The sequence below is a fragment of the Chionomys nivalis genome, chromosome 1 (genome assembly GCF_950005125.1).
Source record: "Chionomys nivalis chromosome 1, mChiNiv1.1, whole genome shotgun sequence".
In the NCBI taxonomy this organism is placed as follows: domain Eukaryota; kingdom Metazoa; phylum Chordata; class Mammalia; order Rodentia; family Cricetidae; genus Chionomys; species Chionomys nivalis.
This window is the reverse complement of record NC_080086.1, coordinates 166,998,785-167,070,873: the sequence shown is the minus strand read 5'-3', so window position 1 is coordinate 167,070,873 and position 72,089 is coordinate 166,998,785.

Genomic DNA, 72,089 nt, shown 5'->3' with positions numbered 1-72,089 from the left:
ACTACTATGGGCAGAAGGGCAAGAAACATCCAGGTCCATCTCTGGTTATTGTGATAAAAGCAGGGAGTGTGTCTTCTATCCCATTCTTGGGCTGTAAAGCGCTTTAGTCTTCCCATAAGATTATTTCATTACCTGTAAGCTCACACCAGTGCATCAATAAAGCCTCCTTTCTGTTTCCTCAGAGTACAACCCCATTTCCTCCTTGCTGACCTCTGAGCACCTTGGCTTAGTTTGTGATCTCCTGAGGAAAAGAGATAGCATAGTGTCCCTTCTGTGGTGGAACTTTGACTCCCTCAGGTGTTCTGAAAGGGATGGGATGGCTGTATACAAATTTCCATGTGCAATTCTCTAAAGTAAGATGGTTTTGTTTGTATTGTCAACCAGAGAAACCTATATCTCAGCTGCTGGGCTCAGTGTGATGCGGAATTTCCATTGACAATTGCTAGATTTGACCTCTCAACATTTTTTTTTTCAGAGTAGAACAATAAGTTTATCTTAATTCAAAAATATTAGGTTTTATTCAAGGTTATGGCTCAGCTCTTGGTTTAATTCACTATTAGATGCCCATAAACTAAAGCCATTTTGTATGTAGTGATATTCATTAAAGAATGGATAATATGTTGAGAATTCTTTGTTTAGTCCAGTACCCCATTTTTAATTGGGTTATTTAGAATTTTAATATCTAATTTCTTGATTTCTTCATAAAATTTGGAGATCAGTCCTTTGTCTGATGTGGGGTTGGTGAAGATCTTTTCCCCATTAATAGTTTGGTTTTTTTTTGTTTTTTTTTTTTTTTTTTTTGTCTTATTGACTGTGTCCTTTGCTTTACAGAAGTTTCTCAGTTTTAGGAGGTCCCATTTATTTATTGTTGCTCTCAGTGTCTGTGCTACTGGTGTCATATTTAAGAAGTGATCTCCTGTGCCCATGTTTTGAAGGCTACTTTTCACTTTTTCTTCTATCAGGTTTAGTGTGGTTGGATTTATATTAAGGTCTTTAATCCACTTGGACTTGAGTTTTGTGCATGGAGATAGATATGGATCTATTTTCATTCTTCTACATGCTGACATCCAGCTATGCCAGCACCATTTGTTGAAGATACTTCCTTTTTTTCCAATGTATAATCCAAGCTTTTTTGGAAAAAAAATCAGGTGTTCATAGGTGTGTAGATTAATGTCCGGGTCTTTGATTCTATTCCATTGGTCAACTTCTCTGTTTTTATACCAGTACCAAACTATTTTCATTACTATAGTTTTGTAATAGAGCTTGATGTCAGGGATGGTGATGCTTCTGTAAGTTCCTTTATTCTACAAGATTGTTTTGGATATCTCAGGTTTATTGTTTTTCTATATGAAGTTGAGTATTGTTCTTTCAAAGTCTGTGAAGAATTGTGTTGGGATTTTGATGAAAATTGCATTGAATCTATAAATTGATTTTGGTAGTATTGTCATTTTTACTATGTTGATTTTCCCTATCTCAGAGCATGGGAGATCTTTCCATTTTCTGATATTTTCTTCAATTTCTTTCTTCAAAGACTTAAAGTTCTTGTCAAATAAGTCTTTCACTTCTTTGGTTAGTGTTACCTCCAAATATTTTATGTTAATTGAGGCTATTGTGAAAGGTGATGTTTCTCTGATTTCCCTCTCAGTTTCTTTATCATTTGTGTATAGGAGGGCTACTGAAATGACCAAAAGATAGTTAAGGAAATGTGCAACATCCTTAGCCATCTGGGAAATTCAAATCAAAACAACTTTGCGATACCATCTTACACCTGTCAGAATGGCTAAGAACAAAAACACCAATGATAGCTTATGCTGGAGAGGATGTGGAGTAAGGGGAACACTCTTCCATTGCTGGTGAGAATACAAGCTTGTATAATCACTTTTGAAATCAGTATGGAGGTTTCTTAAGTAATTAAGAATCAACCTACCTCAGGATCCAGCAATACCACTCTTGGGCATATAGACAAAAGATGCTCAATCATACTACAAAGGCATTTGTTCAACTATGTTCATAGCAGCATTATTTGCAATAGGCAGAACCTGGAAATAACCTAGATGCCCCTCAACCAAGGAATGTATAAAGAAAATGTGGCACATGTACACATTAGAGTACAACTCAGCAGTAAAAACCAATGACATCTTGAATTTTGCATGCTAATGGATAGAATTAAAAAACACTGTTCTGAGTGAGGTAACCCAGACCCCAAAAAAGATAAATATGGTATGTACTCACTCATAAGTGGATACTAGCTATAAACAAAGGACATTGTGCCTATAGTTCATAATCCTAAAGAAGCTAAGTAATAAGGTAAACCCAAAAGAAAAACATATATGGATCTACCTGGAAATTGGAAGCAGATAATATCACTTGGCAAAATTGGGAACATGAAAGTGGGGGAAGAAGGGAAGTCAGAGGGGGAGGACGCAGGAGAGGTGGAGAGTTGAGGAGAACTTCAGGGAATGAGATGGTTGAGATGGAGGAAGTACAGAGATGAGAGCATGAAGTGATGGAGGAGGGTCATATGTGTACTGGTTAATAAAGAAACTGCCTTGGCCCTTTTGATAGGACAGCAACTTAGATAGGCAGAGTAGACAAAACAGAATGCTGGGAGAAAGAAGCCGAGTCAGACAGTCACCATGATTCTCCCACCCAACATAGATGCAGGTTAAGATCTTCCCTGATAAGCCACCTCGTGGTGCTACACACATTATTAGAAATGGGTTAAAGCAAGATGTGAGAGTTAGCTAGAAAGTGGCTAGAGCTAAAGGGCCAAGCAGTGTCTAAAAGAATACAGTTTCTATGTAATTATTTCGGGGCATAAGCTAGCCAGGCGGCCGGAAGCTGGAGCGGCAGGGAAGCAGCCCGTCGCTCCTCACTACAAGGAAGGACATATCTTGAGTGAGGGAGCCATTGTGGGGTTAGCAGAAACCTGGCTCTGGGGAAGTTCCTAGGAATCTACAAGAATGACCCCAGCTGAGACTCTAAGCAATAGAGGATATGGGACCTGATCTTGACTTGCCCTGTAGTCAGGCTGATAAATATCTTAAATATCACCACAAAACCTTTATTCAGCAACTGATGGAAACTGAGGCAGAGAACCTGCAGTGCAGCACTGCGCTGAGTTCCTAAAGAACATTTGAAGAGGGGGGAGAGGTGAGAATATGAGCAAAAAGGTCAAAGAACATGATGGGGATTCCCACTGAAACAGTTTTCCAAAGCTAATGGGAGCTCACCAACTCCAGAAAGAGAGACGAGGAACCAGCAAAAGTCCTGTGGTTGACAGTTACATGGCTGGAACAGACTGAGCGGCCGCTGACAATAATACCAGGATTTGTCCCTACTGCATAGACTGGCTTTTTGGAAATTTATTCCCTTTGGAGAGATGCCTTTCTCAGCCTGGATATAGTAGGGAGTGCCTTGGACCTTCCTCAAAGCAGTGTGCCTTACCCTCTCTGAGGATTGGATGGGGGTGGGGTTAAAAGGGTAAGTGGAGGGAAAGGGAGGAGGGGAGGGAGGGAGAACTTGGTTTGGTATTTTTAAAAAATATAATAAAAAAGGTGTGTGTGTGGGAAGAATGGGTAATATGGCCATAGATGAAGAACAAAGGTAAATAAGAATGGAGCTTCAGTTTTGTTGTTCTTTTACTATTGTCTGTAGCTTAGAACTCTCTTAACCACTCACTCATGTGATGTTACAGTGTAGGACCTAGAAATAACTTCTTTTTGTTGTTGTTGGTTTTTTTTTTTTTGAGACAAACTTATTCTGTAGACCAGTCTGTTCTTGAACTCACAGAGATCCACCTGCCTCTGCCTCCTCAACACTGGGATTAAATGTGTAGGCCACCACCTCCTGGTTTATAAATAACGTCTTTCCAATTCTTTTCATTTGAAATTTGGGACTTGGCTCTTTTCTCTCCACCCTGATATGTTCAGGATCTGACAATACTTAGATTTTTCTGGTGTTGTCTTTTCTCTATTGAAACTGCCATGTCTCACAAATATCTTGTAGCTTCTTGATGGTGTCTTCAATAGAACAGTTTTTTTCATCCTCATGAAACCTGATACTCTGTATCCTATAACATGTTCCTTGAGAGTTACTTAAGAAGTTTCATTATTCAGTCTTTCTAAACACATTGCTGTATGTTTGACCAAAGTTGGGCACTCCCAGCACAACAGTCCTAGAAATATTTACTGGCAACTTCCCCTCAAAGTTTCATAGGGACATTTTGCTTTAAGTACCCACAAAAATCTAACATTTACCAAGGATGACAGTACAATTCTTGATATACATAACTGTTGACAACAGGTCTGTACACAGAGGTCCTTTGTCTCCCTCCTACTCATATCTGGTGAGCATCATTTTCTTGCTAATTAGAAAGATATTGCTTTCCTACAGAAGAACCCAGTATGCCATTATCTCTCATTCTAGCAAAAAGATGGAAAGCCACAGGGAATGAGATGTGATTGATAAATCAGTCAAGGAAATCAAATTATTCTTTGCCAGTGATTTGTTTAAACAGAGCTTTTTAAAATTTTGCTACTTGAATCCTCTTTCACCTGAGAAAGTTTTACATTTTTCCAGGGGTATTGGTATATAAAGTAATTGCTTAAATAAAGGATTTACTAATGATAAATCATAAATAATTTGTGTTAGTACAATTCTTTTATACATACATACATACATACATACATAGTTTTTATCATTTATTAAAGAAGGAAAGAAATAATGTACACACTAATAGTATATGTCTGATCACTTTTTTGCATAGGAATTATATATTTTCTGAATATTTTATATTTCAGGACATAGAACATCTTTATGATTTTTCATATTTGATATATATTTTGACTTTTAAATAGTCAATGCTTAGAATACTGTTTTGCAAAATCACACAGTAAAAAATGGTAGAGGTATAGTTAGGATCATTTCAGAAAATTTTGGAAATTCTGTTTTAATCTCAAGCCAAAATTCTTTAAATGTTAAATGATTATGTGTGTGTATGTGCATGTGTGTGTTTGTGTGAAACTCAAATTAGTAAGTCAAACATCAATGGTTCAATTTAAATGTTCTAGTAAAGTACAATCAAAAGGCATACATATTTAGATATTAAAGAATGACTGTAGCATCATTAAAATTTTCTACAAGAGCTTAAACCATCACATACACAGTTAGAACACTGCAATTTAAATCATGAAATAGTCTTCAATTTGAGCTTGAAGTGTTTCAAGTGAAGTCCATGGGCAAGGAGTATGGTGCTGACAATTGCAGTGTGAAGTGCACATGTGCATTAAGATGCAACATGGGTGACTGCAGCCAGAAACACCATAGATTCATTGTACATTTTATTTAAAATTGATTGGCAATAAATGCATATTCAGAAACATTTAACCAAGTCATTTTTTTGTAACTCCCACATTTAGTTTTTTGACTCCCTGTAAAGTCATGGCCTATATCTTAAGAATCTGTGGCCCACAGAGAAATGTGATTAACTTTCACTAATATCATAGGGAAAATTAAAGTTCCTGTGGGTTATTTTCCTTCTCTGGAAAGAGGCTGTACATGCATCTATTTTCCCTACTTCTCCCTTTCCTACTGAAGCTATAACTAGTGGAACCACTGTGGTCATCTGTGGCAATGAGAGGAAATAGGTAATTTCAGCATGATCCTCAATGTTTAAGATTGATTAGCAACCAAGTCATCAAAGTTACCCTTTTATTTGAGAAAATGTTATTCACTGAAATCCTTGTAAAGGTTTATTTATTTTAAATAGAATTAAATAAGTTAAATCTAACTGCCATTGGGAAAAAAAAACTGTATCAGTTCTTAATCAAAAAGCAAAAGACCCTTGTCTTTGCTTAACTTTCTGGGTTTGGTTTTGCAGGTAGCCTGTAGTCCACCCAGGGAATGAAATTTGGCCTTAGGTCTTGATGGGGAAGCAAAGAATAACTCTTGGCTGGAGCTTGCCAACAATGGTAAGAACAGATTGGCTTTCTTAAGCCCTAATTAGTCTCACCTGGTTCATAAGTATTGAGTAAAAAAGTCTAATTGATTTTTAATCACCCAGTGTTGTAGCAATTACCATAAAATTATGAGAGTGCTAATACAATGCAGCCTCACCAAAATGTAAAAGTGTACTCTCTGGTTGAGCTAGTTCTGAAATTTCTATAACATTTAACTGCACTGTGGGAAGAGGTCAATGTAGTTGAGCATTCTATTGTTTTTTTTCAAACTCATCAATCTGTTCCTCTAGTGTCAGGACACTGCCAGCCCTGGAGATAACCATTTTCCGATAATGTTCCCCACAAAGTCATTAATTTTCTTGCCCAACTTTACTGGATGAACAGTGAGTTCTTTCTAGCCCAGAACTATACCCTGGGTGAATGCTGGTTATTGAGATTCTTCAAGGCCCTTCTACTATAACACACACACATACATTTATATATATGGGAGAGTATATAATATAGAAATATATTATGAAATGTATATATGGTATATATGGAAAATGATTCTATCATCTATCTATCTAATCTATTTACTGTCTATCTATATTCTTAACTGTACTTGTCAATAGACTAAGGTTCTCATACTTATATAATCAATAGAGTAATTAACAAATCCTGCTAAACTACAGAGTCATTGGTTTTACCTTCACGCTGCTAAGTCACATTCATGACATTTTTGGTGATTAGCTTGATGAATTAGATTCAGATTTTAGCTTCTTTTTGTTCCCTGAAAATTCTAAAGTCTAGATGGCTCCTTGGGAATAACAGGTTTCATGTGACCTTGAAAACACATGTCAAAATAGGCCTTTGTGGGTTGATTTATCTCACACTTCCATGACGGGGAAGGAAGGCTGATAGATATAGTAATGCAGGGAGCCTGTGAACCAGACCAGTTTACCTTGCCAATCCCAATGGAGATGATGGAAGCTGTTGCAGCGTGGTTGTTGTTGAGATGATATACACTGTTATCTGCTGAAGACTCTTCAGAACTTTATCAGAACCAAATCTCCTATGCCACAGTCTCAGCCTCTCATTGAAAACTCTCCACAAGCAGTAGTCTCATGGTCTTCCCAACCTGTCATGACATGAATCTGCCTCCAGTTTAACTCAGCTTCCCTGGGTGTGCTATTCCCTTTCCACTTATAATCACTGTACATTTTCATCTTCAGCCTCCAAAAAGTCTTTTGAAAAAAAAAAAGCTAAGGAAGCATAGTCATGAGACCATATATAATGCCTTTTCCCATCAGCATCTTGATAATCATAAGAGAGGGTCATGTGACAACAGTCTCAGTTGCATATCTGTTGACCTATAAGTTTGTTATCTGGAGGCTGTGAGGTATGAGGTTAACCTACTTCATAATAAATTCCATGAAGGCAAATCTAGTAACTTTTCTTAATAACTTGGAGATAGCAATTTCCCATTGTTCAAAGATTTAGCTATAAGTCTAAGACAAAAACCAAAGGCCCTCAATGACCTAGAAGATTTATTTGACCAAAATCATTGGCTATGCTTGTCTACCAAGAGTCAGACTCTGCATAGTACTTAGGTTCACACAAGATCTTATGTTACTTAGACTTACACTTATGAAAGGGATATAGAAAGTGTCGACCGCCTTGGCGGGTCATTAGTCTAGGGATTGTAACCAGCCTGGCTGGTCAGTTATTCCAGGGTCCCGGAGAGGCGCTACCTGAAAAGACATGGCAGGAGACAGGAAGGAGGCCAAGCAGAGTTCTTGTCAAAGCTTCCATTTATTAGAGTCATGGTTGCAGCTTATATAGCCCCTGGATGAGGAGCTTGGGGGGCTGGGGCATGGGATCTTGCCACGTGGTCCATGTCGATTACGTAGGCCAAGAGGTTACTATCGGCCAGGTGACGATTCCTCTGCCAGAAGTTCACGAGTTGACACACCTAGTTCTCTAGATAGTTTGGAATGTGAGGCGGGTTCTGCTAACAGATAGCTCTCTATTAACAGATAATTTGGGTGTGGGATAGGCTTTGTCAATAAAACAATTCTCAATACAATTGGGAAGTGGAGCCCTCTGCAAACTCCTCAGGGTGATGATTCCTATAATAATTTTTTTTTGGGGGGGGATGGCTCCTGACAAGGAAGGAGACAAACAAGACTTATTTCATGTTAACAATGTAGTGGTAAAATGGGATACATTGGATGAATGGGTGTTCTATCTGGTGGGGGTGAGGCAAGCTATAAAGAAAAGTTGACATTCACTTGTCAAGCTTAGACATTTGAGGACCAGAGATAGGGTCTACTGTAGTGTGGGGTTCAGAACTCCAGGGAGCCAAGCTGAACCTGTCAGATCTATGCTGTGGGTAAAGAACACTCAGTTCTTAGCATGTTGTGTCATGGTTGCCTTTCATGTTCTAAATCAGGAGCTCAGTAGGTAAGAAAGAAATGAGGGTTTGCAAGCCCTTATGTTTTGATTTTTTTTTTTTGGTGTATACACAGCACCTGCTACAAGAGTGAAAAACACTGTGGAATGGGATGAGGATTTATTAAACATCAGATAACCTTCCAAGACAGAGCTATATTTATTTCTCCATCAATTAGAGGGTTGTTTGTATTCTTGCTGCCAATCAGGTCCCCCATTACCATTGTTCTACTTGTAAATAATTCATACTGATTAGAAGCACTTACATGTAGGTATGGATGGTACTGGTAGGATGGCTCAGCAGTTAACAACACCGAGTGCCTTTCAAAGGACCCAAGTTGAATTTCCAGCACCCATGTGCTGATTCAAAGTCATTTCCAACTCCAGTTATAGGGGATCTGACACTTGCTTTGGGCCTCTGCAGGCAGCAGACATACATGTGTGTACAGAAATAAATGTAGGGAAGACACGAATAGACCTAAAACAACAACAGCAAAATCCCTTGCTATTAAATAGTAACCATGGAAATAGTCTGCTAGTTATGGAGTGCTTATCATTATGGTATTTATAGATGTAGGTAATTATTATTCTATCGTAAACATGGATCATTACATAGCAAACTTTAGGTCCTCACTTATGGAGTACCACTGTTCTAAGGTCAAGAATTTGTGGCAAGCCGGGTTTCTTCCGAAACACCATTTCCTTGAACCTTTGCTTCCTGCTCTAAGTCTGCCCTTGTGAAACATTTTTAAAAGTTTTGCCTTTCTAATTGTTTCATTTTACACAATGTTTGTCAAATATTGATTCTCTTTCACAATGGGCCTTGCGAGCAGCTGACGGTTATTTTGTTTCCCGACTTTGATTCATGCAGCTCCTGCCACTGCCAAAACTCTCCTTTGTGTATAAATCCATCACTGACCTCAGCTCAGAGCTGGGATCAGGGTTTGTTTGTAGCTGCAGCTGGGGAACCACATATCTTTTTCCAGATATTCCAAATTGTGCCACTACAGAGCTATTCATCTGTGTTCTCAATGCCTTTTTCCAGTGTTCTAATCGAGGCAATACAACTGCCTACAGTAGACGATATAATTATGCTCATTCTTTTTTATACAGAAGCAAAGGAGGGGAAGGAATGTGTCCAGGCTCATGTAGTGATTCTCAGCTCTCCATCCTCAAGCCAAAGCATATGGTGCTTGTTTTTCTATCAAATATACAATTATGCTCTGCCCATTTTTTTTTTTTTGGATCACAGTTGCCTTTCTCTTATGATTTATAAAATCCAAGCTCTCCTCAATGACTTTCCTGTTTATCTGCACCGATCACCCCCTACTTTCCGACCCCAGCTTTGGATCTTTTCTTTTGACATAGCCCCCACAATATGTTGTTTATGCCTATTAACATACTTTTTGTGATGAGATCCTGTGTACATATTTCTAGACACATCTAAAGAGCCACAGGTGTCCACTTAGAAGCACCAGTCACGTCTGACCTTGGCACTCCATCACTGCTGACAGTCTCCAGCATCACCAGACTGGCTGGATGAAGCACTGTCCCTGCTCTGTCTCTCTGGCAGTCTTGATTTTTGACTCTTGGCCTTCATTTGTGTTCTGTGAGTTTCTTTCTCTATCCTTTCTTTTTCCTCTTAATTCCACAATGGTTAGAAGCAGGATTCCTTCAGTCTTGCAAATTCAATATTCCTCACACTTCTTTACATTGGATGCTCATCTAAATCACACATAGAAACATTTCTTGGACACCAGGTTCATCTTTATTACACTAGAAGGTTCAGTTCCCTGTAAGCTACAGTTACTATGACCAACCCCTATGTTTATTGTGGTAAAACACACACATAGTCTTCCACTTTAATCATTTAAAGCATGTAGTTCCATGATTTTAAACACATTTCCCATAATGCCAACCATCTCCTTGTTTTCCTTCATTTTGAAAAACAGAAGATCTTCACTCCCATAAATGACAAGTTCACATTCTCCTCCAAGTCCTAGACAGTCTCATTCTCTTTACTGTACCTATTGTTTCAGTTGTTCTGAGTATCAGATAGAGTAGAATTGTAGGAGGAGCCCGCTGGTTGGTTCCCAGCTGCTCAGCCCCAGAATAATCACACAGAAACCATATTATTTAAATCACTGCTTGGCCCATTAGCTCCAGCTTCTTATTGGCTAACTCTTACTTACATATTAAGTTAATCCACCTCCATTCATCTGTGCATCACCTCGAGGTCGTGGCCTACCAGCAAAATTTCAGCATGTCTGTCTCCAGCAGAGACTCCACAACTTCTCCTTCACTCTGCCCTTCTTTCTCCCAGGATTCAGCTTAGTTTTCCCCATCTAGTTCTGTTCCCCTATAGTTCTGTTATATGCCTAAAGCAGTTCCTTTATTAACCAATGATATTCACAGTGTACTGAGGGTAATTCTACATCACCTCCCCTTTTCTGTTGAAATAAAAGGAAGGTTGCAACTTTAACTTAGTAAAATTGCATAAGACAGCTATCAAGAATTAAAGTTACAATATTTATATCTATTTTATCTTTTACCATAACTAAGGAAAACTATATTATTACTATCTATTCTTCAACTCTAGCAGAGTCCAGAAGGATATAATATTACCTAGGAAATGAGGAAGTGCATTGTAAGCTACTTCCAGAACTCTAGAATTGACAGAGATATCTCACTGCCTGGACAATCATCCAAAGTTCTTCTGTACCATTGGTGCATCCAATCTTCAGCCCATAAGCCCATAATATCCATCATACTTTTCCACAATGCAAGTAATTTCAAAGACAGTTCCACCTATATTGGCAGCTTGTCAGTCACTTTCTTCTGTGTCCTTCAGAATGTCTTCAGACTCTTTTATGAAACAGGAACCCCAAAGGATTGTCTCATCTTTAGGCAAGTTGAAATTTTCTTGCCCAAATGGCTAACAAACTCCATGAGGAGCCTCTTCAGTGCCCATCTTCCTCTTGAAGTAGCTTGATGCTTCCAGGAGCAGATGTGTCTCACAGCTGGTCCATGTTGCCACAAAGCAAGCCTTAGCATGATGCTCACAAACCCCATTCAAATGTTCAGTCGCCTGAAAGAGCCAGAGGTTGCACTGGCAGCACAGCCCAGAAAGCTGGCATTTCAAAACTGCATGGCTTTTTTTTTTTTTCAGTAAAACTTCTCTTAAAGAAGCTGTAGTGTGTAGGGATATAGCCCCACCCATTGGGGGCGTGTTCGCCTTGGGCTAATGTTTACTGATAAATCTGCAGGGCGTGATCCCAGCAGCCCCTTTTTTGCTCTGCCTTTCCTGTTCTCCACGAGAACCTGTGGTCCTATAAGTCTATTTCCTTATTAAAGCTGTATATATTTTTATAATCTTTCTGCATTCATTTACGCCGCCACAGTAGTGTGCCATGAGCAAACTGCAAGAAGCTGTATTAAACTTTGTATTTTTGTGTCTAGAATTTATTTTCAAGCTCTCTCAGATTTTTAAGTGGATTTTAGTTGGCAACATGGGTGCCAATTTGTACTTCCTGTTTACTTAAGTAATATTATATCCTTCTGGAGTCTTTGATAAAGTTGAAGAATAAATATAGTTTTCCTTAGTCATGATTAAAGATAAAGAGGATATAGATATTGTAACTATAATTCTTGCTTGATACTTGCTTTGTTGTGTGTAATTTTACTATGTTAAAGTTAAACCCTTCCTTTTTCATTTAAACAGAAAAGGGGAGGTGATGTGGGATTCCCCTCTGTATGCTGTGAATACCTCTGGTTAATAAAGGAACTGCTTTGGGCCTATAGCAGAGTTATAGGGGAACAGAGCTAGGCAGGGAAAACTAAATTGAATGCTGGGAGGCAGAGTCAGGGAGAAGACATGTAGCCCCACCAGAGATGGATGCTGGAACTTTATCCAATAAGCCATAGCCTTGTGGTTATACACAGATTACTAGAAATGAGTTAAATTAATATGTAAGAGTTAGCCAACAAGAAGCTAGAGCTAATGGTCCAAGCAGTGATTTAAATAATATAGTTTCGGTGTGATTATTTCAGGGCTGAGCATCCAGGAACCAACAAGCAGCCTTCCTTCAATATGGAATCAGGCAATATTTGTCTTCTAGTGTGTGACCATTTCACTCATCACAATATCATCAAGTTTTTTTTTTCATGCTTTAGTGTGTGGCAAAATTTTCTTTACATGAGGTCTTAACATTCCATCATATGAACATGCCACTGTTTTAGTGTTCTATTTCTATGAAGATATACTATGGCCAAGGCAACTTTTAAAGGAAATTCATTAATTGGGTTCTTGCTTAAATTTCAGAGGGTTAGCCTATTATTACCATGGTGGGGAATGTGGTGGCATGCAAGAAGGCACGGTTCTGGAAACATGGCTGATGGCTTTATATCCTGATCTTCAGGTAGAGGGAGAAACATTGGGCCTGGCATGGGCTTCTGAAATCCCAAAGCCCACCCTCAGCCACATACTTCCTACAACAAAGCCACACCTCATGATCGTTTCTGTAAAGTTCCACTAACTTTCAATCAAGCATTCAAACATATAAGCCTATGGAGGCCATTCTCATTCAAACTGCCAAAGCCACCTTTACATATTAATTCATCCATGCAAGATACACATATTACTATCATATTTTAACTATCATGAAAATTTCTTCTATGAGTATGGGCATACAAATATATCTTTAAGAGTCTACTTTGGGGCTGGCAAAATGGCTCAGTGGATTATAGACCTGCTACCAAGTGTGACAATTCAAGTTCAGTCCTTGGGATCTACATGTTGGAAGAACAACTGTCCTTTGACCTCCACACACATATGTGGCACATGAGCAAACACACACACACACACTCACAGAGGCACACAGGAAATAAGTAAAATGTAATAAAAATTTAAAAGATAACACTTTCAATTATTTTATGCATTGATCCAGAAGAAATATTTCTGTATTAGATGCTAAGTATTATTTAATCATCCAAGGAGCACACATTCTGATTTCCATAGTGGTTGTGTCATTTGTTTTCCCATCAGTAGACCATAGTGCTTCCGATTTCCTCAAATCCTTAATTACATGTACTTTCTGCTCTTCATTTAGATCATCATCTTAAAGCATGAGGTGGCATCTTGTCATTTTTATTTACATTTATTTATCTGGTGAATGGTGACACTGGTTTTTACCTTTCTCTATTCTATTTACCTTTCCTGACTTTTTACTCCATGTCTGACTGGGTGGTTGGGTGGCTGACGTCTTTCCTTTTCCTTCTTCTCTTTTCTATTAATTTGCTTCCTGGCAGCCCTGCGTATTCTTCTCCTGCCTAGCTATAGGCTGTTTAGTTCTTTATTAGACTAATCAGGTGTTTTAGGTAGGCAAACTAACATAGTTTCACAGAGTTAAACAAATGCAACATAAAAGAATCTAATACATCTTTGTACAATTACACAAATATTCCATAACCTAAATGAATGTATCATATCTTAAAATAATATTCCGCAACAGTCCATCATTTGGTCATTATTGTTTTGCCTTTCTCTACAGTATTCTCTTTTCCTCTGCTTTGCCTCTCACCTAGGCTTTCTGATGTGTGAAGAAACACCCTATCATCTGCTAGGATCCAGTCTGTGTAAGATATTCTCTACAATATCCTTCATAGTGTGTGTCTTTGTCAAAAGAATTAATTGACTTCTATTTGTTTGCTTTTCCTTCTTGCTAAACAATGTAAAAATATGATTAAGACTAACATCTATAAGAAATCACACACTGTGTATTAGAGCAATGAGCCAAATCTAGGACTTAAACATGGAAAGTATTAAAACTCCTACCAAATACTTTAATTGTAAGGGACTATTTTCACCTAAGACCCCATGGTGAACTTCAGTATAGAATATAGATAGATATCTTATAAGTCAAAGCTATTGGTTTATTGTTTTTAATCTAGAAAGATGACTTTAACTGGAACTTACATGATAACAGTGCAGCATAAAATGTTGCAGCAAAGCCATGAGTCATCTTCATTCTAGTCCCTATTTTTTATCTTTTCCTCAAAACTAGGCCGACAACACTGCTGATATTGTCAGCAGCAATAATCCATGCAACACTCCCTTTGTGCTCAGTTTAGTTACCTTATCTTCAACAATGAATGCATACAAGGTGAATCTTATTTTTATTTTTTGATTTTATGTACATTTACTCAAATAGTTCCCTGAAATAAATGTATTTGTAAATGTTGAAAAGGTGGCAATTTTCCCCAGCTATATATCAAGGTCATAGTGATTTTGTACATTTCAGAGTACTTGAAAAAAAAGAGAGAAATAAGATAATCATGGATCAAAAAAATTATGAAAAAAATAATCATGGATCATTCCCTCTCCCTCTTTTCCCTAAATAGTGTATTGTCTTTCTCTTCCCATCTTCTCTCTATTGTCTTTCTATGGAATAATTTTTTTAAAAAAATATATAAAATATACTGTATTTTAGCTATTTCTCAAGTGAGTATCAGGCTATTGAAACTAAAAGGAGGGAGCAAGATGAATTCAATACAAATGAATTTTATTATATTTCACTATTGAGAAATAGACTTTACACATGTCACCTGGTCAATTAAGATTGGATCCAAAGCTAAGATTCTGATATAATTTCTCTTTTGTAAAACACAAGCATCTTTGTATTAGATATTTTGGATTACATTTAATGATGGCATGGCATGATTAAACAAAATGACTCTACACTGGTATACATAAGTCAGAGTCTAAATGTTTAGCCTTCAGAGTACAATGAGTTATATTAGACTTAGCCACTGTAATGAATTCTAAAAGTCCAGCAAAATATCTAGGGTAATATAAGTCAGAATTCATCTTGCTTGGGAGGGAAGTTCTTTATATTTGTAATTTCAACAAATTGTTTGGTTAGCCTGTTGAGGACAAAAGGGAAAAGGGATATTTAATGTTTGTGCTGTAGATTTCAAAGCAAAATTCAAAAGACTTATTAGGGTAAGAATTCAATTATCTCTGAATAACGTCTGTAAAATTAATTACATTTCTTTGTTTTCAAGCGCTGGCAGTAGACATACCTATGGGTCAGAGTGCTGCAAAGGAGTCACAGGCAGATCTACCCACTGACTCAAAGTTTCTGGTATTCTGTAACTTAGAATCTATGTCTTCGGAGCATTTCTATTTAACCACACTCTACTCAGAAAGTTTTAGCCTAATGGCTGCAATTTACTTGGCATGTTCTTTATCTCAATTCTCCCCTTCCCCATCATTTCTACCTAGGTGTGTATATATAGAAGTTTTCTGTCTTCTAGTCTCCCATCTGCCCTCTTGCTGAGCTCAAACTAGGTAACAACCGCCTATCTGTGATCAAATGCTATGCTTTAAGCCGTCTATCATGACAACAGTGAACACGTCAGGCAAGTGGGAGGAAAGGAGGCTAATTTTAAAGAATAGAAGCTGTGATTTAAGACACAAATAGGTTGGTAATAATCCCTCAAAGTTCCTGCCACTTAGAATAAAGGAAAGCAGACCCAAGTCAAGCAGAGTGGTTATGGTAGAGCAAGGCTGTGATTTCAGTCTCAGAGCTATAACGAAGCAAATAAGCAACCCATTCAGCATGCCAGTGTAGAGGCTGTCCTGTAGGGTGCTGACACCCCCAGAGAGGAACGACCTTTTTCTTTATAGGTAAATGTAGCTGATTTTTTTTTAAAGCTCTGCTGGATTGTTCACCCTATAATTCTTCCCTATTGAACTCAGTAGAGAGAAGTTGCTCATTTTATACAGCATTCCTCCATTCTTTGCATTGACTACCATATCGTCAAACCCTCCAATTCATTTTATACAACAGCCCTCCATTCATTTTATAGAAATCGATTAGATTCTCATGATTTCACTGCCTTTTGATAGCTCACAATAAGTGTTTTTCAGTGTAGTTGCAAATACCAGGACAAACATTCAGACTGTCTTTTCTGATGGGCAAAGAAGAGGCACTTCATGGCCAAATGAAGTCTCAATTTGATTTCTGAAAACCAAGAAGGTGAACTTGGTTTTAGGAGCAGAGAGATGAAACTTGAGATTTATATTGCAGAAATATGGATCAACAAGTAAATAAACAGTCATAAGGAATCATAGTCAAACAGTGCAACAATTTATAACTAAAATTTTTCCCTGTGGTCCCATACTGAAATTTTGTATTAGTGACAAAATAGTGCAATCATATCTATAACTACACATGAAAGCTATACTAAAATAAAATATTGATTTAACATTTTGAATTTTCCACAGTGCCTATTATACATTATCTTTACTTGTTTACAGTCTTTATGACATGTGTGAGGGGAAGCAGTAGCTCAATGATAGCTTAGTGATTATGCCAAAGGACTGTGGCTTTCTGGAGGTAAATATTGCATATAACTTCTCTGTGACCTTAAGATTAATGGGGGTATGGTGAGATGGCTTGATGGTTAAAGTGCTTGCTACATAAATATGAGGACTAGAGTTTAGATCCCCAAAACTCAGGTAATTGCTGGGTATCTGTGGTGGGCTGGATGTAATCCAGTCTTGAAAGGTGGAGAGAGGGTATCCCAAGAGTAAGTTGGTTATCCATATTGGGGAGTTCTGGGGTTGGATGAGCAACCCTGCCTCATTCAAGTAGGTGGAAAAGTGATGAAAGATGATTCTTGGCATTAACCTTGGACCTTCACCTGTACCTGTACCTGAACCTTTGTCCATATATATATTCACACACAGGTACCTACAGAATGCAGCATTCATACACGTGGGAAAAAATTAACTAATTATGAATGAGCTAGTAGCCAAACACCACCCAACACCATTCTGTTAGTCTCAGTGCTACAATTCTGAAAAATATTAAAGTTAATTATGACCATAAAATCAGAAGTCGTGCCAATTTTTCCTCTTTATAATCAAATATGTTGTTTTGATATTCCCATGCTTAAGATCACAGTGTGCTACACTATGAATTTTGTAACATTATGGATAGCAGAGGGTCAAATCAACACATTTAACCTTTTTTTTTTCACAAGGATGGAGATTCCTTTTCCTCTTAGAGCTCATTTAGTTTATTTCTTCACATTTACTTTCTCCCCAGTACAGTGGGAGGTTAGAATGCTAAATACTTTCAAGTGTTTTGGTGTATTGTCTGAAAAATAAAAGAATAGGTATCAGAAATCAGTTAATAGAGACCAGGATGTGGCTATCCTGGTCTGGGAAAAACTCTAAAGAACAATTTGGAGTTAGTCTCATTTTTATCAGAGCGCTAATCACCACCTCAATTTCCAATATAGCATTATAGGTCCTCATGTTAACAGCAGAATTATGATTGCAAGTCTTCATTCATCAGGGGGTCGTGAAATGGTGGTGCAGCCTATATGAGAAGTACCACAGGAGAGGATGGGTGTTGAGGATGAAGATGACACAAATCAATTCTTGATTACAGGGAAGTTCAAGGTGTTGACTGTAGATGAACTCTCTCACTGGGACCACCAGCTCAAAAATAATGTCATGGAGACTTATTATCAATTTTGAATGCTTGGCCTTAGTTTAGCCTTATTAGTAACTAATTCTTATAACTTAAATTAACCCATATTTTAAAAATTAAACCATTTTTTATTTTGCATACTAATCCAGTTCCGTCTCCCTCACCTCCTGCCACTCCTCCCACCTTCCCCCCAACGCCACTTGCCATCCACTCCTCAGAAAGGGCGAGGCTTCCCAAGGGTAGTCAACAAAGTCTAACATATCATTTTGAGGTAGGACCAAGGCCCTCCTCATTATATTTAGGCTGAACAAGATATCCCTCCAAAGAGAATGGACTTCAAAATACCAGTTCAACCCCTAGGGATAAGTCCTGGTCCCACTACCAATGGCCTCACAAACTACCCCAGCCGCACAATTGTCACCCACATTCAGAGGGCCTAGTTTGGTCCAATGCAGGCGCTCTTTCTGTCAGTCCAGAGTAGGTGAACTCCTAATAGCTCAGGTCAGGTATTTCTGTGAATATCCCCATCATAGTGTTAATCACTGTTCTTATATCATCACTCCTCCCTGTCTCGACTGAACTCTGGGAGCTCAGCCCAGTGCTTACTTGTGTATCTCCGCTTCTGTTACCATCAGTTACTGGATGAAGGTTCTATGACAATAATTAAGGTAGTCATTAACCTGATTACAGGGGAGGGTCAATTCAGGTACATTCTCCACTATTGCTTAGCACCTTAGCTGGGATCATCCTTGTGGGTTACTGGGGATTTCCCTAGGTTTCTTGCTAGCCCCATAATGGTTCTCTCAATCAAGATACTTCTTTCCTTGCTCTCCCTTTCTGTCCTTCCCCCTGAGAAGTCCAAATTGACAAGATATCCTGAGAAAATTGGGATCTTGGTGGGAGGGAGAAGGAAGAGTGGAAGGGGAGGGAGAGGAGAGAAGGAAAGTGGGGAGCAGGACATGAGAGAATGGGTTAATTCATGTTTTATAATCTGCATTCTGACGCATGGTTTGTTGCCTCATCTCTCCCTAATGCTCATGTTGCTTACTCCACATATGGCTGGTGATCCCACCCTTTTCTGTCCAGAAGTCTTGGCTATATTTCCTGCCTACCTATTGGCTGTTTAGCTTTTTATTAAACCAATTACAGTGACATATCTTTCAGCAGTGTACTCAAATATCTCACAACAGTTGACAATGGTAGAGTTGGATAATTCATACAGACACTCATATGAAAAGTAAGGTCTAGGAAAGACACTTCGTGGTGTACAGTGGAGTAGAGTGCAACAAAATGGCCAGTCAGGCAGGAGCTGCAACTTCCCAAGGTTGTTCTGCCCTAGTTCCTAGCACGGTGCATGTGGAAGAAAAGGCAGTCTGTAGTAAAGGGAGATTCAAGTTTGTCAAGATTCTGTGAGAGACATTACCTCACTAATCTTATCCCCCTCTTTTCCTCAATATTTTTTTTTATTTAATTATTAAAGATTTCTGCCTCCTCCCTGCCACTGCCTCCCATTTCCCTCCCCCTCCCTCAATCAAGTCCCCCTCCCTCATCAGCCCAAAGAGCAGTCAGGGTTCCCTGCCCTGTGGGAAGTCCAAGGACCACCCACCTCCATCCAGGTCTAGTAAGGTGAGCATCCAAACTGCCTAGGCTCCCACAAAGCCAGTATGTGCAGTAGGATCAAAAACCCATTGCCATTGTTCTTGAGTTCTCAGCAGCCCTCATTGTCGGCTATGTTCAGCGAGTCCGGTTTTATCCCATGCTTTTTCAGACCCAGTCCAGCTGGCCTTGGTGAGTTCCCGATAGATCATCCCCATTGTCTCAGTATGTGGGTGCACCCCTCGCGGTCCTGAGTTCCTTGCTTGTGCTCTGTCTCCTTCTGCTCCTGATTTGGACCTTGGGATTTCAGTCCGTCGGTCCAATGTGGGTCACTGTCTCTTTCTCCTTTCATCGCCTGATGAAGGTTAATATCCAGGAGGATGACTATATGTTTTTTTTTTTTTTGGGTTCACCTTCTTATTTAGCTTCTCTAGGATCATGAATTATAGGCCCAATGTCCTTTATTTATGGCTAGAAACCAATTATGAGTGAGTACATCCCATGTTCCTCTTTTTGGGTCTGGCTCACCTCATTCAGGATAGTGTTTTCTATTTCGGTCCATTTGCATGCAAAATTCAAGAAGTCATTGTTTTGTACTGCTGAGTAGTACTCTAATATGTATATACTCCATACTTTCTTCATCCATTCTTCCATTGAAGGGCATCTAGGTTGTTTCCAGGTTCTGGCTATTACAAACAATGCTGCTATGAACATAGTTGAGCATATACTTTTGTTGTATGATAGGGCATCTCTTTTGAATAGTACTTTTGGACAATATTCAGCAAAATTTTGTTTCAAGACAGGTTACAGAATAGTATAAAGGTTCTAAAACCACTATCCTTATACCCCTAGAAATTCTATTTTCAAATATAATTCTAGAGGCACCAGAATCCCAATGGTCTGTAAGTATGGCTACCATTTGGGCTAACAGCTGGAATGTGCTAATTAATTAAGTGAATAGGTCATCTGATGTTCTCATCATTTCCAACAGCTGGCAGCTTGAAATGATGAACCAATTCAAGTCTAGCGCACCCTTGAAGGATATTGAAGAGTAAACTTTCAATCCTTAGGAGGTTTTTAGGAACTCATCATGTCTCTGATTAACTCACTTTCCCCCTTTCAAGTTTCCCTATCTTTCAAGTTTTACTTTTAGGTTTTCCCCTGTTTCATAACATTGTTTATGCTGAATTGCAGAATTAGTCTCTCATACTGTACTTTGTGTGAATAAGAATTATGTATGTGAGATCTACCTAACCATATAGCTCAGTCCATCTGAGCTGTGGCTGTGTTAGAGTGGCAGATTTTGCTATATCCTCTTCTAACATTTTATTAAATCAATAACAATAAACAGAAGGTAAGAGTGTTCAAATAAATTTTAAACTATGAACAATAGACAATAATCTTACTGAATAAAAAAATATCTACTGGTGTTATATGGATAAAATGGCAAAACAAGCCATGATTAGTTGATCAGATTAAGTATCCGATTCAATCAACAAAATATTGAATAAAATGTGACTTAAAACCAAACTTCACTAACAAGTAGCTTGTTGGAAGAAATTTAAAAATTATCTTCTGTGTTCAAGGGGCAGCAGCTGTCCTGCTAAAGAAAAGTGTGTGCAATTTTATTAAAGTAGATGATACTACTTGCAATTTTCAAGACATATAACAGAAACATAAAATAGTTAAGGGTCAACAATATAAAAAAGTAACCAGTCAGTGTTGCTAGCTAGATAGCAACAGACAGGAAGTAAAAATGAAGATATATCATGGTACGCCAACAGACAAGTATAATAAAATGTTTAATTTTACCTTATTGTCTTTTAAAATACATGATGCAAAATCCATTGAATATGTTTGAAAATAGATACAGGGACTTGTTTGGGAAGGGTTTTCAATACACTCCTTGTCTACAAGGAGTATCAGCAAGACATAATACTGATTCAGATAACAGATCAAGTGAGAAAATAAAGGGATGTCTCTCATTGAGCTGCAGGTAGGTCTTTTATTTTTAAAAGATTATTTCTCAATTTATGTGTGTATATGCATGAGCCTACATGAGTTTAGGTGTGTGTGCCAGGTGTCTCGTATGTCTACCTGCAGATGTTTATGGATGTATGTGTCACATATGTGGTACATGTATGTGCCTGCATACACTTATGTTTTAGTATGCCACATTCATGTAAGTACCTTCAGATATCAGAGGGTGTTGGATTCCCTGGAATAGCAGGTACAGAAAATTGTAACCCAGTTGACATGGGTGCTGTGAACCCAACCTGGCTCTCCTGCAAGAGAGCGTAGTGCTTCTTAACCTAAGCACCAAGCTTTCTCTCCCAGCATGGCATGTAGTTTCAGTTAAATAACATCTTCAGCTTAGGACATTATTTGATTTTAATTTGAGTGATGATGAAAAAATAACATACTTATAGATAAAGTACAAATCATACCCTTAATTCCAACCTTGGGAGGCAGAGGAAAGGAATCTCTGTGGGTTTAATGTAGGCTTGCTCTACATAATAAATCCTAGTCAGGCCAGATCTACATAGTGAGATTTTCAAAAAACAAACAAATGAAACAAACAAACAAAAACCCCAAATGTAAACCTACTGTATATTTTGGAAGGGACATGCCTCTTGTAGGCTCTGGTGGGCACTTTTGTGGGTTATGAGATCTAGCTTTTTCAGATGGCACTACTGAATTGTTTTCTAGGATTGGGTGTGACTGATGGGAATACGGTCTCTGTTTTAGTATTGCTTCTTCAAAGGAGATAATCTCTGGAAGGCCAAACATCGAGGGTCATTGTCTAGTCTATGCCAGGCCTCCTTAGCCTTATTCCCCCCTAAAAGGTGAATGTGCTATCTGCCTGTTCTGCAGCCCCACAAAGCAGTACAATCAGATGCGATAGGGAGTCAAGTCAAAACAGGAACTCAGTTTATTACTGTGAGAGTCAGGTTGTATAGGTTAAGTGATGTGGGGGTACCTCCAGCCAATGAAAGACAGCCAAGCCCTCCCTCTGGCTGGAGGGGGTATATACCTAGATTTTGCTGTTTCATATTCTCAATGGGTAGCTTTGATTATCCTTCAAACTCGAGCCAGGTTTTTCTCTGCCTTACAGGTATTGAGATACAGACCCTGAAATAATTTTGTCTCAACAGTCTAGACTCCATCTGGAATGTCTATGTACCGGATCTACCTAGTTTTAGAAGATCCCACCATCACCTGTTGCCATTACTACCATGCTTTTCCTGTCAGGTGGACTGTGTCCTTGCAAACCACGAGCCCAAATGAATTCTTTCTTTCGTAAGTTGCTTATTTTAGGTACTCAGAGAAAAGAAAACTGATGCCCTCAGTCACATCCAGAAAGCACAGGCATGGTGTCAGGAGAGGCCTAATCCATGCATCTGTTGCTATTGCTTTCCCTCAAATATTGATGATTTTCACTAAAGACCTTTCATTCTATTTGTCTTGAGCTGCCTTTCCATATTGCAGTATGTACTCTGACTGTGTTTTGTTTGGGGAAAAAACTAAGAGAATGCTAAAGGTGACTGGGAAAGACTTTTAGTCAGTGGGAGGGGGTTAATAATGCCTATTTTTATCATCCCAGTTTGGTTCTTCTTTATTTACAATTTATTTTTATTTTGTGTGAATGAGCACCACTTTGTCTACATGTATGTCTGTATTATATATGCCTGGTGCCCATAAAGGTCAGGAGAGGCTATTGGATTCCCTGTAACTAGATGTACTGAGGTCTGTGAACTGCCATAAGTAAGGGAGCTTTTACTGTGTGATTTGATGATGAATTGATGCTAGTAGTTCTGGAAAATATATGGCTAATTCTAGAATTATCAAACATATACTGAAGAAGAATTACATTACGGTTTTTGAGAAATGCTTTTCACTGTATAGCTAATACTAGAGTAATATTTACTGTCCTCTGTAGTAGTGTAGGTTTTGAAAATTCCTCATCACATTTATTATTTGTAACATGTTTTGGGGTGATATTTTAACATATGTCTTCTATATGCTCCAATCAAATTCAAGCTTTCCTTAACCCCCTTACCCCATCCCTCTAGGAATTACTATTCTACATTCAATGTGGGGAGAGAGAGAGAGAGAGAGAGAGAGAGAGAGAGAGAGAGAGAGAGAGAGAGAGGGAGGGAGAGAGAACATGCACTTGTCTTTCTGTGACTGCCTTTTTATTGTTGTTTTTTAACCTAATACCCCCTCCCCCAACCATTTTGCTGCATAGGCCAGGGTTTCATTTGCCTTTTCTTTATGACTGAAAAAAAAAACCTTCCATTTTCTGTATTTATCATATTTTATTAATCCATTCATCCTCAGAGCACTCACTGATTTTGCTAAGCACTTTCTAGCCAGTTTCATATAAGAAAGACACAGGAGAGAAATCCTCTGTGTTTTTACGTATCTGGAGCTGTTTTTAGCTTACCATGGTATTTGGCTGCTGATTATGTAGAATATGGGATTCCTGCGAATTATTTACCAAGGAACTCTGACAGCACTGCTGTGTTGGTTCTGGGTTTTGGAGTGCTGCCTGATGAATATGTTATCTGTTTGCAGGGTGCAGTTTTCAAGGCTGTCTTTTATGACATCATAAGATATTTTTAGAGAAAGACTTTCTTTTGATTGTTTAAACCAGATTTTTTCAGCATGGGACACAGACAAAATATTTGTTATTATTTCTTATTTGATCAATTCCCTAATGTTTTTCTCTGATATTATAAGAAAGATATTCTGTCTGATTATCTATTTTTTGTTCCTTCTTTTATCTTCCTATGCCTTTATTTGTTATTATAGATTATTTCTTCAACATTGTCTCACAAAATTTTGAGTTTTTTTTATTGTTCTCTGATAGTTATTTATAGACTGTAGATTTGAGGATGAAATGATCTAACACATGATCAAAACACACAAAGTAAAGGTTTTGATGTTATGATTTCCCAATCCCCAGATTCTTAATTTTTTCATGGAACTTTTTATTGTTTAATTTTTGTTTTTTTGTTTTTCTGTTTTTTCTTTGTTTGTTTGTTTGTTTGTTTTTCAAGACAGGGTTTCTCTGCAGCTTTGGGTCCTGTCCTAGAAGCAGCTCTTACAGACCAGGCTGTCCTTGAACTCACAGAGATCCACCTGCCTCTGCCTCCTGAGTACTGGGATTAAAGGCCTAGCATGTTTATTAACATTTAGAGTTCTCTACTGTTCTCTGAAAATTTTTATAGACTGTTGATTTTTAGGATGAAATAAGCTAAAGGTCAAAAGAGACAAATTGAAGATTTTTAGAATCATGACATTCCACCTAGATTCATCATTTTTCCTTGGGACTTTTTTTTATTTGGGTCTCTTGGCTCTCAGGAATTCTTCAACATATTTATTCACATTTAAGTAAGGCAAAGTGCAAGGCTGTCCAAAACTATTTAAGTTTGCATTGTAATCAAGATGATGTTGTTATACACAGTAAGAATTGTGAGAACAAAGACTGACCCTAAAAACCATGCATTGATCCTCCCTTTCTACTTGATCTCTTTAGCCATGTAACCTGCCCTTCATATTCCAGGCTGACATCCACTTTGTCAGTTCTTGTATGTCTGTCGCTGTTCCACAGTCTGTTATTATTATCTCTCATTATTAAAAACTTCATTTTGTGATTGTTTTTTGTATGGTTATATTCTTTCCATTATGCAGATGAATAAGGATTCAACTTTATAAATTCAGCCTTGCTGAATCCAACTGTCTCTGCCCTTCCCTATAGCACTGTGGTTATAACCACACAGCACCACTTCTGGTTCTGATGTGGCTTGTGGGAATCTGAACTCACGCTTATGCAACAGGCTCCTTATTTACGGGCTATCTCCTTGGGCCACTTATAGAGTTTATATAAAAGTCAAAGAACATTAAGCAAAAAAAAAAAAAGAAGTAATTTAAGAAACAAACAGGTTAATAGATTTATTAAAAAAAGTGTTATAAGGGTCAAAGGAGATAAACCTAAAATAAATGTAAAAACATACAAATTAATAGAATTATTGGAAGGAAAATTAGAGACTTCAGGATAATGCATACATTATTGAGCATGGGAAGGAGGTAACTGGTAGAGGACACGTGGATGTCAAAGGGACAGGCATATCCTACTGATTGATCTGGAGGCTGGAGGCACATCTCAATCATACTGTTATTATTGTTTATGTATAATATATAGATAGTATTTATAATATGCTTTTCGTGTGTAGTTTTAAAATTTATGAAATGCTACATCTAAATTATGTTTCTTTTTATATATCAAATTACATTCTCTCTGAGCTGGATAATGAAAGATAAAGCATCTCAGGTAATTTCAATTACTTCCCTGCTCTTACTTTTCCTTCTTTTCTTCACTTCTTATTATTTTATTATATTACCTTTGCCTTGTCAAGGATTATAGTGGCGTTTTCTGTGTGATTCAATAAAGTTTACAGGCTTTTCTCTAAGGTGGATTCTGAATATTTACTTCAGCTAAAGCACTTATATTTGTATGATTAGAAGAATATTGTATGCAGCCCTATCAACATACTGTGGTTACAGAGTAAATCACTATGCACATTTCTCTCTCTGAAAATGTGCTTTGAAACGTTCTGACCCCTCAAATTAGCTTGAAATTTATTTTGAATTTATTGATATTTGCCAAGATAATTTTTCTTCAAGAACATTGAAAATATTGACAACTGAGTCTCATTCTTAGAATTCTTAGAAATTCTAATTATTTTTCATTTTAATCAAATTTAATCAGTTTGGGAACAAGGACTTAAAACATATGAACTGACTAAAATCTGGTCTTTTTCACAACTTTTGTGCTACTATTTCTTACATTCTATGTTGTCTCTTTCATAAATTTAAACTGAATTTTCTGGAAGTAAAATTTTATTTTCTTGTTTGTTAATTTCTAATGAGCTGTCTGTTTGTAAGAGTTATATTTAATTATTGTATTATTAGCAATATTACATTTGGTTGACAACTTGCCTACATACAGACTTCCTGAAATAAAAATACACTCATAGAACTCTTATTTCAGTATCCAGTAATGGTTATAAGTGATAAGTCTAATGTTGGTTTGATTTTACAAATAAATACATTTCTTCATGTTGGAGTTCCTAAATTTTAATAATATGAAATTACTCACTTTCATTAGTTTATCCTCTTTCAATATCAATGCAATTACAACCTTTATTAGCTCTGGGATATATTTTCTGAGTTTCTGACTAATCTCTTAGGTGATTAAATAAAAGTTTTATTAGCTACATAAAAAGTAAATGAAAACCAATGAAACAAATTTATATGAATAAATTCAAGAAGTAAAAATTATTCAAACTCTGTCTTATTCCATAAACATTAATTTTATCATGTAAAAATGAAATAATATTAAGATATTTGCATTTTACAATTTCTTAGTATTGACGATGTAAAACTTTAAGACAATCCTGAAGCCATTTTTGACAATTCTGAATCCTCTCAGCCCCCATGCCATAGTGCTTCCCCTCCTCCCCTGGGAACCAAGGACCTAACAGCTACACTCGCACGGGACTCAGTTCCTGAACAGTTACCCATATACGTATGTTTTGGTTCAGTCCCCCGGGAAACGGGGTCAAAATGACCTCTTACCTCACCTGATCTGGCAACAGCTCTCCAGTCAATTATTGGTAATAGCCCTTTCGAATAAGCCAATCAGTGTGGTGGTTTCTCAGGAATTTCGGGATCCACCTACCCCTGGACCCAGCAATACCACTCTTGGGAATATACCCAAGAAATGCCCTATCATACAACAAAAGTATATGCTCAACTATGTTCATAGCAGCATTGTTTGTAATAGCCAGAACCTGGAAACAACCTAGATGCCCTTCAATGGAAGAATGGATGAAGAAAGTATGGAATATATACATATTAGAGTACTACTCAGCAGTAAAAAACAATGACTTCCTGAATTTTGCAGGCAAATGGACAGAAATAGAAAACACTATCCTGAGTGAGGTGAGCCAGACCCAAAAAGAGGAACATGGGATGTACTCACTCATATTTGGTTTCTAGCCATGATTAGGGGACGTTGAGCCTATTATGCGTGATCCTAGAGAAGCTAATTAAGAAGGTGAACCCAAAGACAAACATTTAGGCGATGAAAGGAGACAGAGTCAAAGACCCACATTGGAGCACCGGACTGAAATCTCAAGGTCCAAATCAAGATCAGGAGACAGAGCACGAGCAAGGAACTCAGGACCGCAAGGGGTGCACCCACACACTGAGACAATGGGGATGTTCTATCAGGAACTCACCAAGGCCAGCTGGACTGGGTCTGAAAAAGCATGGGATAAAACCGGACTTGCTGAACATAATGGACAATGAGGACTACTGAGAACTCAAGAACAATGGCAATGGGTTTTTGATCCTACTGCACATACTGGCTTTGTGGGAGCCTAGGCAGTTTGGATGCTCACCTTACTAGACCTGGAGGGAGGTGGGTGGTCCTTGGACTTCCCACAGGGCAGGGAACCTGGATTACTCTTAGGGATGATGAGGGATGGGGACTTGATGGGGGAGGGGGAGGGAAATGGGAGGTGGTGGCAGGGAGAAGGCAGAAATCTTTAATAAATAAATAAATTAATTAAAAAAAAAGAATAGTCAAAGAACAACCCCTCTTGCTTCTGTGGCCCCTTTAAAAGTAGACTGTACCAGCTATTTGGGGTCTCTCGGCTTCCCGAATGCTGGGGGACCCTGTCATGACAGAATTAATAAAATCTTCATGCTTTTGCATTGGCTGTGGTGTATGAAGTGGTCTCTGGGGGCGACTCTTCCTCGGTGTTTGGACGCTAGAGTCCAACAACGATGTAGCTGTAAACATATGATGCATATTGATTCATAGTAGGATTTCAAGAATTTAAAGTAATAAAAAACTCATATTTTCATTATTTCTCAGTTTTTCTTTTTCTTTTTTTTTTTTTTTTTTTTTTTTTTTTTGGTTTTTCGAGACAGGGTTTCTCTGTAGCTTTGGTGCCTGTCCTGGAACTAGCTCTTGTAGACTAGGCTGGCCTCGAACTCCCAGAGATCCGCCTGCCTCTGCCTCCTAAGTGCTGGGATTAAAGGCGTGCGTCACCACCGCCCAGCTCAGTTTTTCTTTCTTAAACATGAGCTTTTATGCTGTGATTTGGACTCCATATAGTTTCTAACCACAATTACCTTATAATTTAAGCATATGATAGACTTAAAGTTCATATCAAACATAAATGTGCTTCTACATTTGTGTGTTCATTTATGCTGCATGTATATGAGATATATATGTACATAGGTACATAGTGTCAAAGGTAAAAAGAATTACGAAGATCCCCTTTATTTTTTCCAAATAATATTTTTCATTAATTAATTAATTATTATTCTCTCACATCTTACATCTCGACCATGCTTTCCCCTTCCTCTATTCTTCCCAATTCCTCCTCCACCACTTCCCCTCTCTTTCAGATCCACTCTGTTTCCTTTCAGAAAGAAAACCCATCCTCCCAGGGATAGTAACTGAACACTGCAGAACAAGTTACAAAAATGCTAGGCATATATTCTCATAATAGGGCTGGATGAGGCAATTCTGTAGGAGGAAAAGAGTTCCAAGAGCAGGCAAAAGAATCAGAGAAAACACAACTCCTATTATTAGAAATTTCACTGGAAGACCAAGCTACATAGCCATAACATACATGCAGAGGACCTACTTAAGATCCATACAGACTTCCTGATTGTCCCTTCAGTCTCTGTGAGCTCTTTGAGTCCAGGATAGTTGATTCTGCAGGTCATGTTTTTGTGGGGTCCTTGACCCCTCTGACCCCTACCATCCTACCTCCATCTCTTCTGTTGGATCTCCCAACCTTCACCTAATGTTTGGCTGTGGGACACCAATCTACAAGTATATACAAGAATATCATTAGGAATCCTTTGATTGACTTTCTTTTTTCTTTAGCCAGTTGTGTTTCATTCTGACCAGGGTCCCTAGGCAACCCTGCCTCCAATTCCTGGCCCTCGAGGCAGTGTCATCTGTGGGTTCCCTCTCATGGTGTTGACCACAGATTGGACCAGTCTTGGGTTGGCCATTCCCACAAGTTCTACTCCTCCTTTAATGCCAGCATACCTTGCAATCAGGACAAATTTTAGGTTGAAGATTTGTGTCTGAGTTGGTGTCCCATTCTCACCATTGGAAGCCTAGTCTGATTACAAAAGAAAGCTCATTTAGGTTCTGCATCCCCCAATACTAGGAGTCTTCAATAGGGTTAAGATCCCCTTTAAAATACCATGAAGCCAGTTCCTTTACCATACCTATATATCACTCATCCTCCTTCATGGGCATGCCATCCTGGTTCATGCTTAACAATTTGTTGTGATACAAATAGGTAGTTTCTTTTGTAATTTATAGGCTATCCAGATGTCCCGCAATGTATAATGCTTTTATTTGTCTCTTTATTTACATTTGGCACTTTCTGCCAGACCTTTCTATAATTTAAACATGCAGCCAATTAGAATTAACTTACTTTAATTTGACACTTTGTACAGTATTGTTTTGGCTATCCTGGGTTTTTGTTTTTCCATATCAAGCGATTACTGTTCTTTCAAGGTCTATGAAGGATTGTGCTGGGTTTTTGATAGGGATTGCATTGAATCTATAGACTGCTTTCGGTAGGATTGCCATTTTTATTATGTTGATCCTACCTATCCAAGAGCACAAGAGGTCTTTCCATTTTCTGGTATCTTCTTCAATTTCTTTCGTCAAAGACTTAAAGTTCTTGTTGAACAGGCCTTTCACTTCTTTGGTTAGTGTTAACCCAAGATAGTTTATGTTATTTGTGGCTATTGTGAGGAGTGATGTTTCTCTGATTTCTTTCTCAGATTCTTTATCATTTGTGTATAAGAGGATACTGATTTTTTTTTTTTTTTTTGGTTTTTCGAGACAGGGTTTCTCTGTGGCTTTGGAGCCTGTCCTGGAACTAGCTCTGTAGACCAGGCTGGCCTGGATACTGATTTTTTTAAGTTGATCTTGTATCCTGCAACATTATTAAATGTATTTATCAGCTTTATGAGTTCCCTAGTAGTGTTTTTTTGAGTCACTTATGTATACTATCATATCATATATGCACATAGCAAAAATTTGACTTCTTCCTTTCCAATTTGAATCCCCTTGATCTCCTTTTGTCATCTTATTGCTATAGCCAGAACTTCAAGAACTATGTTGACTAAATATGGAGAAAGTGGACAGCCTTGTCTTGTTCCTAATTTTAGTGAAATTGCTTTGAGTTTTTCTCCATTTAATTTGATGTTTGCTGTCAGCTTGTAGATTGTTTTTTGATGTTAAGATATGTTCTTTTTATTCCTGATCTTTCAAAGACCTTTACCATGAAGCAGATGATCATATGTTTTTTTCACTCAGTTTATTTATATGGTAGATTACATTGATAGATTTTTGTATGTTGAACCATCCCTGCATCTCTGGGATGAAGCCAACTTTATCATGGTGGATAATTTTTTTGATGTGTTCTTGGATTCAGTTTGCCAGTATTTTATTGAGTATTTTTGTATCTATGTTCATGAGTGAGGTTGGTCTGTAATTCTCTTTCTTGGTTGAGTCTTTGTGTGGTTTCAGTATCAAGGTAACTGTAGCCTAATAAAAAGAGTTTGGCAATGTACAATAAAGGAACTTTCAGAGGCATCACCATCCCTGACATCAAGTTTTATTATAGAGGTATAGTCATGAATACAGCTTGGTATTTGCACGAAAACAGAGAAGTTGACCAATGGAATCGAATCAAAGAGCTGGATATTAATCCACACACCTGTGAACACCTGAGTTTTGACAAAGAAGCTTAAATTATACAATGGAAAAAGAAACCATCTTCAACGAATTGTATTGGCATAACTAGATGTCAACATGTAGAAGAATTAAAATAGATTCATATCTTTCGCCAAGCACAAAACTCAAGTCCAAGTGGATTAAAGACCTCAATATAAGTTCAACCACACTGAATCTGATAGAAGAGAAAGTGGGAAGTAGTTCAATGCGTGGGCACAGGAGACCACTTCCTAAATATAACACCAGTAGCACAGACACTGAGAGTATCAATAAATAAATGGGACCTCCTAAAACTGAGATGCTTCTGTAAAGCAAAGGACACAGTCAATAAGATAAAAAGGCAGCCTATAGAATGGGAAAATATTTTCACTAACACCACATCAGACATAGGACTGATCTCCAAAATATCTAAAGAACTCAAGAAATTAGACATCAAAATTCCAAATAATCCAATTAAAAATGGGGTACAGATGGAAACAGAGAATTCTCAACAGAAGAATATCAAATGGACAAAAGACACTTTAAAAAATATTGAACATCCTTAGCTATCAGGGCAATACAAATCAAAATGACTCTGAGATACCATCTTACACCAGTCAGAATGGCTAATATCAAAAACATCAATGATAGTTTATGCTGGAGTGGATGCAGAGTAAGGGGAATACTCCTCCATTGCTGGTGGGAATGCAAACTTGTACAACCACTCTGGAAATCAGTATGACAGTTTCTCAGAAAATTGAGAATCAACCCAGGACCCAGAAATACCACTCTTGGGCATATAGCCAAAAGATGCTTACCTATACTACAAGGACATTCATTCAACAATGTTCATAGCAGCATTATTTGTAATAGCCAAAACCTGGAAACAACCTAGGTGCCCTTCAACCGAAGAATGGCTAAAGAAAATGTGGCACATTTACACATTAGAGTACAATTCAGTGGTAAAAACAGAGACATCTTGAAATTTGCATGCAAATGGATGGAACTAGAAAAAAACACCCAGAGTGAGGTAACCCAGACCCAGAAAGTTGAACATGGTATGTACTCAGTCATAAGTGGATACTAACTGTAGTTCATGATCTTAGAGGAGCTAAGTAACAAGGTGAACCCTTGGGAAAACATACGTAGATTCACCTGGAAAGGGAAAATAAACAAGATCGCCTGAGTTATTGGGAGCAGGGGGTTGAAGTAAAAGGGAGGCAAGAAGGGGAGTGGGACAGAGAACTTGAGGGAATGGGATACTTGAGATGGAGGAAGGACAGAGATGAGAGCAAGGAAAGAGTTATTTTCATTGAGGGAGTCATTATGGGGCTAGCAAGAAACCTGGCACTAGAGAAATCCCCAGGAATCCACAAGGATGACCCCAGATAAGACCCTAAGCAATAGAGGAGAAGGTACCTGAACTGGTCTTTCCCTGTAGTCAGATCGATGACTATCTTAAATGTCACCATAAACCTTCATCCAGCAACTGATGGAAACAGCGGCAGAGAACGGCAGTGGAGCACTGGGCTGAGCTCCCAAAGTCCAGTTAAAGAATGGGAGGAGTGAGAATGTGAGCAAAAAGGTCAAGATCATGATGGGGATTCCCACTGATTCAGTTTACCTGAGCTAATGGAAGCTCACCAACTCCAGCCAGACAGGTGAGGAACCGGCATAAGTTCAAACTTGTCCCTCGGAATGTGGGTGACAGACAGTTGCATGGCTGGGGCAGACTGAGGGTCACTGGCTGCGGCACCAGGATTTATCTCTACTGCTTGCACTGGCTTTTTGGGAACCTATTCACTTTGGATGGATACCTTGCTCAGCCTAGATATAGCAGGAAGTGCCTTGGTCCTTCCTGGAAGCAATATGCCTTATCCTCTCTGAGGAGTGGTTGGGAGTTGGGGGTGGTAGTGGAGGGGATGGGAAAAGGGAAGGGAGTGGGAACTGGGATTGGTATGTAAAATGAAAAAAGAATTGTTTTGTCTTTTAAAAAATAAAAGAAATTATAAAAATAATTCATTTTGTTTGTAGATTTTCTATCTCTAAGTGGGTGTAAATGCAGGGATTTTTACTTCTTTATTTCCTGTTTTTTTAAACTTGTTTGCTTAAGGATAATGTCTTCCAGTTTATGAAAATATTTTCTAAATGCAATAAAATTTGGGCTGTGTGGGTAGACTTTGAGTTGTGGAAATGTCCTGGGCTAATGGGTGCCAGACCTGCTTCATTTACTTCTTTTCTTTGCAAATGACCTGCAGATTTTGTCCAGATAACTAGGAAATACCTTAAAATTTTATATTTCTGTACATTCAGTGGCATATGCTTCTCTTGTAATAATCTTTTCTTTTATCTGGGCCACATTGTTCACTTGAATTTTTTCTTTCTGTGTGGTAGAGTTTGCCTTCCGTAAGACAACATGTTCATAAATATCTCTTCCATTGCCGTTTCCTTTTTTGATTCTATTTTATGTGTGTCTAATCATTTACTGTAAATTTCCCTCTTCTGTCCCTAGGCAGGAATCCTCTACTGTAATTCTGTTCCAGTCTACCTATAATGAGTTTTGAAGTACTTTAAAGGCTTTAATTTCTTTTTCACTTTCTCTCTTAGGTTTGTTGGCTACTTTCCCATAGCATTCTATTCTCAAATCTCTTGATATCATTCATTTCAAATTTCATTTGATATCATTTCACTTTCTTTTATCAGCTAATATCCTATGTTATTTTTATCTTTTTATAAAAACAAAAAAAAACAAACAATCTTTGCTTAATGTTTTCTCATCACTTTTCAGTCTACATTATAAAGAATTTTTATTTTGTATTATACATTTGCCTCTCATAATTTTATTCTTTATTTCATTTATTTACCTACATAAATACTACATAAATAAACTAGATCTACTTTTAGTAGAGCTAGATCTACTGCCCCTCCTCCCAAATTTTAAAACCTACCGTATCTTTCTCTTTTTTTTATTGCTTTACAAATAATACCATTCAAAATTTCCACTTCCTCCCCTCCTCCCAGTTCTCTCCTGCTTCCTCACTCACTATCCCCCTCCCCTGCAGTCCTAAGAGAGGGCAGGGTACCCTGCCCTGTGGGAAGTCCAAGGCCCTCCCTCCTCCATTCAGGCTTAGGAAGGTGTGCATCCAAATAGACTAGGATCCGAAAAATCCAGTACATGCAGTAGAGACAAATCCCAGTGCCACTATCATTGGCTTCTCAGTTGGCCCCAATTGTCAGCCACATTCAGAGGGTTCAGTTTGATCCCATGTTTGTTTAGTCCCAGTCCAGCTAGCTTTGGTGAGCTCCCATTAGATCAGGCACACTGTGGTCCTGACTTCCTTGCTCATAGTCTCCCTCCTTCTTCTCTTCAACGGAGTCCAGGCCCCTATCGTATCTTTCATGGCTTACTTTTTTGTTAGTCTTGCCATGGTTTGAATTCTGTGTTTCAATTCTTTGTCAGCACAATCATGGTTTTCTGAAACACACTATTATTCTTCATTATATAATTCAACCGTTTGATAGGCTTGGAAAGGAACAGACTCTGGTAGTATGCCCTCAATAATGAGTTTGGCTATGTTATATTTGGGTATTTTCTATGTTCAGGGCAGGTATTAATTACCTACCAAGGGGAATTGGAAAATTAACTCTTATAGCATTGTGGCACAGGGTAAATCAATGGTTATCTGGTTACTGCTTGTGGAGAGTTCTATAAAAATATATTGAACTCTACAAAAATACACCCTTTTTCATAAAACCCTTCTCTACTCTCCAAGGTACTGGGCTCTTTTTTTATATTAGAATTCCTGTGATGTTTCCAGTTAATGTGGGCTGAAGTTCAGATGGGTGTTGTCTATAAGCTCTTGGGTCTGTTGAAACTTTCTGATTTCATGAAAATGATAGTGGATTTTGCTTCTCTTTATACACAACTTTCATTTATAAAGTCACTAGGAGAGCTTCTGGGTTGGTATTGAGTAAACTGCTGGTGACTGGGGAGAAAAGATCAGGTTATGTTTCTCATGCACATAATTTGGGTTATGATGGACCGTACATACTTTCAACATCTTCAACGTCCCAGAAGCTATGAGCTATTGTCAGACACATAGAATGATTGGTATCCTTTTAAGACTCCAAAAGTGACTTCCCTTAGTCCCTGGCTCATTGGGGCATCCAGGAGTTCCTGTGTAGGTGCCGAGAAGTTTCATCGGGATGGGTGAGTGTGTGCTATCCTGGGGCGGACTGTCCCGGTAGAGAGCACAAACACCCCTCCCCCAGCTCCTGCTGCAGGGCTTGCTCTCCTACACACCCGCCCCCACCCCCACCCCCAAACTTGCCTTGTCTGCAAGGTCCTTAGCTGTGGAACAGTTTCCTGCCATTTCACTAGGGCTACCAACCCAGAGCACTGAGTTCTTGACTAGAGGGCAGGCCTCAAGGTCCCCGCCAGGGAAAGCGGGCCCCTGCTGCTGGGGCTGCAGTCTCTGCTGTGATCTGCTGGACCTGCTCTGCCTGCGCCCTACTTCCATTAGTCCCTGGCTCATTGGGGCATCCAGGAGTTCCTGTGTAGGTGCCAAGAAGTTTCATCGGGTCGGGAAAAGATGGGCAGGCGCCAATGCAAGAATTCCCCCAACAACTTGAAAGGCAACGTGACATCACCAGGATCCAGGAATCCCGAAATGAGAAGTCTAAACCCTAATACAGAAGAATTAGAAGAATTCGACTCAAAAGTGAATTTTATGAAAATAATAGAGGACCTTAAACAGGAGGTGAAAAACTGCCACAACCAATTAGAAATTACAAACAAAAAGGTAGAGGAAATGAATAAATATCTCAAAGATACCCAAGAAAACCAAGAGAAACAAGAAAAAGTAATCAAACAGGTAAGGGAAACGGTTCAAGACTTGAAGAACGAAGTGGAAGTAATAAAGAAAACACAAACCGAGGGAAGGATGGAGATGGAAAATTTGAATAAACGAACAGGAACTACAGAGACAAGTACCACCAACAGATTACAAGAGATAGAAGAAAGAATCTCAGACACTGAAGATACCATAGAGAAAATAAACACTCTCATCAAAGAAAACAGCATAACCAACAAATTCTCATCACAAAACATTCAGGAAATCTGGGACACAATAAAAAGACCAAACCTAAGAATAATAGGGATAGAAGAAGGAGAAGAAGTACAGCTCAATGGTCCAGAAAATATATTTAATAAAATTATAGAAGAAAACTTTCCCAACCTTAAGAAAGATATTCCTTTGAAGGTCCAAGAAGCATACAGAACACCAAATCGACTGGATCAAAAAAAAACATCTCCTCGTCATATAATAATCAAAACACAAAACATACAGAATAAAGAAAGAATATTAAGAGCTGCAAAGGAAAAAGGTCAAGTTACCTATAAAGGTAAACCTATCAGACTTACACCTGATTTCTCTATGGAAACCATGAAAGCCAGAAGGTCCTGGATAGATATACTGCAGAAACTACGAGACCATGGATGCAAGCCCAGACTACTATACCCAGCCAAGCTTTCGTTCACTATAAATGGAGAAAACAAAGTTTTCCAGGATAAAAACAAATTTAAACAATACGTAGCCACAAATCCAGCCCTTCAGAAAGTAATTGAAGGAAAATCACAAGCCAAGGAGTCCAACAATGCCCACAATAACTCAGACATCTAAAGACCCTTCACCAGCACAACTTGAAGAAGGGAAACACACAAACTCTACTACCAAAGGAAAGAAAGAAAGAAAGGAAAAATGACCGGAGTTAACAACCACTGGTCATTAATATCACTTAATATCAATGGACTCAACTCACCTATAAAGAGGCACAGGCTAAGAGATTGGATATGAAAACAGGATCCAACATTCTGCTGCTTACAAGAAACACACCTCAACCACAAAGACAGACATCTACTCAGAGTAAAGGGCTGGGAAAAGGTTTATCAAGCAAACGGACCTAAGAAACAAGCAGGTGTGGCCATACTAATTTCTAAGAAAGTTGACTTCAAACTAAAATCAATCAAAAGAGATGGAGATGGACATTTTTTACTCATAACAGGAACAATTCACCAGGATGAAATCTCAATCCTGAATATATATGCCCCTAATATAAAAGCACCCACTTATGTAAAAGAAACGTTACTAAAACTCAAGGCAGTCATCAAACCACACACACTAATAGTAGGAGATTTCAACACTCCTCTCTCACCAATGGACAGGTCAATCAAACAGAAACCTAACAGAGAAATAAGAGGATTAAGGGAGGTAATGAATCAAATGGACTTAAGAGACATCTATAGAACATTCCACCCAAATAGGAAAGAATATACCTTCTTCTCTGCAGCTCATGGAACCTTCTCGAAAATAGACCACATACTTGGTAACAAAGCAAACTTACACAGTTACAAAAAAAATCGGTAACCACCTGTGTCTTATCAGATCACCATGGATTAAAGTTAGAATTCAACAACAATGCTATCCCCAGAAAGCCTATGAACTCATGGAAACTGGACAGTCAACTACTGAACCTCACCTGGATCAAGGAAGAAATAAAGAAAGAAATTAAAGTCTTTCTTGAATTCAATGAAAACGAAGACTCAACATACTCAAACCTATGGGACACTATGAAAGCAGTGCTAAGAGGAAAATTCATAGCATTAAGTGCCCATTTAAAGAAAACGGAGAAAGCACACATTGGAGACTTAATAGCCCACCTGAAAGCTTTAGAAAAAAAAGAAGCAGACTCACCTAGGAGAAGTAGAAGACTGGAAATAATCAAATTGAGGGCTGAAATCAACAAAATAGAAACACAGAAAACAATCCAAAGAATCAATGAAACAAAAAGCTGGTTCATGGAGAAAATCAATAAGATTGATAAACCCCTATCCAAACTAATCAAACGGCGGAGAGAGAATACGCAAATTAACAAAATCAGAAAGGAAAAGGGAGACATAACCACAGACTCAGAGGAAACTCAGAGAATCATTAGATCTTACTACAAAAATCTGTATGCCACAAAATTGGAAAATGTTATAGAAATGGACACTTTTTTAGATAAGTACCATATACCAAAGTTAAACCAGGACCAGGTGAACAATCTAAATAGACCTGTTAGTCGCGAAGAATTAGAAGTTGTTATAAAAAACCTCCCCACCAAAAAAAGCCCAGGTCCAGATGGCTTCAATGCAGAATTCTACCAGAACTTCCAAGAAGACCTAATACCTATACTCCTTAATGTATTTCACAATATTGAAACAGAGAAGTCATTGCCAAATTCCTTTTATGAAGCTGAAGTTACTCTGATACCAAAACCACACAAAGACACAACCAAGAAAGAGAACTACAGGCCAATCTCACTCATGAACATCGACGCAAAAATAATCAATAAAATACTGGCAAACCGAATCCAAGAACACATTAGAAAAATTATCCATTATGATCAAGTAGGCTTCATCCCAGAGATGCAGGGCTGGTTCAACATACGAAAATCTATCAATGTAATCCATCATATAAATAAACTGAAAGAAAAAAACCATATGATCATTTCATTAGATGCTGAAAAAGCATTTGACAAAATTCAACATCCCTTTATGATAAAGGTCTTAGAGAGATTAGGAATACAAGGGTCGTTCCTAACTATAATAAAAGCTATTTATAGCAAGCCGTCAGCTAACATCAAATTAAATGGAGAGAAACTCAAAGCTATTCCACTAAAATCAGGAACACGACAAGGTTGTCCACTCTCTCCATACCTCTTTAATATAGTGCTTGAAATTCTAGCAATAGCAATAAGACAACATAAGGGGATCAAAGGGATTCAAATCGGAAAGGAAGAAGTTAAACTTTCATTATTTGCAGACGATATGATAGTGTACATAAGCGACCCCAAAAACTCCAGCAAAGAACTCCTTCAGCTGATAAACACCTTTAGTAGCGTTGCAGGATACAAGATCAATTCCAAAAAATCAGTTGCCCTCCTATACACAAAGGATAAGGAAGCAGAGATGGAAATCAGAGAAGCATCACCCTTCACGATAGCCACAAATAGCATAAAATATCTTGGGGTAACCCTACCCAAGGAAGTAAAGGATCTATTTGACAAGAACTTTAAGTCAATGAAGAAAGAAATTGAGGAGGATACCAGAAAATGGAAGGATCTCCCTTGCTCTTGGATAGGGAGGATCAACATAGTAAAAATGGCAATTCTACCAAGGGCAATTTATAGATTCAATGCAATCCCCATTAAAATCCCATCAAAATTCTTCACAGATCTTGAGAGGACAATAATCAACTTTATATGGACAAACAAAAAACCCAGGATAGCCAAAACAATCTTATATAATAAAGGATCGTCTGGAGGCATTACCATCCCTGACCTCAAACTCTATTACAGAGCCTCAGTATTGAAAACAGTTTGGTATTGGCATAAAAACAGAGAAGTCGACCAATGGAACCGAGTAGAAGACCCTGATTTTAACCCACAAACTTATGAACACCTAATTTTTGATAAAGGAGCTAAAAGTATTCAATGGAAAAAAGAGAGCATCTTCAACAAATGGTGCTGGCAGAACTGGTTGTCAACGTGTAGAAGAATGAAAATAGATCCATATCTATCACCATGCACAAAACTCAAGTCCAAATGGATTAAAGACCTCAATATTAGTCTGAACACACTGAACCTGATAGAAGAAAAAGTTGGAAGTACTCTACAACATATGGGTACAGGAGATCACTTCCTACGTTTATCCCCAGCAGCACAGACATTAAGGGCAACATTGAATAAATGGGACCTCCTGAAACTGAGTAGCTTCTGTAAAGCAAAGGACACTGTCACTAAGACAAAAAGGCAACCCACTGACTGGGAGAAGATCTTCACCAACCCTGCAACAGACAAAGGTCTGATCACCAAAATATATAAAGAACTCAAGAAACTAAACTTTAAAATGCTAATGAACCCAATAAAAAAATGGGGCACTGATCTGAACAGAGAATTCTCAACAGAAGAAATTCAAATGGCCAAAAGACACCTAAGGTCATGCTCAACCTCCTTAGCGATAAGGGAAATGCAAATTAAAACAACTTTGAGATACCATCTTACACCTGTCAGAATGGCTAAAATCAAGAACACCAATGATAGCCTTTGCTGGAGAGGTTGTGGAGAAAGAGGCACACTCATTCATTGCTGGTGGGAATGCAAACTTGTGCAACCACTTTGGAAATCAGTGTGGCGATTTCTCAGGAAATTTGGGATCAACCTACCCCAAGATCCAGTAATACCACTATTGGGAATATACCCAAGAGATGCCACATCAAATGACAAAAGTATCTGTTCAACTATGTTCATAGCAGCATTGTTTGTAATAGCCAAAACCTGGAAACAACCTAGATGCCCTTCAATGGAGGAATGGATGAAGAAAGTGTGGAATATATACATATTAGAGTACTACTCAGCAGTAAAAAACAATGACTTCTCGAATTTTGCGTGCAAATGGATGGAAATAGAAAACACTATCCTGAGTGAGGTATCCCAGACTCAAAAAGAGGAACATGGGATGTACTCACTCATAATCGGTTTCTAGCCATAAAATAAAAGACATTAAGCATATAATGTGTGATCCTATAGAAGCTAAATAAGAAAGTGAACCCAAAGAAAATCATATAGTCATCCGCATGGAGAGGGGGAAGTAGACAAGATTCCAGGGCAAAAACTGGGAACTTGCGGGTGAGGTGGCATGGGGCAAAGGGGAAATGGGATGAGAAATATGAGAAGGGGAGGATGGGAGGAGCTCGGAGGATTGGGATGGTTGGGATATAGGAAGGATGGATACGGGAGCAGCGAAGTATATATCCTATCTAAGGGAGCCATCTTAGGGTTAGCAAGAGACTTGACTCTTGAGGGGTTCGCAGGTGTCCAGGAATATGTCCCCAGCTGGTACCTTGGGCAACTAAGGAGAGGGAACCTGAAATGACCCTATCCTATATTGATGAATATCTTGCATATCACCTTAGAACCTTCATCTGGCCATGGATCGAGGTAGAGACAGAGTCTCAATTTGGAGCAACAGTCTGAGCTCTTAAGGTCCAAATGAGGAGCAGAAGGAGGGAGAACATGAGCAAAAAATCAGGACCACGAGGGATGCACCCACCCACTGTGACAGTGGAACTGATTTATTGGGAGCCCACCAAGGCCAGCTGGTCTGGGACTGAATAAGCATGGGTTGATTCCGGACTCTCTGAGCATGGCGGTCAATGAAGACTGATGAGAAGCCAAGGACAATGGCACTAGGTTTCGATCCTAATACATGAACTGGCTTTGTGGGAGCTTAGCCTGTTTGGACGCTCACCTTTCTGGACGTAGATAGAAGGACCTTGGTCTTCCCGCAGGGCAGGGAATTTGGACTGCTCTTCAGTATCGAGAGGGAGGGGGAATGGAGTGGGGGGAGGAGAAGAGGAGTGGGGATAGGGGGAGGCAAGTGGGGGGAGGGCAATATTTGGGAGGAGGGGAGGGAAATGGGAAATGAGGAGCAGGTGGAAATTTTAATTAAAAAAGAATAAAAATAAATAAATAAGTAAAAAAAAAAAAGACTCCAAAAGTATGATTCATATAAAATGTGACTCAATGGTGAACAATATCATCCTTGTCATTCATTGAAGAAAGGATGGAGCTAATATTTAAATTAATCTTTTAAACTCCAGAGCATATGCTTTTCTCATGGAAGTGCCAATATTGCAACTGTTTTAATTCTAGAAGTGAATATCTCCAAAAGAGGAAAAACATTTCCTCAGAATAAATACTATGAAATGTTTTTCTGGCTAGAATTAAACTGAAAGAAATGATATAATATTTTTCTTAGTTTATCTGGCCACTCATGAAGGATACAGCTTTTCTTCATTATCCACAGTAATTCCTAGAGTGAGCGCCCCCACACACGGGCTAGAACAGCAGTGTTGTGCAAGAAGGGAGAGGAAGTAGTTGATTGCCATCCCTTGGATACTCCTACTGGTTGCTAGAATGCTACTTTTCCAGTGGTCCGTTATGGCTTCAAAGAATGAATAGAGGAAACAGATGGCAATTAGTTTGTTAGAAATTATTATGAGCATAATTACAGCCCAAGTGGAAATCAATCATATGACTAGAAGCTGGAAGAAACTGTAGAAAGCACCGTCCCATGGACTCAGAGGGAATGAAGTGAAAATAGGAGTGTTTGGCAGTATCTTATGAATAGAAACTCTTTGCGTGCTCATGGAAAAAGGGACTGTGTTACAGGGCTCACATTCGCTCATCTATTTCTCTTTCACTAAATGAAGGAGCACATGTGCATGTACTGACCTTTCAACCTATCCACCCATTCATTCGCTATTTTAATAGTTTTGCACATACATAATATGCATATCATAGTCACCAGTTTTAAATGTATAATCTAATCATTTATAACATACCCAGAAAATTGTGTAATAATCGCAACAGTATAATCTTTAAAAAATATTTCTATAATTACAAAAAAACCCATTAGCAGTCATTTTCATATTCCCATATTTCTCTCCGCTGCAGGCCTGGGAAAGCTCTAATTTTCTTGTGTCACTATAGTGTAGTATGTTGGATATTTGCTATGGATGAAATCATGTGACTTCTTTGACTACATATCATTCTAAGGCACATTCATACTGTAGTAAAGATCAGTAATTCATCAAATGAATATTTTGAGTGTAGTTAATGCAGCAAACCCCACAAGACACTAAGAATATGGCTAAGACCCAAAGGAAACATGGTATTTGTCATCCTATAACTTGAAAGTGAGTGGATGATGACTTTTACTACATAATCACACTAATCTCCTTATAATTATTATAATTATAATATTATAATTAGGTTAATGTTCCTGTGAGAAGTTTTATAAAGATATTAAAGTAACATCTATCAGGAAAGGAATTTGAGTTCTGTTCATGTTAGTTGAGTGTCAACCATGAGGGAGAGTTGATATAAAGACATTAGTATGATTTTTGGGCTCCTGCTCTATATCAGTTCAAATATGAAGTCAGAAGTCAGACATGAGGACCAAGATGACCACACTATGGTAACTTATGATAGGAAAACATCACATGAGAATAGCCTTTATCCAATGCTGATTAGATGCCCAGAGAAGAGGCAGGTGGGATAGTCAGGGTGCTGAGACTCAGGAAGTCTTATAAAAGTTGATGGATCCCTGAGTTCTAATGGTGAAAAGGAATTTTCCACTTGAGGGAACATTCTCAAAGCAAAAGCAGCCAAATCATCAGAAACCTTGAGATGATTCATGAGTATGCTGTATTAGGAAAGAGACTCTTAGGAGAGGCTTCTCAAAAGCACTGTGATTCACTCGGGATCTGTAACGAACTCTCAACTTATAATTTGTCTTCTACGACTGCGGATTTTGGCGACCGCGGAGTTTTGGATTGTCTCCAGTTGTGCCTGACAGAGCACATGCTCGTTTAATGCAAAGCATTTAAAGAAAGTTGCACCAGTCCCACAAGTAACTGCCTCATCTCATGAGTTGATTCTGCACTGCTGTGTGTTGAAGTGAATCATTGTCTATCCCGCTTATTCCATATTTAGAGAGTGTTCTGTTGACCCATCTTTACTTAGCTTATCGAGTTTGGTTCCTGTTACAAACATGACTGTGGAACTAGTCATGAATGCATATTTCATTCCTCACAGGCAGGACATTCAAGTTACAAATCGTGTAACAACAGGGCAAGAATTTTTTTCAATTAAATTGATCATGTGCAACCTTTTATGGAACAGCAAAACATTCCCCTGACATAAAAATACAAGGTTGCTATCATATAATTAATTTGGCGAGTGAAGGTATAATTTATAATGCCATGATCTTTGTCTATTACACGTTTTTAGCTGAAGTAGAATTGCATTACCTTTCTTCCTCTTTTCTCCCTCCAAACCTTCCTAGGTAGCTCCCTCAAGCCACTCTCATGACCCAAATCAAGTTGATAGCTTTGTTTTTTTTCATCAGTATTATCACATGCATATGTATGTGTATATGTGTATATACAAACATATATGTAATACAAAATGCAGAGTTCATTTTGTTGCTTGTGTATATATGGTTTCAGGATTCACCACTTGCACTGAATAACTAGTACCGAGGCTCATCCCTGGGAGAGGCTAACTGTTCTTCTGCCAGCAGTCACCAGTTTCATTATCCCATTAATTATTTGTTGCATTTAGATTTTTGAGTTTTTCATGTTTCTAGAATTTACATCTTTCTAGATTAATAACTAGCTTAAATTTTCTTGCATTCTGTAGTCTGTCACTTCTCTCAATTGCTTCTTTTCTTGTGCAGAACCTTTTTAATTTCATGCACTCCCATTTGTCAATTTTTATCCTCTTAATTTTGTTAAGTATGTTTCTAAAAAGTTAAAGCTCTTTCTATATTTTCAAATTTATTGGAATGCAGGCTTTTGAAGTGAAACCTGATGATCTAACTTCCGTTGATCTCCCTCTCTCTCCTCTTATCTTCTTCATTTCTAGTTTTATTTTTGTATTATTTATGTATTTATTTTACATCCAGTTTCCTTTCCCTCCTTTTTTCCTAGTCTGTCCTCCCATTTTTCCTCTGCCTTATCCCTCCATTCACTGCCCCCTCTATTTCTATTCCATAAAACATGACATATCAAGTTTTAATAAGACTAACCACCTTGCCTTGTATTAAGGCTGAGCAAGGTGACACAGTAGGAGGATAAGGGTCCCAAAAGCCAGCAAAAGAGTTAGAGATAGTCCCTGCTCCCACTGTCAGGAGTCCCACAAGTATGCCAAAGTACACAACTGTCATATATATGCAGAAGGTCTTGGTCAATCCCATATAGCCACCCTGTTTGTTGGTTCAGTCTCTGTGAGCTCCTATGAGTCCAGGTTAGTTGATTCTGTGGGTTTTCTTGTGGTGTCCTTGACCCCTATGACTCCTACAGTCCTTCCTTCCTTACTTCAGCAGGATTTCCTGAACTCTGCCTCATGTTTGACTGTGGGTCTGCGTCTGTTACCACCAGTTGCTGGATGGAACATCTCTGATGACTATTGGGCTAGGCACCAATCATATTTGTCTTTCTGGGTCTGGGTTACCTCATTAGGGATGATTTTTTTTCTAGTTCCATCCATTTGCCTTCAAATTTCTTGATGTCATTTTTTCTGACAGCTTCATTGTGTAAATGTACTACATTTTCTTTGTTCATTCATCAGTTAAGGGACATCTAGGTTGTTTCCAGGTTGGTGCAGGAGAATTGTCTGTATTCTGTCAATTATGTTATAAATAAATGCTGATTGGCCAGGCAGGAAATACAGGCAGGAAAACCAGACAGGAAGTAGAAATGATGTAATGAGAACAGGAGAATTCTGGGAAGGAGGAAGTGGATTCCTTGCACTCCTGCCCAGACCAACAAAGTAGCAGGATGTGATCTGTCCCACTGAAAAAAAGTACTGAGCCACATGGCTAACATAGATCAGAAAAATGGGTTAAACAAGATGTGAGAGTTAGCCAGTGAGAGGCTAGCGCTAATGGGTCAATCAGCTTATAATTTATGAGGACCTATGTGTGATTTTCTTTGCGGCTAAACAGTTTGGGGGTACCTGGTGGGAGGACAAAAACCCCAACAACAAGCAGGCCTGGCCCATTCATGCTGCACCAGGTTCTGGCTATTACAAATAAAGCTGCTATGAACATAGGTGAGCAAGTGACCTTGTGGCATTATTTGAGTATATGCCTAAGGGTTGTATAGCTGGATCTTGCAGTAGATCAATTCCCAAGTTTCTGAGAAACCACAATATTGATTTCTAAAGTGGCTGTACAAGTTTGCATTCCCACCAGCAAAGGAGGAATGGAGGAGTGTTACCTTTGCTCCACATTCTCTCCAGAATGAGCTGTCACTGTGGTTTTGATCTTAGCCATTCTGAGAGTTGTAAGTGGAATTTTAATAATAAAAACTGCATGGTATTAGCATAAAAGTGGACAGATGGATCAATGGAATCAAATTGAAGACCCAGATATAAATTGACACACCTATGGACACCTGATTTTCAACAATGAAGCCAAAATTAGACAATGGAAAAAAGATAGAATCTTCAACAAATCATGCTGGTATAATTGGATGTAAGCAAGTAGATGAATTCAAATAGATTCATATCTATCACCCTACACAAAACTCAAGTCCAAGTGAATGAAATCATTACATTGATTCTTTGACTTTTTCATTGTACTATTTTTTCCATTGTCTTTATTATTTATTTTCATTTAATATTTTGGGGCTTTACCTGTTCTTGTTTTTCTAAGACCTTAATGAACATCATTAATTACTTCATTTGAATTTTCTCTGATGATATTAATGTAGGCATTTATGGCCATCAACTTTCCTCTTAAAATGACTTTCATTGTATCACACAAGTTTTAGATTATTGTGTTTTTATTTTCATTCAGTTCTAGGAAGTTTTATATTTAATATATGTATATTATAATTTTATATAGATAAAATATATGAAGATATAATTATATAGATAATAATATATTAGATATAATAACACATGAATTAACCTGATCCCTGAGAGGAGGGTTCAGGTGAACTTTAAACTTATCGTTCTTTTCTTATTTTCAAGTCAGTGTCTTTTAACATACATTTTATTCTTTTAGTATGTATCAACACTACTATAGTTACTGCTTGGTTTCTTTAGAAGTGCTAGGAAAACCTGTCTGATAGTTATGTGGTCATAAAAAAATTTCTCTATCCCTATGTTAGTTTACTCATATCTCTGAACACCTCTCTCTTTAAATGAGATTTTAAAAATTACTCTCTCCTTTTGAATTATTGCAATCTGATAATGCACTGTAAGGAATAAATCTGAAAAAGCACTTGTGATTCTCATTTAAAAGTTACAATAAGAGAACAGGGGAGGCTCTTATCAAATGTTCTGTTAGATTATTAAATGGAATGGAAGGTTAAATGGGAAATTGATTGTACTTAAACTATTGGGAAGATATGTATCTGCATGGAACTGAATAATTTTGCCATTCTTTTTAAATTTTACCCATTGAAATGCTTTTGTGAATAATGGGATGTTTGGACTCACAAAGGATGTTGAGTATACATTGAGATGAATAAATCTTTTGTATGCTGGCTGGAAGAAAGAACTGAGGTTACTTACCTGGATCAGGCAATAATAGGAATCCTCAAGGATTCATAGAGTTCAGGATAAGAAGGGAAATCCAGCTCAGACCTTATTCTCAAATCTACTTTACCTTTGTGTGGAAATATGAGCAGTGCATGTGTGGGTAGTGCAGCTATAAAGTATGCAGGACGGATTTTACATGGAAGAGGCAGTGGAAGGGCCAACTACATCAGTTTACATTTTATAAAAGAAATAACTGAATTCCTTAACACTTTTTCTTACTTTTGCATATGCAAGTCCCCGTAGTCCATGCCCTAAAGCTCCTGGTACTTCTCTGAAGATCTCTGACACTACTAGAAAGAGGGTTTACTACCACCCACCAGTCATTGAACTTATTCTTTATATCATATAAGTTATAAAATGTTGTATTAAAAGTAACACCATAAATACCCACATAGAATCTTATTAATAGGTAGAATTGAAAACAATGTATTGTCAATCTTCTTTGTTGTTTAATTAGACTGATAGAGGAATAGATTATTAAGTCATACCTCACACTTAAATAATGGGGATTTTGAGGTAATGAATGGCTCCATCTGAAAATCTTTAACTTAATTTTTTATTTTGGGGGAATTTTATACAACAATATTAAATTTACTTCACTTTCACTCCTGCTTCTTCTCCATCTCTTTCCATACCTCCACCTCTTTTGAGTTCATGACCTCTCTCTCTCTCTCTCCCTCCAGCCTCCCTCTCTCTCTCTTTCCCTCCCTTTCTCTCCCTCTTCCTTTCCCTTCCTCCCTCCCTCTCCCTCCGTCCCTCCCCCACTCTCCTCTTTCTCTCTCACACACATACCACATATACATATACAACTCACTGGATCCATTTATTATTCTTCATATATACATGAGTTTAAGCGTGATCCCTTGGCAATGGATGATCCATTAGGGACTCATCGTGGATAAACTGACCATCATTTTCTCAGCAGCCACTGATTACCTTTATCTTTTCATGTAGGGATGGGCATTGTGATGTTTCTCTTATCCACGTTGGTATGCAAGCTAGTATGGTTGCTATGCATGTCTTATTTAGGTGGCCATACTGTTGAGACATCATGGGTGCCGCATCCCTCCCATCCAAAATTTAACAAACTATTGTAAGATGCAGAAACCATGGCAGTTTGGGCCTGGTGGCAGGGATAGGTCTTCAGAGGCATGTCCTTTGGAACTACTTTACCCTGCCCCTTCCGTGACTGTACCACCCTGTCTCTGACACTGCTTTGTTGTTCTTCCCTTAACACAATAGACCGAAACCTCTGGATTCATGAGAAAGATAATGCTTTCTGTTCTTTGAGTTGGATTCTCCTATTCTTTGTCACAGCAATTAGGAAGAATTAACACAGACACATATATAGACTTGTTGGCACCATAGAACACTCCTGGAATCTCAGCAGTAGGGAGGAACAGAAGTTAAACTCTAGCTTCCAGTGTTGAGTTCAAGGCCAGTCTGGGCTACACAAGTCCCTATCTTAATGTAAAAAATAAAAGAAAGAGAAAGCAAGGATAAAATAATGATGGGAATTTTAGTACCCTTCAAAGTATTTCAATAAAAATATAATAGAAACATCTACCTCTTAATAAAAATAATTCTAAAAAGATACAGTTAAATTTTCCTTAATTTTACTACAATGAATTTAGTGTTCTCTAATAGTAACATAAAGGGTGAAAGAAAACCTTTAGCTTACTTAGACTGTTGATGTTGGCTTAATTTTCCCTTCTGACATACACTTGAAATGCAAGTTCAAAACATGCACTACAAATACCCTCTCATTTCATTAAACTGCCTTGGAATCCTAACTCAGAGTGAGCACCTTGTCTTATGTGCAGGCTGGTGTGTTTTCCCCATGCCACTCTTGCTCAAGATGGACAGCCGACACTGCCCTCTGGGTTTCCAGCTACTTAAAGTGGAAACTTTGTCAGACTTGATGTCACTGTTGAGTATCCATAGTCATATTTTGGCAAGGAAATTGGAGTCTGGCAGCCTTTTTCAATAATTTCCTATAATGCAAGAGGGCTTAATGCCCCTATTACAAAACTGATTCTATTATACCTCCTCTCCAGAACTAATGGAGCACTCAACTTATTCATGTTAAAGAAAATGATTGAATATGAAAAGCTTCCAGAGTCTGCTTCATGCCAGGATGAAAATGGCTCTGTTCTTTATACTGACCAGAGAAGTCACCCCTTAATTAAGTTTATTGTTACTTTGCACCTGCCAGGAAGTCCCTCCCAAAGCACAAAAAGGCCCATTTGTTGGAACCTATTTTAGATCTTTCTTTAGAAACTTTATTTTTTAAAGGAACAGTTACAAAAGATAAGTTGTTTCTGCATGCTGATGAAATACATATACTTTCAGCTTATATGAATTAAATATCATGAAGCCCTAAGATGTAGATATTGTTATGATTACCATCAAGGATAGAGATGGCAAAGACTCATGACTGTTAAGTAGGTGCTATAGAGTAGGGGTTTAAACACAAACCACCTGAGTTCTTATCCTCCATGCGAAACTATTTCCATTTAGCTGAAGCATATGAGAGAATTTAGGCATCAAATTGGAAGTTAACACAAAAACTTTGAAAATATTATGTGGCTACTGGCTATAATTCAATCACAGTTTCAAGGTAGATAACTTCCAGTGCTAATTAAATGAAATTTTTATCCAGTGACTCAGCTAAAGAGATATAAAGTGAATCAGCACATTGAGGCAGTGTGTACTGCGTTACAATTCAGGTACAGATTGAATAGACATCTCAGAGAGATAAGTTTATTATATTCATTCCTATATTGTAGGACTTAGCTTTAGTGGGGAAAAGGCATTTGGCCACTCCTTAGAAGATTCGTGAATGGTTTAGACAAGTAGGTTCAGGGAGAGGAAGAAAACTGTGAGACCAAGAATGAAAGTTCTGACTGTTTATGAGTTATCTTGCTGATGTAGGGCATTAGCTTGAGAGGCTTGAACTATGAAAAGTAAAAGCAGCATGGGTTCCAAGGTATTAGAGTCAAATGAGTCTGTAGAGAGTATTTACCCTGCAGAATTTTTATTGAAAGATATATCAGGGCCCAAAGAATTATTATGTCCCAGTTTTGTACATATGGGGTCTTTTGTAGAAAATTGCAAAGAGAACTGGTAACTTGAAAAATTATGTGACATTTATTTTACAGATAAAACTACATGTTGAGTTTATGAAATTAGATTCAAGCAGAAGATGGATTCAATCTTTGACCTATATTCATCTCTGGACTTTGGCAAAGTCTTAAATTCTGCCTGTCTAGTCCATTACTCACTGATTTGGGGACAAGTCGATTAATTACATTCTTGATGATAAAATAGTTCCTACCAAGATAAACTTGATGCAACTTAAATATTATCATGCAGTTCATCCTTGCATAGAGTAAGTATATACTTATCACATTTATTTTTTATAACAGTGATTTAATGAAACTAACATTGAATAACATTTGATGACAATGGAGATCATATTTTTCAAGGTGAGGAAACTAAAAGCAGATTGACAGAGATTGGAATATTTCACGAAGGAGGTGAAAAGTCACCAATCCGGTTAATTAAGGTAGGAAATAAGAACAAAAAATTAAATGTCAGAGTCTGTAACTTTTGGACAAGAGTTTAAAGGGGACTGTGCATGTTAATGCAGAGACCACAGACCAGACCATTGAGCAAAGAGCACTGACTGGGAGCAAGGAAAAAGACAGAACCTGTGAATGAATATGAGGTGAGGTTGAAATACAGTTTGAGGAAAGTCTTTTGAAGTTATCTGGAGAGATTTAGACATCATGAAAGAGCCCTGAGTTAATTAGAAAAGAGGCCCAGAGAATGTTTTTTGAAATAAAAATCAAGGCTGTTAGAAGGATTTATATAAATGCCTGCAAGATGGGAAAGGGAAGGCAAGGATAAGAAAAAGGGGAAAAGATCAGGGAAGAGTAAGAAACTATCCAAAAATGGATGTATTATAGCTGAATGCAGTACGAGAAAGTGATGTTGATGGATCTCCAAAGCCAATGCTCTGAGATATAGTTGTAGATGAGAAAGAGCTCCAGTGTTAGTGTTGCTGGCCTTCAGGGAGGGGGTGTGCAGTCATTGCTTACAAAACCTGAGGTTAAAGACAGCCTTCTGTACATTGAGAAATGACTGTCAGGAAAAACATCAGAAACAGAGAGGACCTGGTACCTTAGGCTGGTTTTCTTTTCTTTTTTTAACTAAATAGAAAATGCTGTGGGGTGAGAGTAGAGAGTCACAAGGTGAATTCTATATTTATATCGAGTGACACTATTTAAAAATAACCTATTAGAGAAACACAGATTGAAGACATATAAAGCCCACAGAAGCACCTCCTATAGAACATGACACAGAGTAAAATCAACTACAAAATACAAAGATTTACTGTGAAAATGACAGTCCAAGAGAGAATGATCACATCACAGGCAGATACAGAAATCGTTGAACTCATTGGCAGGTTAGCTGAGGGAGGTCCCAAGATGGACTTGTCTTTCATCTAAGTGAGAAGTGATACCACTGCCCATTGTGAGGAGATAACTGTACTATTCATGAGAGAACAGAAATATGTCAGGAAATATAGATTCCATTGAGAAAGATTAAGTAAATAACCATACAGTTGTATTTGATTCAGAAAGTGGCATAGATGGGCTGGGGCTGTAACTCAGTAGTAAGAGTGCTTGCTCATCGTGTTCCAGGTATTTGATTCAATCCTTAACACTGCAAAGTAAGATAGTATGGATTGTAGAGCAGAGATTATGTTATATACACGTTCCTTCTCACCACTTAGGGGATAAATTAAAACCAAGAGACCAGGAAAGTCTTCTTGTTGGGTAGTGTGACAGAACTCCAAGAAAGGAGACATGTCTAACCTCAGTGGGGAAATCAAATGTCACCAACATGATGTGAAGAAAACTAATTGTCACAATGGGAAGGTGTTGAGTAGGAAAAATAATCATGGAGCTAAATTAAAAATTCTTAAGATAAGACATGTAGAGGAAGAAGTGAGACAGAGTACAATCAGAGGGAATGTTTTGTACTTGCAATATAGAGAGAAAATGCATTTTAAGCGAGGATGAGATCAATTAATGATAGTGATATTGTACATCTTATCACAAAACTGGACATAAGAAGGTTCTTTAGTTTTAAAGGTGTATAATTTATATAACACACATCACAATGTGAAACAGTTACATAACTATTACTGTATTCAAAGAGCTACACAACAATCCCCACGAATTTAAACATTATTTTACTCTCAAAAGCAATCCTGTATCCATCAGCCCTCACTCCTCTTTGTTGGTGGAGACTGTTCGTTCGTTCCCAGCCACACAGACCCAAAATAATTACACAGAAACTATAATAGTTACATCTCTGCTTGGCCAACAGGTTAGGCATTTTTCTAGATTGCTCTCATATCATAAATTAACCCATTTCTATTAATCTATGCATTGCCACAAGGCTTATAGTTTACCTGTAAAGTTCCTGGGTATGTCTCCTTTGGCTGCAGCTACATGGCATCTCTCAGAAGAACTGTCTCACCTTTTTTAGGCACCGTCAGCAGTTATTTTTCTATGGGACCTGCATATCCAGCTCATACAGCATGTTATCAAGCAGTCCAGGCAAGAGCAATTTCTTGTACAAATGGCTAACAAACTCCATAAAGAGCCTCTTTGATGACAATAATCCTCTTGAAGTAGATTGGTGCTGCCAGGAGCAGAAGTGTCTCATTCCCAAGAAAAGTCCTAAGTTCTTAAAACATTTTAAATACCATATTCTCTTAGTCTTTGAAAGGTTTGAGGAATACCTATGTATCTCTATCCACCAAACCACTTTAGTCTCAAAGGATTCTACAGGTTCTCATCCTCTGTGAAAACAAAAGAAGATCCTTTTTTCCAAAGCAACATATCCTTAGACCCAAATTTTGAAGTCAAAATACATTTAAAACATATATGTTGGTTTAGCTTAGCAGCCTGTACAATAAAATGTTTCTCTGTACTTAGCTCATTCACAGTCAAAAAAATTCAAAGAAAACACAATAGTCTACATAATCCAGACTATTTGTGTATATTCCATATTTATTCAGCTTATTTTTTAATATATTTTTCCACAAGTTTAATATTTATTTTATTATTATTATCCCTTTAACCTATGATTGTTTGTACTCTGTGTCTTTAAAGATTTGTCTCATTTTTTAAAAAAAGATTTGCTTCTTTTTAATTTTAAAACTCTCTATACTCTTTTTCTTTTCTCTTTCAAGCCTACATACATTTTTTAAATACACTGTGACTTGTTTAGAGGTCTTTATGTCTGAATCTGTCCTATTGTGTACCTGAAATCCTTTTCTGTTCAGGAACACTTCTTAAAATGCTAAGCAGTGTGGGACTAAAGTTGCATTGCCTTTTGGCTCTGCCCAGTCCAACATGGCAGAGGTCTGCTTACTGCCTCTGACACTACCAGGGAGCCATCCTCACCACCTCATCTCTAGTAACCAGTTGGCACATGCTACCACCAAGTAACTTGCAGCATGCTGCCCATAAACCTCATTCAAGTGTTCAGAGTCCTGAAAGAGCAAGATTTTGTGCTGCCTGAACCAGGAAGTTGCTGTTTCTTATGCTGAGTCAGTAAGCCTTTTCTTAAAAGAGCCATGGTGTTCCTGCTCACTGTCAGCAAACAGAGCCCATCCATAAATAAATAAATAAATAAATAAATAAATAAATAAAAAGCTGGTTACCACGAAGTCATACTTAACTCTGTTCTTTTGTGTCTAGAATTCATTTCCAAGCTTTCTCAGATTTTACAGTAATATAGTCAGCTCTATGTTGATGTACCAATCTGTAGGTATAAGTTGCTTATATGTTCCTGGCCTCCCAGACCCAAAATAATTACAAAGAAATTTTATTAATTAAATTACTGCATGGCCAATAGCTTAGACATCATTCTAGCTAGCTTTTATTTCTAAATTAACCCATTTCTATTAATCTGTGCATCACCACAAGGCTCATAGTACCGGTAAAGTTCCCCAGCCTCTGTCTTCTTTGGTGGAAGCTACATGGTGTCTCTCTGACTCTGCCTACTTTTCTCCTTTATTTCTGCTTGGAATTCTCATCTTGCTCTATTCTACCCTGCTAGATGTCCAAAGCAGCTTCTTTATTAACCAATGATATACAGAGGGGAATCCCATATGACTCCTCTTTGTTTCTCTTACCATTTCCCTTTCTTACTATTGAGTTCTAGGCAGCCATCAACTTAATTTCTACCTCTGTGAAGCTGTTTATTTAATATTTTATGTACATATGGTAATACACTATGTTGTATTTTGTGGCCATTATATTTTACTTAATAGAATGTTTAAATGATTCATCATGTCCTCACATGCACTAGGGTTTCATTTTCATAAGGCCAAAAAAATATCCTTCTACATATTGATTACATTTTCTTTACAACTATTTTCTGATGATGATAAGGTCCTTTGTTTATACTTTCTTTTTCATTTTAAAGACTGCTTTGCATTTGCATACATCATGGTATAGGTGTGTTATTCCTTTTCCTTGGATAGATAGTTAGGAGTGAAATTTCATGGTCACAAGTTAAACTCTGAGTATTTACTGTTTTAATGTGTAAAAATGCAACATTATACTTTATCTTGAGATATAAGAGAATTCCAATTTTTTTAACTCTCCCCAACACTTGTTTGTCTGTTACTTTGATTATAAGTATGTTAGTAGATGGATGTGAAGGTGTGGGTTTCTGATTGACCTAGTGATTAAGTATCTTTCAAAGTATTTCAAGGTCATTCATATAGTTTTTAGAGTGATATCAATTCAGAACATAGACATGGAAATTCCACATGGCCCCACCTTTAGATAGAAGCTATAGGTATCTCGTAACTACTGAGAGAAAGAAAATCATTTTTCTCCAGGAGCAATATAGGTTGTTCAATCCTGTATGATTAGCCCTGGACACATATACATACACATAATGCTAACCGGGCTCAGTAGATTATATATACTTCTGTGCACATACTGTATATCTATGGGTATAATGATGACTCATTAAGAGTGAGTTTAAGTGGTATGTTCTCTCCTAGTGTCTATGATCTATTGAGCCATAAGTTTATGGCCTGACAATGGTGCCAACTATATTTCTCATCTAAGGTAGTGGGCTTTAAATTCAATCAGAAAGGGATTGGTTACTCTCATAATATCTATCCCACTATTGCAGCAGTGGGCATGTCTCATCAGATCAATCATCTTTATAGCTCACAGAATTTGCGGGTGAGTAATGTTAATGATTAACTTTCTTTCTTGATATTATAAGCTTGGTATCTTCCATGATTAAGAAAGCTAACTAGTAGTAATAAAACTTTCAGATCAGTATTAACTTGATTTCTTTGTCTATGTTTTAAATATATGGTATCTTCAACAATAGGATTCTACCATCAATTTCTTGATGGTAAGCAAGCATTGACAATAGCTGGTAAGGTTTAGGTACTTTGCAAACTCTGACAAATTCTAATAGAAATAACTCCTGACACTGGGATTTTTATTTGTTAATTTCTAGGTAGGGACATTGGTTTTCCATTACAAGATAACTCTGTTTTAACTCTTTTCATTTATATAGATATTCTTAGGAGACTTCTATAATAGTTGACTTCCATATGATGTTTTATAAATATCTTTAGTGTTATTTAGCCCTCTAAGTTACCATTTTGTATTTTCCACATCCCAATTTATCTCTTCATGTTTCTTAATTCTACTTCATTAGAGATTAGAATATCTACATCAATAGCTCATCTTTTAATTCTAGTCGATTGATAATCTATCATCCTTTGACTCATAATATAAAAATTACCTTTGTCAGTTAGATGTATTTCTTGAAAACAATAGATGTGTTAATCTTGTTTTGTAATCCAGGCAGCTAGTTTTCACTTTTTAAATGATGAGTTGAGGCTATTTACATTTAAGGTTGTTATAAAAAGCCATGATCTAATTCCCATGTTTCTGATTTTTGCTATTCTGGCTGGTTGGATTACAGTTAGTTCTTTTCTTTCTTTCCTATTAGTATTAAGGATTTGGTGGTTTAACATTTTTATATATGTCTGTGTTTACTTATTTTTGTGCATTTATTATCTGCATGCATCCCTTTTGTTTCTGGTGCCTGTGGAAATTAGAAGAGGGCATTAGAACTTCTGGTACTGGAGTAACAATGCTAAGCTTCGATGTGGGTGCTTGGAATCAAAACTGGGTTTTCTAGAAGAACAGCTAGTGAGCTTAACTGCTATCCTTGTTTGGCATAATTGGAGTAATGGATTCTTCCCAGGTCTGCTTTGTTTCCATGCTGTCAAGTTTACAGATAGTAGTGGAGGTATGTCTTCTCATTCTCTTTATGCTGTGGCATTCCTGCAGAATCTCAGCTTTGGATTCTCATATTGTTTTTCTAAAACAACCTCCACAGCCGATGTTTCTTTAGATATCCCTTTACTCATGGTATATTCAGCCCCTGATCACATCTCCACAGCCTGATCAATCTGATCAATCTCTTTCCAACCTGTTCTCGGTGCAGCACCCAGGTCTAGGAGGAGACGACATATCTCTGTCAGCTCCTAGCATGGTATAGATGAAACTTGGCGCCAGTTGTGGCTGCTCTTAGCTGTTTTGTTGCAGAGGATTTTATAGAACACACAAAAGCTTATTTTATTTTATATTGAATTTTAATCAGGTCTTTCTGTATAGAAATAAGTTCTGTCTTTATTATCCTGGAATTCTCAAATGATGGGTCACAGAAAGAGAGCTTCTAAGCCACCATCTAAACTAGACATAGTTTTTGGATTTTTTTTTTTTTGCTGTTGTTTTGTTTTTTGTCCTTTTCATGAAAGAGCACCTATAATAGGAAATGCAAGAAATGTAAAAGGGAATTTTGTGTTGCCTGACCCAGATGATCTCTGAAAATAGAGGACAGTTCTTGGGCATTATCAATCCATGCTAATGAAGATAGAAGACATTTACTTTGTGCTTCCACACAGATGAATCATTGAATATAATCTGCCTTGTCAAGGAGGCTCAACTTCGGTTGGTGTAGCTGTTATTTGATTAAGGAAATTCCTGAAAAAGTACAGAGGAATGAGCCTTCACAGGTAGAACTTCTGATGTCTGTGGGGGCAAGAAGTTGTCTTAGTTCTGGAAGGAGGTATCTATAGAGCTCTGGAGCACCATCTACAAACTGCCTTTTGCAACAGCAATTTTCTTTGAGAAGAACTGCTACTGAGAGTGGGTTCATCTCCTTTTGGGGGGGGAATAGGAAGGAGGATGATCAATTGGAAGAACCATCCCCACTTTTCTAGAAAAGTAATTGCTGTCTATAACTTTTTTCTGATCCTACCTACTCTTTAGTGTATTGCTATCATTGTGCTCATTAACCACCAGTCTAAGCAAGTGCCTCTGTTGGTCCTGATATTTTTTCCCTAGTGGATGATGCACTAAGGGTTCTGAACTTTAGATCATCAGCCAATGGCTCTTGGGAAAAGGCAACAAAGCACTGAAGGATGGTCCAGTGGTTTACTTCATGGAAGACAGCTTTCTTTTTCTTCTTGTAAAAGTTCAACTTTATTCTCAATGAAAAGATCATGAAAGTGTAAATTCTTTACACATTTTTCTCTTGACAAGATAGCTCTAGCTTGGAATTAATAGAACTCTTGCTATGTAATCTGGAGAAAACTTCCCTGCCTCAGAATTAGGACTACAGATCTAGAGCTATGGAGAAGGGGTTCTAAGTTATAGACACATTTATGAGGCTATTACTAGAAATTTTATATAGCCACATCTAGTTTTTACTTCTGGATCCATATATTCTAATTGGGGGCCATGACAATATAATCACTATTGATTTCAAGTGTCTCCTGTACTTTGGAGGATGAAATTATAATTCCAAAGGGAATTTTCTCTAAACTTGTACCTCAGCTATATAGTCTCATTATATCACCTGATATGGTCCTTAAAATCAGAACTATTGTTACTTCTTTTCCTACAGTTGTTCTATGCACTGTAAAATTGTAACTGATACCCCTATGCTCCAGCCAGTAGTTGCTAGAACAAACAAAACGGTCTCCAAATACAGCCACTTGTTCACAAGGAAGCAAAACTGCTCTGATTGACAAGCACTCATATAGATTTATATACTTAAATCTAACAATTTTATCAATAGAGCTTAGCAAGCATACACAGTTTCTACATACCTTACAAGTTCTTATTTACAAATAATATTTTAATTTCTTTTATATTTATTATATTAAATATACTATAAATATAATATAAATTAAATATATACTGCACATTTAAGAAAATTCATGCCCTTTTGCTCATGTATTATGTTGATCTCTATTTTAGACATTTAGGAACATTTGTGTATTGTCCCACATTTGTAGTATATGAAGATGACAACTGGTGAAATCATGTAATGATTTTTGAGCCAGTGATACCTGTTACTTTAGTTGTCAATGCTCATTTTGCATTGTCCCTTTCTCAGGTTCATTAATGGCACTTTTGGCTAGAGGATGCTGGATCCTGGGTCTCTGGCTTGCTGAATGAGCAGCTATTTGGAGAACTAGTGTAGGTCCTCCAAGGGCTTGCAATAATGAGAAATGTACATTTGTCTAGTTTAAGTCACTGGATTTTTCACATTTGATTTTCATTACAGCACAACTTTAACCTACTTTGATTGATAGAATTCATGCCCTGACCATATAGGCAGTTGCTTTTTAATGTTTTATGTCATAAAAGTATGTTTTCCTAGGCAAACGTAGGCTTTCACAATGTGATGTCACTTTTGGAGGTATGACTGAATGTCCTGGATAGCACATAGATAATCTTATTAAACCGTGAGTCCATTTTCCCATGATTTTGCAGTTATTCATCTGGCTCTGCTTCTGTGTCTATCATTGAGATACTGAAACTATTCTGAGATGCAAATAAAGATGAGGAATACTGCTCTTCTTTCTCTCTGTCTTTCTCCTTCCCTTGCTCCCTCCTTCCTCATATCCTTTCTTCTCTTTGTAAGTCAAAACAATCACATTTTATCCCTTTGTCTCCTCATGTAAGTTGAGAAAATTGCTTGGCCACTATTTTGAGCCTGGATGTCCTTGCCATAAAGATAAAAGCATGAAGACGGAATAATTTATATTATAGGTAATAATATTATAAATATAATACATATTTATTCCTAAATGCTTCTATTTTGTCCAACTTAGGTTTTGTTTCTATAATAAAGTGTATTTTACTTGATTTTATAAAAGTGAATTCCTGAGAGTCTGTCTTCACCAATTAAGCAATATATTCTATTGTCTTTAGACAGTCATTAATAAATATTATTTAGACTCTGGTTGATTGCATTACACAGGTTTCATTTAAAATTTTCAGAGAAAACATAGTTATTATCCTAAGGCCAAAAATTGTAAATTAATGCAATTAAGAAGTCTAGAGAAATTCTATAAGATGAATTGCTGTTACTTTTCTTTGTGCAATCATAGTGGGGAAAGAATGAGTTGATCTAACAAATTAATTAGGTTGGACAGTATACTTTGTAATTATGTATACAAAGTACACAAACAAAGGTCTGGAAATACATACATAAACAAAACCCAAAAAGTAGATATGTACATGCATGTAATTCCTATGTGTCCCTTTCAGAAAGATCCCATTTCAGAGTGAGCAGTGCCTCATTATACAGTGATTTTAAACCCCTATGAGTATGTCAACAAGAGGGTGAGTTATATGACAACTCAGCTACATGGTTACCCTATAAGAGGAGTGAGTTGTTGTCCTTTGTTTTCCAGGCAAAGGAATGTTAAACTCAACAGAAACATGTTCTCAGAAAAAGCATGCATAAGGGTACATTAGATCTGTTATGTCTAAGATAGGATGGAAAGCAGACAGCAGGCATAAACAGCCTCCACAGACACAGTCTCTGCTATTCTTTATTGGAAATCGGAAAAGAGAAAGAGATTTTACTACCTAGTACCTCTTTTTTTAGATGCTTGTAGGAGATCCACCAGGGAGTAGGAGAGAGGGCCAAATACTGTAAGCAAAACTCTTCTCTAAGATTGTGATGTGGGTTTACAGTATTCTTATACATATGTCTCCATGTGGGTTATGTGTCTCTGGATTAAATTTTCTTGATAGTAACCATCTTCCCTCATTTACACTCAGTTCCAAAGAAAAGGCAACATGTCATGCTTCATCCTCCTCCACCAGTAAGAGACGGTGCTCTGTGTCTCAGAGGTGACTGCCTCATTGGCTGCTTGAGTATTGGCTTGATGATGGTTTATAAATATCAGCTAGGAAATGAGCAGAAATGTTTCCAGGAAGGTATAATTTTTAATGTAGAGAATTTGATTTTGATCTGTTTCGGGTTTCTCTACCCCCACCCCAATATATTTAGGAAAGTTTTGTTCCTTCTAAACTGCAGAAGTCTGAATTAGAAGAGCTCAGACTTTAAGTGATCTGGACCAGAATGTAGCCTTACTTCCTAAGGGTATAAAGAAAGAAGCATGCCACCAGCAGAAACTCAGAATGACAGCTTCGGAAACTCAGAAGCTGTGCCCACACTTTAGGAAGAGTTCTCACAGAATTCGGGACAATGAACGGGGTAGACGTGAGTGAAGAGTATCTTGTATTTTGCAATCAGAGGCTGAAGCCTTAATTCTTGACAGGAGATCACTAAATATTTCAATCCCTTCTGCTTTCTACTCTCTACTCAGAAAGATTATGGCAGCAAGAGAGTTTGAAAGTGACTTACATGTCCATTCTGAAATACACAGACCGTCTGATATGGCCTTTCTGTCATCCCTAAATCACCATGTCTTTGTCCAACAGAGGTTACCATTTTCTAGAAAAAGAACATGCTAGAAATATGATGTACAGATAAGCTTGTGTCTTGTCAGAAATCTTTATTCAGGTTATAGGAAGAAAATAATTGGGGCATATTATAAATGCTGCTTTCACCTTAGAATTCCATAAGTTTTGGATTTCCAGGATACAAGACAATATCGAAGAAGCTTTTCTCCTTGGTACAGTGAACTAACAGTAGAAGAAAGCCTGCATGATATTGGCCTATTTGCAAAGTGCAACCTAGCATTCAGCTGTATATATCATTGGCTATTAGAAAACTAGAACAAATAACCATGGAATTAGAAACTCCTGGATCTGAACAGGTCTCCTTCATTCAATACATATATAAATATATATACATAAATATATAATAGAATAGATTATATTAAATTGACTCAATGAAATGCATATCGGAAAGGAAACAACATTTTTAATATTCATAGAAAAATAAAAGCAATGAAAATAATATGTATTTGAATCAATAAAATTATACAAAGAGTATGCATTATTGGCAATATAATATTAAGAAATTCTACCCTTCATCATGACTAATTAAATAAGAATAACTAAATTAACTCAAAAACTCAGTAAAGTGCTATAAAAATTATATGATAAAGTGAAGAAGAATACAAATTAATCCTAAATTGTGAGATTAGAAGATGATGAATCAAAATGATTAGGTAATGCCATTAAACAAAAACCCTAAGCAAGCTCTTTGTACTTTGTAAAGATCAGAGAACACTGTGAGAAAGAGTGTGAAGAGTATGCAAGAGCTGGGTGATAGTAAGAACGGATACAAAGAGCAACCTTCTGTCTGATACACAACCATTAAAGTCACGAATGCTTAACGAGTAGGGATTACTGTACAAGAAAGGGACCACCGAATCCAGACAAGGCTGGATCAGAACTTCATGGAGTCCAATCCCTCACCTCTGAATTATTTATTATAAAGATATACAGATGAAGGAGGAATCAGTACCTTCAGTTATGACCCCACCAGGCTCTAAAAAGATTGTCCCAATCCAGTGGTTACAAGGTGGCCCCAGTTAAGTCAAATGGGTCCCCCACAAAATGGTCATGAGGGGAGGTAGATAAGGAGGATGGTGGGGATTCCTCAGACCATGAATAGCATTCATGTAAGGGACTGTCAAAGATTAACTTAATAAAATGTGTCTAAGCACTATATTTTTTAAACGGAAAAAGACTCATAATTATGCAAACTTTTAAATATAGGAAAAAGGGAAAGTAATCCATGTAAGTACAGGAAACAGTCTCCTTCCATGTAAAGGACAGCAGCAACTTTAACACTAGCAACACAAAACCAGGAATAGTTCTGCCACGGGGAGCCTGGGTTTGGGTGACCTCATGTTTTTCCCACGTGGAAGAGCTTGTGAGCTGTGAGCTAATGAATCCCTAGACTGTACTAAATACAAATTAATAGGAAATTCTAGATGGAATTCTATAGACACCAGGTCCATGAGGCTTTATACAGGAACAAGGACTCTTGGCAATTGTAGAGGCCATTCATAATACAGTCTAACAACAATATTACTTATGTTTTGCTCATATTCAGAAAATATATGTGAGAGTAGATAAAAAGAATTATATTAATTTTGTTAGTAGAAGAAATTCCAATACATCTTAGCAATCAGGTTATGCCATGAATATGTTGACTGATCGTTTTAGCCAAATTTAGAGAAAGAATTTGGAGCTAACTACAGAAAATACAGATTTTTACAAATGAGAATTTTTACTGAAAAAAGAAGCGATTGTTAGAGAGATTAATGCCATAAAATAAGAACAAACAAACAGAAAATAAATTAACAAACAAAACAAAAGAAAAAAGTAAAAATCTTAAGCTCTTTGCAGTAGAATACTAGAAAACACATTTTAAAGGCATCTGAAGAATTGGCTAGACTCCACTCATCACAGGCAGCAGGTTATAAAATTGCAAAGGCATTCTTGAGAGAAGAGAGCCATTGGTACCCATAGGGAAATCTTTCTTTTGTTCACTCACCCGGGGATTTAGAGGTCACTCCAGTCACGCTCCAAGGGGACCTAGTTATTGTTTATGTTGGTACCAGATTTTGGCATCATTCATATGATGTTGGTTCTGTAAGCAAGTCTTCCAAAGGAAGGTTTGTGAAGTCAAACAGTATATAGCAGGGTCAGAGTTTACCAGGTAGCCTCTGACAGAACCACAGCAGAGGTCAAGTTTTACACACAAGTAAAGGAACTGGGCTTTGGGTCCAAATAGAATTTGATTTGAATCCTGTGTTCACAAAGCATCTTGACAATCAGGAATTTACTGCTTGAAAACTCTATGGACCATCTTCCTTCTCATGTCTCCAATATCATTTATGTGGTGCTGGTTACATCATTGCCCATGATGTATCTCTCTATCTTTCATTGTACTTCTTATGAATACTGGCTTCCAGTGTCTTGCATGAAGCTATTTGGTGCTTTCATGTGGGACATCCTCTGTATATGTGTTGCTATTATTGGCTAATGAATAAAACTGCTTTGGCCTATGGCAGGGCAGAATATAACCAGGCTGAAAGAGATATGGAGAGAGAGCAGGCGGAGTCAAAGAGATGCCTTGCACCCGCAGAAGGAGAAAGACACCAATGCTGGAAACTTTTCAGTAAGCCACAGCCTTGTGGGAAAGCACAAATTAATAGAAATGGGTTAATTTAAGATGTAAGAGTTAGTTAATAAGAAGTCTGAGCTAATAGGTTAAACAGTATTGTGATTAATGTAGTTTCTGTGTAGTTTCAGGTCTGGGTGGCCTGCAAACAAATAAGCAATCTCCATTTACAGTGATGGTAAGCATAAAAAAGTTATCCAGCATATAAAGAATAATTAAAATGGATTACTTTAGATATTAATAACATTTATTAATATCTGAAAGATTGACATACTGAAATTTAAAAGTTGACACTGAAATATCTATGTATTATATGTTTTTTCCCTTAAAGTAAGAGGCAAATAACTTTATTAATTTTGTACATAAGATAAATAATGGGACACAGTTTATCTTAGTAAGACTATTGAAATATCTTTTACCTTTTGGTTATATACTTACTAATAAAAGGGTGACTTATATTGAGCTATGCCAGCATAGATGGAAGTGTGTATTCTAACTTGACAAGGCTCTGTCATTCCTATGTCAGATACCTCATTTTCAGTGACTGAGATAAAGATGAGAAATATTTATTTAATTTGAAGGTGAGGCAATAAGAAAGCAATAACATGATATGTCACAGCCACTGTTCAAAATGATAGATTGAAACAGAAAACACAAGTTAATGTGAACGTAAAGTATCTCTTTAGGATAAATATGACTCACTGACATTTCAGAAGGACATGGCGATGGCTTCAAAGTCAGCAAGTGTCCAGGGTCATCATACTGAACTATTTCTATAGTTGAGACCACAGTGAGTAGAAGTGAGAACGAGAATGTAGCTGAAACCCTGAAAACAGTGCTTCTTGGCTGGAGCGTCCAGGGAACTGGAGAGTTCGTTTCTATTGCTCCAGTGCTTTTGCTACTTAAGTCCAGCTGGTCAGTGGAGCTAATCATCCTCCAATGTATGAGCCATATCGAAGTTCTAGGGCCCTGCTGTCTGACCTAATTCATGAACTTCCAGTGTCTTGAGGTTTATATTTACTGGTAAAACTTGCCTATAAGTATCTGAGCCTAAGACCTATCATCATGTAACAAAAACTCTAGTTGAAAAGTATTGGCGATTGACTTAGGGTTTCTACTGTTCCACCGAAACACCTTTACCAAAAAGCAGTTTGGGGAGGCTTCTCCTTTCTTTCATAATGTTGTTCATTATCAAAGGAAGTCGGGACAGGAACTCAAACAGGGTAAAAACCTGGAGGCAGGAGCTGATGCAGAGGCCATGGAAGGGTGTTGTTAACTGCCTTGCTTCCCATGGCTTGTTCAGCCTGCTTTCTTATAGAACCCAGGACAATCAGCCCAGGGATGGCACAACCCACAATGGTCTGGGCCCTCCCTCATCAATCACTAAGAAAATGCCTTACAACTAGATCTTATGGAGGCTTTTTCTCAATTGAGGTTCCCTTCCTTCAGATAATTCTATCTTGTGCCAAGTTGACATGAGACTAGCCAGCACAGAGATGTATTGAATTATCCAAGGATAACAGTATAACCAATAACGTGAAAGACTATTTTTTTCTGTTTTATTACCAGTCATTGAACCTAGATCTCATGCATGTTAGACAAGTACTTTGTGGAGCTGGATCTCCAACTCCTAGTACTTTGGGTTTTTTAATTAATTAATTTATTTATTTTTGGTTTTTCAAGACAGGGTTTCTTTGTATCTTTGAAGCCTGTCCTGGAACTTGCTCTTGTAGACCAGGCTGACCTTGAACTCAGAGATCTCCCTGCCTCTGCCTCCCCAGTGCTGGGATTAAAGGTGTGTGCCACCACTGCCCAGCTTTATTTTTAACACTTTACTAGGACTCATAATTTTAGCGAATTATGTCACTATAAGCTATATAATGGATGTTACTTACTAGACAACATTAATGGTTGATGCCTTAAAGAAAATTTCATGTATGTAATCATCTATTTTGTTTAGGATGTCAATCACACATTGAGCTCTCATTATTTGGTTACATGTGTAATAGTTTGAATGCAATTGGCCCCCATAATTTCATAGGGAGTGGCACTCTTAGCAGATGTGGCTTTGCTAGAGTGGGTATGGCCTTGTTGGAGGAAGTATGTCTTTGTGGAGATGGGCTTAGAGGTTTCCTATGCCCAGGATATCATCGAGTGTCTCAGTCAACTTCCTGTTGCCTCCAAGATATAGGACTCTTAACCACTTCTCCAGCACCATGGCTGCCTGGATGCCCCCATGCTCTCTGCCATGATAATCGACTGAACCTCTAAAACTGTAAGCTGACAGCCCAATTAAATGTTTTCCTTTATAAGAGTTTACATGGTCATGGTGTCTCTTCACGGCAATAAAAGCTCTAAGTAAGACAGTGTTATATTTTAAAGAATGTCTTGCTTAAGTCATACTTAAGATATTATGTTGATCTTTTGAAAGTGTATTTGTAGACAATCTATTGTCATATTTGGAAGAGTATCAAGAGCATACAGATGTGTTTATTACTAACAAACACAATGTTAGGTTATGTATAAACAAACTTGTCTAAAGATGTTTAGCATGCTAGAATTCAAAAATATATAAGCCCTCTGGTTTGTGATATGGTATGGAACCCAGGGTAAATAACACTTTCAAAGTTGTCCATTATTTGACGAGGAAAAGTATGAGAAGGAAAATCTTTTTTTTTTTTATTTTTTTTTTTATTCTTTTTTAATTAAAATTTCCACCTGCTCCCCGTTTCCCATTTCCCTCCCCTCCTCCCAAATATTGCCCCCTCCCCCCACTTCCCTCCCCCTATCCCCACTCCTCTTCTCCTCCCCCCACTCCATTCCCCCTCCCTCTCGATACTAAAGAGCAGTCCAAATTCCCTGCCCTGCGGGAAGACCAAGGTCCTTCTATCTACGTCCAGAAAGGTGAGCGTCCAAACCGGCTAAGCTCCCACAAAGCCAGTTCATGTATTAGGACCGAAACCTAGTGCCATTGTCCTTGGCTTCTCATCAGTCTTCATTGACCGCCATGCTCAGAGAGTCCGGAATCAACCCATGCTTATTCAGTCCCAGACCAGCTGGCCTTGGTGGGCTCCCAATAAATCAGTTCCACTGTCACAGTGGGTGGGTGCATCCCTCGTGGTCCTGATTTTTTGCTCATGTTCTCCCTCCTTCTGATCCTCATTTGGACCTTAAGAGCTCAGACCGTTGCTCCAAATTGAGACTCTGTCTCTACCTCGATCCATCGCCAGATGAAGGTTCTAAGGTGATATGCAAGATATTCATCAGTATAGGATAGGGTCATTTCAGGTTCCCTCTCGAGAAGGAAAATCTTATCAAATATATTATGTTGTAAGTTCCTTGCTAATTTACTTTCCTTAAGTAACAGAGTTCATACATATCTTATAATTAACATTGACCTGTTTACATAAATATTCCTTATGCCCCCCCTTAAATGAAATAAACAGACCCAGAACATTTAAGTAATATACCCTGAAGCAAAAGATGTGTCATGAACACAGGATTCAACTCAAATTCTTCTTGGATTCCAAGCCTAGCACCCACCCACTGTGACAGTGGAACTGATTTATTGGGAGCCCACCAAGGCCAGCTGGTCTGGGACTGAATAAGCATGGGTTGATTCCGGACTCTCTGAGCATGGCGGTCAATGAAGACTAATGATGGATTCCTAGTTAACCAGAGTAGAGCTGAAAGTACTTGAACTCTACTGCGGCCCTTTTAACTGCCTCCAAGCCACTCTGTAACCTACAGGTACAAATCACTAGTGAGTGTGTGTTTGCATAGTGAATTTCGGGAGAGGCTCCAGAGCTGTCTTGATAAAAATAAAACACACACACACACGCACACACACACACACACACACACACACACACACAATTGCTCATTATGATCTGCAAGGCAGAGCCTTTCTTTAGCCAGGGCTACCAAGCACAGCAAGACTACTTGGTAAATTGCTGCCATCAAAACTACTCCCCTTGTAAATGTACCTGATACTTCATAAATTTTGGTCCTGTGGAGAGATAGAGATATATTGAGCTATGTTTCTGACATGGTGTGCTCATGATGGGGAGGCATGGACATTGAAATTCAAAAAATGGAGAGCTTACACACAGCAACACACACACACACATACACACAGAGCCACACACATACATGCACAAACACAGCTACAGACACCACCTAGCCACACACAGCCATACATATTCATACACACAGCCATACTGTCATACAACCACACACACACACACACACACACACAGAGAGAGAGAGAGAGAGAGAGAGAGAGAGAGAGAGAGAGAGAGAGAGAGAGAGACTATTTTCTCCAAATCCTTCAATTTAAGAAGTGATTTGGCCTTTGAGCAATGTCTTCCTATCAGGATAACTGTACTCGTGGGGGTAGGGCCCAGGAAGCAAAGCAATATTACGGGATTTCCTGTCAGAAGAAAATGTATTTTAGGAGGTAGCTGTAGTATTTGTTTAACGCAGCATGTGTCAACAGAGTCTAGTTGATTTCCCAACATCCTCGCAGATATATGAGGCACAGGAAGGTTGGCATACAGGCCCTTTGCTCCAGCACCATATAATCATATAGACTCATGGACAGGAATCAGGCCAGATGTCAGGGGTCACTTTAGGTCAATCTGAACTAATAATGTTTATGACCTTGGCAAACTCGCATAAGAGGACTGCCACAGGTGATCTCAGGTATGCATGACCTTTAGGATCAGCCCCTCTTCTTGACCTAGAATGTATCTGTATTGAAATAATTCTTTTCAACTCTAGAAACAGATGCTTATTATATAAAAATAAGTTCTTCTTATGAGCATAGACACATCTCTGAATATTATAACAGGTTCCACTGATTATTTTTTAGCACATGAGAAAGACTGCGGTGATATTTTTTTTAGCTGCACTATTTGGCTGACAATTACAGAATCTGTGTTTCCTAATGTGTGATCCATTCTGCTTAATCTCCTACAAATACCCTTCATGTGGCTTCTAGCCATGTTTAACTATGAGAAAGCTTATGTTATTTTCTACTTCACATAATAGGAACAAGCAACAAAAATGTCAAATAAGCAAATATCAGCCAGGCTCAAGGGAGTGAACACAACTGAAAAGCATGGGGTCAGTTCTCCAGTCCATAGCCCAGGGCAGCTCAGGGCAATTCATTGTTCTTCTGTCCAAATACTGTTCCTTGTGTTTGCTCCACTTCCTGCTTTGATGAGTTCTCTCTCTCTCTCTCTCTCTCTCTCTCTCTCTCTCTCTCTCTCTCTTCTCTTTTCTTCATGGGTCTGAGAACTGAACTCAGTGTATTATGTGTGGTATGTAAGCACAGGCTAAAATGGAGTCATATCCCAAGCTCTCATTACTTTCATAGCATGGATTAGTCATTTAGCAACTTGAGCACACTAAATATTATAAAATGTATGAGCCTCATTGAAAGGGTAAAAGAAGGTATGATTTCAGATGGACAGTTGGCCATGTTTCACAGACTGCATAAGAGTGGGCCATATATTGAAACTGTAGGGAATTAAGTGAAGGTAACTATTACTTTATTTTGTTATTAATTAAATTTATTTATTTATTTTATATTCCAACTGCAGTTTCCCCTTTCTCCTTTCCTCTCATTCCCTCTCCCCTTTCTACTTCCCAATCCACTCCTCCTCTGTTCCTGTTCAGAAAGGGACAGACCTCTCCTGGGTGTCATCACAGCATGGCGTATCAAGCTGAGGCAGGACCAAACTCCTCCCCTTGTATTAAGGCTGGCTATGGCAACCCACTGTGAGGAGTAAGTTCTTGGAAGGCAACCAAAGCATTAGGGACATAGCCGAACTAGGGGTCCCGCAAGTAGATCAAGCTACACAACTGTCACAATACGTAGATGGCCTAGGTCAGTCCCATGCAGGCTCCCTAGCTGTAGGACCAGAGTTTGTAAACTCCTATTAGCCCAGGTTAGTTGTTTCTGTGAGTTCCATTGTGATAATATTGACCGCAGTGGCTCATAAAATCCTTTCTCTCTCTCTTCACCAGGATTTCCCCAAACATGACCCAGTGCTTGACTGTGGATTTCTGCATCCATTTCTGTCAGTCTCTGGATGAAGGCTCTCTAATGACAATTGGACTAGTTATTAATCTGGTTACAGAGATGGCCACTTCAGGCTACCTATCCAACAGTGCTAGAATTCTTAACTGGGGTCATCCTTATAGATTTTGGGGAGTTTCCCTGGCACCAGGCTTCTATCTGACCCCCAAATGATTTCATCAAGCCATCTCTTCCATGTATTAGTTTATTTTGAAAGTCAGATGCTTTTAGGTGTGAAATGAGGTCATTGGTCCCAGCAGCATAAATCACACTGTCTCAGAATGCCAATCATGCTAAGCTTGCATGGATTACCTGACGGAGATACCAGACATTTGACAATATAAATAATTGCTGCTGCAAAGCTTGTTCTGGGCATTTGAGGGGTGAGTTTTGAAGCCCTGCAAAGGAAAGTCAGCAATTTAGGCAATGGAAAGTTTACCTAATCTACAGTATAACCCAGGAACCCAGCAAAACCTCTGAAAACAAGTAAGTCAATACAGACAGGTAGACAAGCTGCAAGGCACCACTCTCTTTATGCCCATAAATATCAAAGCAAACTCTATTTGCAATTCCACTTCCAACTCACTTGCAAATGATGCCATTATGCAGACCTAGCTTTGGCATGGAGACATAATTAGTATTCAGTCTGACAGAAAACATTTGAGTCCATGGGCTGGGCTCCAAGAGGCACCCTATATGACAGCATATGAAGCAGGCACTTTGGGCAAAAGCAGACTTGGCTTTAATATGACAAAAGGTGACCTGGGATGGGAAAAGGGACAGAGCGAGGTTGGAAGGAGCAAAGGGCCAGAGGGAGCTGTCATTCATCTCCAAGTCTACTGAGTGTGTGTGTTAAATGTAAAGAATGTGGTTTATTTAATAAAGATTCTTAGGCCCTGTTAGTCATGCTGTCTTACTAATTTATGAACATCGCCATGATTAACTCTTCACCCCGTCGAATTATAGAAATTAACCCAGGAGTATACCTGGAATGAGAATCGTATCCCACACATTAACTAGCTTTTGTAATGTGAACTGAAAGCAGTGTGTTGCTTTTTTAACATGCTAATTCATTCTCCATGACCTGAGTGGTTTTGATTGAGCTGGGAGCCATCTGTGAAATGCGTTTAATTGACTTAGAGATTGCAATTAACCAATGATGGAACTTACCACTCAAGATCTATCTCCAATCTTCTCTTTCTATTCTGTGCCCTGGTAAAATGACATAAATACACTTGCTCAACACCCTCCCTTGTTCCTTGGCTTCTGCGGGATTTTGCCAGACAAGTTTACAATAGAAGATGTGGGTACTTGTAAACATTCTGTCCCTTCTGGGGGACCTTCTTTTCCATGACAGACTCAGAGTTGTGACTGCTCTTGTATTTCATCTTTTATGGATAAATGTTGCCCTTGATTTTAGTAACTAACATTGGCATATTATATCCCCCCATGTTTATACGCATAAACCCTACCCATATCTTTGAAAATTGGCCTTAATTGGTCTAATTTCAGTTTATCATCTGTTTCCTTTTGGGTGTTCCTGACAGTTAGAGTTTCTGTCACAGAGAGAAGAGTCATCTAAAGGAAATGTAAAATTGTCAATGTGGTCTGATAGGAGGATTTTACTTACCAAGAGAGGAAAACAGATTATGCATGGAAAAAAACTTCCGATATCAGAAACTGGATGATAATTGTTCTGATATTTGTAGCCATTAATATTTATATTAATTCATCACCATCAGAGTATGTATTTTGATGATTATCACAGAAATTAGTCTAAGTTTGGATTGGGTCAACTGATTTAATGGTGTCATTTGAAAATCCATCTGTGTTATATTGATGTCACATTCAGTAGACCATAATTATGGAGTTCATGTCATGAATGAGATTGCCAATGACTCAAACTTTCCACAGTAACCTTATCT